Source organism: Delphinus delphis, chromosome 7 (genome assembly GCF_949987515.2).
Source record: "Delphinus delphis chromosome 7, mDelDel1.2, whole genome shotgun sequence".
Lineage (NCBI taxonomy): Eukaryota > Metazoa > Chordata > Mammalia > Artiodactyla > Delphinidae > Delphinus > Delphinus delphis.
Window position 1 is genome coordinate 91,204,188 of NC_082689.1, and position 72,089 is coordinate 91,276,276.

The following is a 72,089-nucleotide window of genomic DNA, read 5'->3' on the forward strand; positions in this document are numbered from 1 at the left end:
ATGTGACTGCCTCAAGTCCTTTGTAATATCATGCAGTGCAGGCAGAAGCCAATAGTCCCATCCCTCGCACCTGTTGTACCCTTGTATCTTTCCACCACTGACTGGTAGGTAACTCCTAAGGATTTTCTCTTAAAAAAGGCTTGACTGTTCACGTTACATTAAATTGAAGCAGGTGAGAATTTATTTATCCTCGTATTTTATAGTAAGGGCTGTATGAGGAAAAGGCCATATTTACAAACATCTGTCTCTAGACGGCTAGTCTTCTTCATCTTTAAGCAGCATGGTAGTTCTATTCTTGTTTTGTTTTGCACATGTGCTTTTTAGAAAAGACCGTAATTTGCTCTGTAGTCTTGATTTCCATTTTTTTTGGTGAAGTTGTTCAAGGTCGTCATGGCCCATATCCATCAATCGTGCCTGCTTCACAGATTTCCTTTGTCAGTAGCACGTATCAGTATGATGAATGGTTCAGGGTTCATATTCAGGAATCTGATTGGATAGCTGTCATTTCATTTGTTGCAACTGACAATTCAAAAAAATATTGATAAAGTTGTCCATGAAAAGAGAGTAATGCAAGTCAGTTTTACTTATTATGAACGATAAAGCTTGGTAATTTGTGGGTAGAAATAGGTTCTATACTCCAGTGTATTTCCTGGGCCTGAGGGAAGGCGTTAACCCTTTTTAAGTGACTATACCACAGCATTAAGTGGTAGCTCTGTGATGTGAAAGAGTGAATATCATACTATGTTGAATGTTTCATCACTGGTGAATCAGGGTCCATGACCTCTTTAGTAAAACCTTACTTTTGTTCTGTTTCTAACAGGGAGTAGTAATTATTTACTTATATTTTTAAAATATATGTATTTATTAATTATAAAATTACTTAATTAAGAGGTGTGCTTTTTTTAAGAATGATAGATGCTTATTATTAAAGATAATATAAAGATTATCAAAAACTTTTCAAAAATCCTCTGAAATACTACTGTTAAAGATGATTTTTTAAAAAATATATTTATTTATTTTATTTTATTTTTGGCTGTGTTGGGTCTTCATTGCTGTGAGCGTGCTTTCTCTAGTTGTGGCGAGCGGGGGCTACGCTTCGTTGTGGTGGCTTCTCCTGCTGCGGAGCACAGGCTCCAGGCGCGTGGGCTTCAGTAGTTGTGGCTCGCAGGCTCCAGAGCGCAGGCTCAGCAGCTGTACCACACGGGCCCAGCTGCTCCGTAGCATGTGGGATCCTCCCAGACCAAAGCTCAAACACATGTCCCCTCCATTGGCAGGTGGATTCTTAACCACTGTGCCACCAGGGAAGCCCTAAAGATGATCCTTGATCTTAGAGGAGATCTTAAGACAGAGGGGCATAGGGATGATGGAGTATTGAAATAGACTCAAGTGTTTTCAAGAAATTTAGTGAATGATAAAAGGTGTATTTTAAGTCAGTGGTTTTTTTTTTTGTCAGTTGTGTTGATATAGATGGGTTGGTTTTTTTTTGAGGAAAATCAGCTTGTTCTCAACTCACTCTTGATAGTTATGTAAACTTCAAACATATCAAAGATTTTTTTACAGTGAAATTATAAAATTATTATGATTAAATATGTTAATATTTGAAAACCTTGGTTTTAGGAAGTCTTTTAAAATGTGTCAGAAGTCCAGAAATTAAAAAAGGAAAAAAAACTAAATTTGACTGAATAAAGTAGAAAAACTTCAGTATAGCAGAAAACAAACAAAACACTACAAAATCATAGACAAAATTAAAAGAGAAAACAAAGTGGGAGGAAATGCCAGCACATAACAAAGTTAATTAGAGTAATCTATAAAAATAAGAAACTACAATAAAGAAATGCACATAGAGAAATACTTCTTCACAGAAGAGGAAAAATCAATAAACATATGCTTTCTTAATGTCCAAGGTATCAATAAGCATATACTTTATTAGTATTTTAAAAATCCATAGCACATATTTTATTAGTATTCCAGGAAATTCCATTATAATCAACAAATGGAAAGGGTTTTATTGTCAATAAGCCCGTGAAACTTAGTTGTCTCATTTTTCCAGATTATGTGGTGTGTAGACAGCATGTAGTCTCTTTACCGATAGAAGGGATGGGATAAGACCAGCAGTGTCATGTATGATTCCACATGGAAGTCCAAGAATATCTTGGGATTTTCTAGATTTTGCATATCAGAGAAAATGCTCTGTTTATATTATGAGATATATTTATAATTTTAATGCACAAATAAGTGAATATCAAAATTGTTCAAACTATAGTTTTTGAATACATTCTCATGGTGGACATTTATGCCTCAGCCACTATGAAACTCAGACTGTTATTGAAAAGAACCTTTCCCTCTTTCTTTACACTGAATTCAGGCTCTTGTAGATCTTTCATAATTTCTGCTTTGAGATCAGGTGGTGCTGTTGTACTAAAGTTCCAGGTTTCTGTCAAAAAATCCCAAAGCAGGTCTCCATTTTCATTGCCATCAATAAAACAGTCAGATATGTCCATGGTAGACAGAAGGTCATAACACTCATACTTAATCCCCAACTTGTCCAGCATCTGCATGAGGTCAGATGACGTGACACACTGGCAGAGGTCATCCCGGGGTAAGTGAGATCCGTACTTTTTCCATAGCTTGTCCCAGCCACTGGTTCCTGTGCAACAGAACAAAATTCATGCTTTCAGCTATTCTTCTTTTCCTTTACCTACTCTGCCAACCAGTACACTAGATGCTTGGAATAGAGCAGTCAATTTAAAAGAAAGAAATTCTTGCCTTTGTGTAGCTCAGTTCAAGGAGTGAAGGGGGTGGGAGGAGAGAAAGTTAAATAAGTAAATAAATCATATATCAGATGGTGCAGAGTGCTAATGAAAAACAAATCAGAGCAAGGAATAAGGGGGATCAAAGAGTTGGATGGGTTGCTGTTTTATATCAGGTGGTCGCAGATAGTCTCTCTAATAATGTGACATTTGAGCAGAGACATGACAGCAATCCACACAGATATCAGAGAGAAGATTACTCCAGGTAGAGAGAAGAGCAACTGCAAGGGACCTGAAGCAGGAACAGGTTTGGCATGTTAAGAACTAGCCAGGAAGCCAGTGAGATTGGAATTGAGTGAACACAGGGGAGCGTGGAAGGAGAGGAGGTTGTATGGGTGATGGTGAGGAGTAGACTGGGTGCTAAATCATATGGAAAAAGATGAGAAGCCATTGTAGTGTGGTCTAATAGAACTTTCTGGACTCTTGGACATGTTCCATATTTGCGTTGTCCAGTATCGTAGCCAGTAACCACTTTATGGTTATGGAACATGTAAACTGTGGCTAGTGTGACTAAGGGAGTGAATTTTAAGTGTTACTTCATCTTGATTCATTTCACTTTCAGTAGCCAACTGTGGCTTCCATATTGGACAACACAATATTAGAGTGACTTAACCTGATTTGCATTTTCATAAGGTCACTCTGGCCACACAGATGGACTATTCTGTATTGAGAATAGACTGTAGGGGCGTAAGGACAGATCAGGAAGAACAGTAAGAAAGCTACTGCAATAATCTGGGTGTTAGATGATGTTACGTTGCACCAGCAAGATTGGAGGTGATGAGAAGTGGTTGAATTTTTTATATATTACACTCCTAGATCCAATGCCATTTGCTAATGATTTGGATATTGTTAACAATAATAATTTGGATAGTGAAAGAAAGAAAAGAATCAGTGATGATCCCAGTCATTTTGGCCCAAGCATCTGAAAAGAGAAAATTGCCATTATTGGAAATGGGAAGAATGAGGGAGGAACATGTTTAAATGTGTTATCAGGCATCTGGTTTTGGAGACATAAGGTTGAGGTCCCCGTTGGACATTCAGGTGGTGATAGGAGGAAGGCAGTTGTTTATGTTAGTCTGGTTCAGAGGAAAGGGTCTAAGAGTAAAAATTGAAATAGAAAGAAAGAGCACAGCAAATACAATGGTAGTTTACCCAGACCAAAGATGGGGTAGCCTCTCATGTCTGTACAATTACAGGATGCTGCCTTGGACAGCAACAACTAGGTTGAGTCCTAAAAATGTTGTCCCCAGCTTTAGAAGATATATTAGCAGTGTATGTTGTATTTAGTTGAAAACCTGGCCCAGTGTAGAAGCTAAGAGATACAGCACCTGTGGGAGAGATAGGTTGGACTGTTCTGACACTTCATGAATGAGATGAGGTTTGGTATTTAGTCTCCCAGAACCTCAGTTTTCTCATCTATAAGATAGAGATAACCATACTTACCCCAAATGCAACTGCAAGTATTAAATGAGATAATTGAAGTGAATCATTGCTCAATGGTAAGCACATGGCAGATGTGTAATAAGTGCTTACAAAATAAATGAATATTATATGGAATTACTTTGATAATGTATTTCCACTGGTTGTAATCTTGAGAATGTAAAAAGACAAATTTGCTTTTCAGAAATCTGTAATAATACTAATAAATCAAAACAAAAGAACGGCTATTTATGGACTTTCTAATATACGCATCTAATAGTGGGCTGTTACAGAGATAGTGGATATGTGCAGCATTTAAGAGTGGTCTCTAAAGCCTGACTTTCTGAGTGTGAAGTCTGGCTTCTCCTCACTAGCTTCATGAACCTGTGCCTCAGTTTTGTCATCTATAAATCAGGGATAATAATAGAATATCTTCATACGATTGTTCCAAGGATCACCAAGTTGATAAAGTAAGGCACTTAGAACCATGACTGGCACATAGTAAACACTGCTGAAGTGTTACGAAATTAAGTTGGACTTGGCCAAAGCAATATAAGAGAGAACTTACAACTCTATGAGTTTCCAGGATTAAAAATTAAGATTTCAAAGGCGTGAACTCTTCTGGTTCCGAAAGCTCCTTTATGATGTAATCAAAGTAATCGGACTCTCCAGAAAAGTATACAAACACTATATAGCCACACAATTCTACATATAATTATAGGAGGTTGGCCTCATCCATGGGCTTGGCTAAAGTCTCCTGATTTAACTCAACAAAAGAGAATAACCAAGGCAGAAAGTGGTAAATAATAAATAGCCTAGATAATTGATGTTCCACTAACATTTCAGAAGAGGGAACGATAACTACAGGATAAGCTCTAGAGGAAGGTGGAATTGGAATGAAGCAGAAAAAAATAAAACCTCAGTTCAGTGGGAAAAAAAATGAGGGTCATGAGCATGTACTACAAAAATCTTTCATTCCAAAGACGGTGACTGCCTAAATAAGAATTTGCCTGCAAACAAGACTACAAGAAAGTAAATATTTCGGTGGTTGAGGAAAGGCTCTGTTATCATTTTTTTTTTTTCACCCTGCCAGAGAAAAAAGAACCAAACACTAATTGCAGAGAATTCGCTGGTGTCAGTGTTCTGTGACTCAGTGCCATTTCTGAGCTGAGCAATTAGAAACTTTCTGACTGATACATTATCATAATGGCTCTCGGTGGGCACAATATATGGTGTTACTTTTGTTTTCAACATGATATAAACCAGGTCCCTCACCCCCACCCCCCTTATTAAAAATAACACACCACGATTTGCCTCCTTCCTTAGATAAGGAGAGGGCAAGACAGAAAATGTCACTGATCTCCTGGCTAGTCTCCTGTAACCAGATAAGTTGCATTTTAATTAGCAACTCTCTCAACGAATGCCTGGCTACTACATTTGCAGAAAAACATGCCACTAACATTATTTTAGTGTGGGATACTCCTCATTTTAAAAATCCACCTCTTCTTATTTCTCTTCTTTTTCATCCCAAATCAAATCTTTTATCATTATAATCAGGAACTTCTGATTGTTATAAATAAATAAATATTTACTGAGCTGGGCTAACTCTTTAATGGATACTTAGGAACTGGAGAAAAGCCTCTGTTCTGCCTATTTCGGTGTGCACTGTGTGCGTGTGAATATGTGTATCTTCTTTATCGAGTCTTTTATTCCTGTTTATTAAATCCATCTTCAAATCTCCAGAACTTTCTGTATTCTCTGATTCCATGTCTATCATGTTAGCTAAAACATGGTATCTTTTTTTGAATGGACATTCAGAACTAGCTGTTGTTGGGATAGTATAAGGCAGAAATAATAAACAATTATTCAGTTCAATTCAAACACATTCACTGGGTGTCTTCTTCTAGTTGCCAAGGGTTTTGCAAAGATCTGGGACTAGAGATAAGAGGCAGAGCCTCTTGCTCTCCGGGAACTCTCCTTAAACTCCCTATCTGCCTCTGATCAGAACTTAGCACCTTTTTGAAAGTATGTACACGTCTGAATCCTCCATTAGATTAGGAGCCTTTCAAAGGCAGAGGAGTAACAGTCATCTTTGCAACCCCGGAGCCTAGCAGTGACCAACTAGAGGAGCTCAATAAAAGCTGAATGAACCAAATCTACACGACTGTCCTATGCAGTCAACTTGGGACCAAGAGTGTAGGCTGTGTTTGAATATGCTGAATACACCTGTCACCTTAACCAAGCTAGGTGCCCTGCATAATTAAATCTAGAAACTGACCCCGTATTTCATTATCTTAGAATCTAATAAACTGCAAACAATGGGTGTCCATATGGTGCTCAAGTAACTGAGCACTTCAGTTTATTCACAGAGAGAACGCATCAGTTCGGTAACAGGTCAGTGTCTGACTCAGATGGACAGGCAGAAGCCTTAGCTGTGGGGCATATTTAAGATGACCTTTTAGAGCAAGATGTTAATCCAGGCATACCATTATGTGCTTAGGTGAGATACTGGCTTGATGAGCGTTCTTAGAAATTTAATTTAGTGACTAGATCTAGGCTTGTCTGACTCTGTTGGCGTCGAGTACTCAGTTTGCTGTATTGCAGTGAGGCTGTGGATGAGAATATTGCCCCCAAAGAAAGGAAATACACAAACAGGCTTCTTCACTTCTGGGTAATTATGAAGCAAATTCCATTTAGAAAGTGACTGCAACAAATGTGATATAAACAGAGCCTAGTGTGAACCATTTTGGTGTAGGTGTTTCAAGTTTTAGGGTAACATTCAAGTTTAAGGAATGTTTTCATTGGGCAAGTATGAAGAATGGGGGTTCAAGTTGGGGCTGAGAAGGTAGTTTAGGGTAATGGTTTTTCTACAGCGGTAAGGTAGGAAGTTGATCAGGCACCTCAGCAGACCTGGGGAGCTTTCCCAAACCTGTCTGCTATCCAAAGACTGGTCAGGCAGATAGGGATTTGCAGTGATATCATCAAATGAAAAAGTGACTAATAAAAATGTGGATCAATTCTATACATGTTAATTGACAACGATATAAAACAAATCTGATTGGAAAGTTCTTGCGATTAACTTTGTTTTCACTGTTGGAAATTGACTATGCTCTATTTTCCTGAAAGTTGACCCATATGTTTATATCAGCTTTATTAATACGACAAAGCAGTTCTTGCTATTTTTAAAAAAGAAGACCATAGGCACTTCCACACACCGAGGGGCCAACAGAATTTATCTCAGAGAAATACACTGTTGTTAAGATGGGTTTATAGGCGCACGGGTTTATCTAGGTCAGAGAGGCAGAGCAAAAGGGAGTTAAACTGCTCTAGGTAACACATAAGAGGGGTAGAAGGGGGAAGTAAGGAGCTGGTATCTTAGGAAGAGCACGGAGTTAAGAGGGTTGTGTGTTACCAGTGTTTTCCTCTTTGGGATACCTGCCTCCCACTGCTGTGTGCAGTAATGAAAAATTGTAAGCTGTGTGCTGAAAAAGTTAGTAAAACATCTCCACCGTCAAACTACAGAATGAATAAGTTTTGACTCAAAATACCTTTTTTTATGAAAGCTAACTGGTTTTTGCACTTTTACTCCCTTTCTTTGATTTGTTTTTCCCCATGAGTGTATATAGACATAGTACCTGTGAACTAAATGTATGCATAGATGCCGTATTATGTAGGTATGATTATCTGGAAATAGGCCTTGCACGAACTAAGACTCACAGACCAAGTTCACACAGCTAGGAAGCGCCTCAGCATTCTTGATTTTATGTCTCATCCTGCATTTCACTGGACCTGTTTTGGTTTGCACGTATCCTGATGCCAATTAACCACGGATTCTATTAACCTATTCATGATGTAGCCAGCAGAATACTGTATCCATAAGGGCACTTAGTCCGTTCTCAGTTGCTTGTAGACTGCTCATTCCACTTCCTAAACCTTAGGCTGGCTTTTTCTTATTGGTAGGCATAGACTCATAGAGAGCTGCCTTCTGACACTCCAATACTTGACTTCTGAAAATATTTAAGCATAAACCAAATATATATAACAGTAGATCTTCATTTGATATGAAATATATCCTAAAATCAAACATATATGACTACTGGATGAATTGCTATTTCTGTCTGCAACACCGTTTCTTTATTATTGACACAGATTATCAAGAATAGACTGCCCTCAGTGTTGATAACTAAATTGACTTCTGTATTCCTAAATGCAGTACAAAGTGCTTTACCCAAGTGTCCTAATTTAGAGAGAGGTTGGTGGGAAACATCCAGTTTACAGAAGCCCTTCTAAATGGTAAGATAGAACTCTCCCACACAAATGAGTATTTTTAACTAACCTGAGATAAAAATAGTATATCAAATGTTCCCTTAGAGAAGAGGTTGTGTACAGGAACTCTCATTTGCCAAACTCCCACATGAGTTCAAACCCAGGATTATAGGCAACAGCTATGTTTGCCATCCTTAAAGCCATTCCTCATATTTAAGAATACATGGGAACTTCCCTGGTGGCGCAGTGGTTGAGAATCCACCTGCCAGTGCAGGGGACACAGGTTCGAGCCCTGGTCCGGGAAGATCCCACATGCTGGGGAGCAACTAAGCCCATGCACCACAACTACTGAGCCTGTACTCTAGAGCCCGTGAGCCACAACTACTGAGCTCTGGCGCCACAACTACTGAAGCCCGCGCACCACAGCGAAGAGTAACCCCCGCTCGTAGCAATTAGAGAAAGCCCACGGCCAGCAACGAAGACCCAATGCAGCCAAAAATAAATAAATTTATAAAGAAAAGAATAAATGCATTTTGCGACCTATGGTTTCTGAGTACAGGGTCTGGTATAAGCTTAGGGAGATAGAGGCTGCTGTGTACGTGCAGTGAACCTGCCTAGCACTGTGTGGACAATCCACAAAGACTGCTGAATGAAAGAAGTAATGAATTAATGCATGCAACAATGTCAGTGTTTCATTTGCTAATCTGTTTACTTATGTTCTCTGTGTGGTACTTATTGTATCATTGGAAACAACATGACATGATCAAATGCCTTCTTTGGAAAATAACACGACAACACAAAACAAAACAAGGGGACCATTTTGGATACTTATTTGAGAAAACCTAAATGAACATTGATAATGGCTCTAGAAATGCAAATTAATCAAATAGGATAGTGTCCCAAATATTTAAACCTTTATTTTATTGATATTTATTAATAAACATCACAGAAGAGAAAGACATTCAAGAGACAAAAAGGAGGTAAATAGAAATATTTACTATTTTTAGTCTCATTAAAAACATTCCTATCCGTTGTATTTGCTGTATGTTAAATGAATATTTTTTATATAGAGACAACAAGGATATATTTGCTCGAGAGAAAGAAGTAAACAGACATTCAGTTCCACTGGAAATCCTAAATGGAAAGCTGTTGAGAAGGATTTTCCTAATACTGTGTTAATTAATTGACTCTGATCAGAAGCCAAATCAGGAATTTCATAATGAAGATGAAATATACCAGCTGCCTGCAAACACATGTATCCATGCGCTATCACTGTTTCAAAATTCAGGCTGAAGGAAAATAACTTACCGGACACAAGAGTAATGAGAATCTTAGCACCGGTAGCTAAGAGACTATGGAAGAATTTCAGGGTGCCTGGGATGTCTTTTACATAATACAGCATCTAGAAGTGAAGGAAGAGAGAAACGAGATGCTTTTCTATGTCAATGTCTTTGTCGCTTGGACTAAATACTCACTAGAAGGTTTGATGTTCAAGTTGAGTGGATTTTTATTCAACAAAACACTTAAGAAATTTAAAAATTAAAGATGTTATATATAGACGTAGAATAATAGTGTGAGAAAATATTTGGGGAGAGGGGAAACTATGGTATTTACTCAACTAGAGTCAAACAGCTTAAACTTTACTCTTTCTGGCTTCATTAACACAGACATTTATAGCTCGAGACAGTCTGCATTCCACATGGGGGCACTGAATTCTAATGCTCACTTTATATTTTGTGAGTTTTAGTAGTTCTGGGCAAAAATGGTGCTGGCACCGTAGAAACATTCCATTTCATGGAGCGTTGCTTTAAAATTAAGCCCTTTGCACTAGCTTCACCGTAGGCTCACAGATGATTTTTTTAAAATCATGGAAAATGTGACAGGTTTTGATGTTGACAGATTCTCTAGGGAAATGGACTGGATAAAGCCTAAAGTTACATGCATGGTTCCAGGGTGCTAGGAGTCAGCCCACCCTTTTTTTTTTTTTAATAGATCTTTATTGGAGTATAATTGCTTCACAATACCGTGTTAGTTTCTGTTGCACAACAAAGCGAATCAGCCATAAGCCTACCTATGTCCCCATATCCCCTCCCTCCCATCCTCCCTATCCCACCCCTCTAGATGGTCACAAAGCACCCAGCTGATCTCCCTGTGCTATGCGGCTGCTTCCCACCAGCCAACTATTTTACATTCGGTAGTGTATATATGTCGATGCTACTCTCACTTTGCCCCAGCTTTGCCCTCCCACCCTGTGTCCTCAAGTCCATTCTCTATGTCTACCTCTTTATTCCTACCCTGCAACTAGGTTCACCAGTAGCTTTTTTTTTTAATATTCCATATATATGTGTTAGCATACGGTATTTGTTTTTCTCTTTCTGACCCAGAGTGAAGTAAGCCCACCCATTTTTAATAACTGAACCATCTCTGGTGAAGGTGAAGTGCAGGGAGAGAGAGGTCTTTCCACTCAACACGATAGAGCTTGGAATTAAAGATTGGCAGTAGAAAATTTTCCCTAAGGACTTACATCCCTGGAACCTACCCCCATAGACACTTCTTACCTCTCATCTTCAGCTCTCTTAAACAAGAATTCAATGCTTTATGTAGATGCCATGATAGAATTTATTGCGTAAAGCATAAACAACCTAAACTATGCCCCTCTCACACAAATGAATGAAATACAGTGGAGCTGCACACAGCTTGTGCAGCGTCACAGGCCGTATTTAGTATCATGTCACTCCATGCTGTTCATCACAGGGACCATACATAGACAGGCACCCAGATGCAGCCACAAGATGGCTAACCATCCCTGACATGACCTGGCTGAAAAGAGGAGGCGGGTCATAGCAGATGCTCTGAAATTTGATCTAATAGACACAGAAGCTCTGCAGTTGATTATGAATATCAAGTCTAGGACCGCAAGGAGCAATAGAGAGACAGAGAAATAGCACAGAAAAATGCAGAGTAGATGGAGAGGGACAGAGGAGTAATGCAGAGGAAGCAGAGTTGCTGTAAGAAAGAAAGAACAGACGTGGAGCTTTTGAGAGAAACTGGTGAATGATCTCTGAAGCTGCAACATTATATAAGAATTATATATAGATATAAATATAGATATAGATATAAATATAGTTATAGTTATAGATCTATTTAAGTAGCTAGATAGTGCAGCAGCTGCCATGAATTCTGTACACTAAAGAGAACAGTCTCACATATATTTTTCATTTTGTTTTATGTCATATTCCCTTATTTATAGCATTCACTGGTATGTTTGTAGAATACAGATCTTTTTAAATGCTAAAAAAAAAAAAAAGAAGAATTTTATAAGAATGGGATCCAGAGCATATGTGGAGGGACTGGCTTTTGATAAAGGGAGGCTTTTGTAATAAGGGGAAAGAAAGACATGGTGCGTACAGGTGCAGCTATGTTTGTAGATTTGGAGAGTGAAAGATGATTTTCTACCTGATGGTTTCTCTTTTTGCTACAGAATAGGACGTGAGGTCATCAGTTGGAAATGAGTGGTGGAGGAGGGATTACAGGAGGTATAAGGAGAGAGAGGGAGGTATGAGATAGTTATACAGGTGACCCTTGAACAAGGCAGGGGTTAGGAACACCAACGCTCTGTGCACAAATATTTACACATAACACAGAGTTGGCCCTCCCTGTATGCAGTTTCTCTGTTTCTGGGGTTCTGCGTCCAGTCATGTAGCATTTATTATTGAAAAAATCCACATATAAGTGGACCCACGCAGTTCGAACCCGTGTTGTTCAAGGGCCAGCTGTTTGAGAAGGTGGGAAAGTAAGTCTAGTAGAGAAACATAGGTTTGCTGAGCAATGTTAGGACTCCCTTATAGGTAAAAGATTTTGTCCGCTAAGAAAGCAAAGATGTAGGATTGCCTGGATATTGCTGATCTTGGAGTCATTTCTTCCTATGATTTTAAAAACTTTATTCCTTTGGGATGACTGTGCTTGTGGACTATAGAAAGCAAAAAGCATCTTGTTGTTCATCGTGGTATTTCTAAAATATACACATCTTTTAATGGTAGCCAACACCCAAAGCCTATACACCTATATGCTATCCAGATATGTCAGTGACCTCTGGAAGTATGTCCCCATACCACCTACTGAATTGTCTCCCCCTTTCCAAGAAATACACTATCGTATTTCTAAGAAATACACTATCATATTTCTAAGAAATACACTATCATATTTCTAAGAAATACACTATAAGTGCTGGACCATGGAAATAAATTCCTATGTAATGACTGACTAATGTCAGTAACACTTTGTTGACCTGAGAAATCATCTAGCCTGCCCTTCTGTCATGTGCACACGAGCCAGGTCATCAAAAGAAGGGAAAAACAAGAGGATTCAGAAAAACTCTGGGATGTTGGTCCATCCAGACCATTAGAGTTACTGGAGAATTGTGTTAGGATGTGTTACACTCTACTATCTATGAACTTTCAATCCCACAAAAGTTAGGCCAGCATTGAAAAAAAATCAGTAACTATGGGGGTATTTTGCATAGAGAAGACTGGGTTTTTAAATGTTACAGAGAATCTCTTAGTATTGTCAACATCTTTAACTTCAATTTGGACAGATAATGGTCACTTGTAAAATCAGAAATCAGATTTTCATTTTTCTTTTTAAAGTTAAAATATTAGGTACTCTGAAATATTTCTGAAAAATCTTTCTTCTGAGAGTGTATAACAATAAATATTTCTTACCTGAATCATATGAATAAAGTCCCACTTCTGAAGTTCTTTTTTCTCCATCATTCTATTTTGATATTCAGATGATGTCTCCTTATGCCAAGTAAACTTTATGTTCTCGAGGTTTGATGTCTTGGCTACAAGCTCTAAAATACGGAGAAGAGGTGGCACACCATCAATTTTAACTGCAAATTCGGAACCCATTTCCATTTAGAATTTTAATGCAATCAGTGTTATATACATAGCAGATAGAAAGCACATTTTTCTTTTTTATAAATCTCCAGAAGACCAAAGAGTTCATCCTCATTTTTCCTCTACTGTTAAATGAAATTAGAGAATGGAGTCAATGAGAAATAATTATGAGAATCCTGATCAGACGTAGGTACTATTATCTTGGTGTTAATGGGAAATCAACTGGTGAATTTTATCAATGGAAAATTGATGTAAGACAGGTGATATGATTCTGTAAGTCAGGAATCAGCAAACCATGGCATGGGCCATATCTTCCCACCACCTATTTTTAAATAGACTGCAAGCTAAAAATATACACTACTTTCTGATTTCATGCTTCTTTCATATCTTGTGCCATTACACTTTTAAATGGTTGAACAAAATCAAAAGAAGAAGAATACTTCATGATAGGTAAAAATGATATAAAATGCAAATTTTAGTGTTTATAAAGTTTTATTGCAACATACCCACACTCGTTAGTGTATGTATTGTCTATGGCTGCTTTGGGGCTCCAGTGGCAGAGCTGATTAGTTGTGACAGAGACCATCTAAGTCTAAAATACTTACTCTATGGCCCTTTTTAAAGAAAAGTTTCCTGATTCCTGCTGTAAGCAATGAAACGTAAGCTCTTTAAGGGCAAGGATTCTGTTTAAATACCTCTGAATGAATTAATGACTCTGTCTCTAAGAATAAATATCAAAAATAATAGTTGACGACCAGGGGAGGGATGGAGAGTCAGTAAAAAAAAAAAGGGGGGGGGGGATTCTCATCACTATTTATATTCTGAGATGTTTCGTCATTCCTGCCAAGAAAACAAATTAATCAGGTTCTTCTCTCAATAAGTTTACAAAGAACATACCACAGCAGCTGTGTTGTTAATGATTGAAGGGCCGCATTTGGGATGACAGGCCTTTCAGAACAGAATTTGATCTACAGCACCATGGATTACAAGTACCTTTGTACTTGGAGATTTGTTCAGCACTTGGTTCAACCACTTCAGTGTTGATACTAACTCCTGGGTATTGAGCCTGCACTTTGGAGAGGATATGAAGATCAATTTCACCTGAAAGAAAAGCATAGGGAACAGATCACCTCAGTCCAGAAAGAAATGAGTCAGAATAATTTGAACGAGTTTATTATCTCTAGGAAAGCCCAGCATAAATAAAGAATAATACTCAGCTGTTGCCCTGCCACAATGTCTATGATGCAGAACAGCTAAGTTGTAAGTAGGAAGAATAATGTGATTTGAGGAGGGCTATGATTGCTATTCATTCATTCATTCATTCATATAGCCTTCATTTAATATGAATTATTATATTACAGTAAGCCTGAGATGCCCTTCGTTATAGGATGCAAACAGCCCTTCTTCTTATGTCACTAAATCAGAAAAAACACTGTCAATTATAATTTTAAGATTTCATCAACTGGAAGATGTATATCAATTTCAGAGATGTTAAAGTATGAAAAAAACATGCCATAGAATTGATAAATTAGGCTAGGCCAGATGCATACAAAATATATGTCACATACAAAATATGTCAGGTATAAAAAAGGATAAAAAAGTATATCAGACATGTGCCCTCAAAAACACCATGGTCTAGTGGTATAGACAGACATGGAAAGAACTCTGGCTGGGTTGGACCAAGGTGGGAAGGAGAAAGGAGACAGTGAGGGAGAGGATGGGAGGAGAGGCCAGAGAGAGGGAAAGCTTCATGGCAGATCACTCCTGAGTTCCCTGTTACAGGGTAAGTGGAAGTTAGCCCAGGGACTTCTGGGGAAATGGGAATTGCAGGTAGAGAGGACAGGAAGTCAGGAAACAGAATCGTATATGTGGGACTACTGGCAATTCAGAGTTTTGGAATGTTAGGCAAGGCAGTGTCTCCATGCAAGAGGTGATCCCAGAGAGGTAAATGGAGAGGAAGTTATGGCAGAATTGATATTCATGCATTAGTTCATGCACCAATGATTGATTATTTACTATGTGCCAGGCACTACACCAGGCTTTAGCAAATGATGATAAGAGGAGCAAATAGATACCTGCCCTGATGAAAATTTAGCCTGTAGGTGACTATGTAAGAGAGACAGATGACGGTAAGTTGGATAGACTTGAGTTCCAAACCTGTCTGACCCGCTTACTTGGTATTATGACCTTTGGAAATTTGCTTTATCTCTCCAAGGTGCATTTTCCTCATGAGAAAACCAGCAATATTAATAGTACATAGTTTATTGGGTGAGGGGATTAAATGAGGCAATGCTTATAAAGCACGGTGCAAAATAGAGTTGGCACCTAATAAATGTTAGCTGTTCGTTATTTTTATCGTTATCATTGAGTCCTTCTCTTTAAAAATCTCTCTTCTTTCCCTATTACTGATGCCTCCAAATTAAGTTTGCACTTTTATTCTCTTAGTTATCATGTTGACTTTCACTAAAACAGACTTATGTGCTGGCAAGACTAGCATATGAAAATGACATTAGTCTTTAACATTTTGGCAGAAATGGCATGAACAGAACCTTTACAAGGTTAGATATGGCGGGCGGAAAAAGCATAGGTCATAAGCCTGAGAGGTCTGAAAAGAAGGAGACGAGGAAGATAAATCAGGAACAAAAGATGCTAGACTTGGAAAAGAGGGCCGTCTAATGGTATAATGAGAGTCCCAAGTACTGGTAATGGGAGACAGTGGGGATTGGGGGGAGAAGATGTGGGAAGGAAGTTGAAACAGAGGATGAAGAAGCCTATGTGACAGTTTTCTCCATAGCTGGACCTGACACCTTTTAGTCCTTCCTTAATCATTATTCTAGCCGTCATTTATTGGCCACCTATTATTTGTCAAACACTGTGCTAGGCACTTGACTTGAAACATCTCACTTAATCCTGACCACAATGCTATCACAAACGCCACAGTATTGTTCCCAACTAGATAAGGTGATTTGAGTAATTTGACACCGAGGGGACATTAATGTGCCTAAAGTTTACGGCATACTTGTCTGACTCCGAAGTGTTTGTTTTTCTAACAGCTTCATACTAAGAAATAGGAAAACACCAAATACTAAAAGGACATAGGAAGTTTTTCTCTACAGTAATTATTTTTGGAGGGTACAAAAGATAACTAAGGCAAAAGGCTGATAGGAAAATCTGTGGGCTAATGCGAAATAGAGAGATTCCAGCTTGCCCCAAAGGCCCAGAGGCCAAAAGTTCTGTTCTTGCCTCTATCAGCCTAGCCATATATTTTATTTTATTTTTTCTATTAACATGCAATGATTTTATTATTGTTATTTTTTAACATCTTTATTGGAGTATAACTGCTTTACAATGGTGTGTTAGTTTCTGCTTTATATCCAAGTGAATCAGTTATACATACACATATGTCCCCATATCTCTTCCCTCTTGCATCTCCCTCCCTCCCACCCTCCCTATCCCACCCGTCTAGGTGGTCACAAAGCACCGAGCTGATCTCCCTGTGCTATGTGCCTAGCCATATATTTTAGATTAAAAAAATCATTAATTCTGAGGCTCCCAAACCCAACATTTTAAAATTCAGATAGTGGGATCTACCCAAATGGAAGAATGTATCTAGCACATCCCCAGGGCTCGTTCCAATCTTGTCCCTTTCCCGACCTGCAGAATGTTCTACCATAGAGCCACCCAGTCCCGCCTCCTATGGCAATGACAGAGGACACAATGCCAGAATTGCAATGGAGACTCGGAACCCGTAGGTTCATGTAACAACCTCTATAGAGCGTGAGCCCACGTGTGGACACGAACCTTCTGTGCGTTCACTGCTGGGTCCCTAGAAGAAATGAATGAACAACAAGAGGAGATAATGAAATTATTTCCTCAGCGGGTAGCACGTAAAATGCAGTTCTGACTTCATAAGTCAGGTGACCACACTTCTTGTTTGCCAGGGACAGTTGTACTTGCTCCTGGTGCTAATGTTCCATCTGGTTTTGTTTCCCAAGTTTCTTTAATTTCTAACAAAATATTATCACTGCAATTTTATTTTTGAAAATACTTTTTAAAAAATAACTATATTTTAAAGTTTTTTGTATTGAGATATGGTTGATTTACAATATTATATTAGTTTTCAGGTGTACAACAGAATGATTCAAAATGTTTATAGATAATACTTCATATGTAGTTATTATAAAATATTGGCTATATTCCCTGTGCTGTTGTATAGCTTATTTACTTCATACATAGTAGTTTGTACTTCTTAATCCCCTACGTCTATCTTGCTCCTGCCCCCTTTTCTCTCCTCACTGGTAACCACTAGTTTGTTCTCTTGGAGTCTGTTTCTGTTTTGTTATATTCATTCTTTCATTTTATTTTTTAGATTGCACATATAGGTGATAACCAAGTATTTGTCTCTCTCTGTCTGACTTATTTCACTTAGCACAAATACCTTCCAGGTCCATCCATGTTGTTGCAAATGGCAGAAGTTCATTCTTTTTTATGGCTGAGTAATATTCCATGGTGATATATGTATCACATCTTATTTATCCATTCAACTGTTGATGAACACTTAGGTTGCTTTCGTATCTTGGCTATTGTAAGTAATACTGCTGTGAACATTGGGGTGCATGTATCTTTTCGAATTAGTGTTTTTGTTTTCTTTGGCTATATACCCAGGAGTGGAATTTCTGAATCGTTTGATCTTTCTAGTTTTAGTTTTTTGAGGAATCTCCATGCTGTTTTCCATAGCGGCTGCACCAATTTACATTCCTACCAACAGTGTACTAGGGTTCCCTTTTCTCCACATCCTTGCCAACATTTGTTATTCATAAACTTTTTGATGACATAAAAGAACTATTTTATAAATTGACCGATATAATAAAAACAATTTGTTCAATAAATAAATATTTCAAAAAACTGTAATAATTTTACTCCTTTTACTCTCTCCCACTCTCAGTCTTAAAAGTATCCTGGGTTTGACAATAAACAATGTCACCATGCTCATAAGGCACTTATTTTCTGTGTTATGTTTGTTATTTATAACAGACTCTATTATTTCTTATTGTGAGATTATATATATATATATATATAGAGAGAGAGAGAGAGAGAGGGAAAGAGAGAGAGATCTCCCATAAGACAATATATTCCTTGATCTCATACCATATGTAGTTTGCATTCTTGTATCACTCAGAAATAAGAGAAATGCATTTTAAAAAAATATATGAACCTCTTTCCCCCATAAAAGAGAGTCAGTAGAGAGGTAGTTCAGATGTTCTGTAGTATTATAGTCTAAACATGTAGCATTCAGTTCTAAATAAATTTAGTTACAAATATTTTCTTGATACATCACCTATCCTGTTTACTTTCCATCCAGACATCCAAGCTTTGCTCTTTTCTTCATCTTCCCTCCCTGGCCACCTGTAAGTTTTCCTGCTAAATGTTTCTTTACTTTCTCTTTTCCATCCATACTAGCAATGTCCTTGTTTAGGCCCAAATTACCTATCTCTTGGAATACTAAAATAATAACCTAAAAGTTCAGCCTGTCTCTGCTGAACTTTGTCTCCCTCAAAGCCATCACTACAACAACCATTTAAAACCCTGAGCTAATAAGCAAGCCCAGTATTTCTGAGGTTAAACCTTCTAATGACTAATCAACTGGATTAAGTCCAAACTCCTTAACTGAGCACAGACCACCTTGCCTGCTTTCTTATTCTCATCTCTCACAACTTCATGTTTTGAAACTCGTGTCTCTAGGAACCCTGAATTTCTTGTATTTCTACGCTTCGCTCTCCCCCGCGCCCCCCCCCCCCGCCCCCGGCATCGACATCATGACTCTCCGCTACATTTTGCCTGTGCTCTCTCCTCTGCCAGGAAGACTCTCCCCTCACTGCCTCACTTCATCCGACTGACTCTTAGGCGTGAACTCTTCCACACATCGCTAACTACAGGCTTTCTCACAGAGCCTAGCAGTAGCATCAGAATCCTTCAGACAGAAGCTGCCAGTTGGGCTTCCCTGGTGGCGCAGTGGTTGGGAGTTCGCCTGCCGATGTAGGGGACGCGAGTTCGTGCCCCGTCCGGGAAGATCCCACATGCCGCGGAGCGGCTGGGCCCGTGAGCCATGGCCGCTGAGCCTGCGCGTCCGGAGCCTGTGCTCCGCAACGGGAGAGGCTGCAGCGGTGAGAGGCCCGCGTATCGCAAAAAAAAAAAAAAAAAAAAAAGCTGCCAGTTATTTGATTGCAGTTGGCAACACAGATAAAACCTTGTGTTCCCTGATCTGAATTATTGCTTTAATGCACTTATTTTATTCACTAGCAAAGGCTTGATTCCAATGAGTTTGTTAAAAAGTATCAAGGACTCTAAAATGCTAGATTAAGCAACTGAGCAGGTTGATCATTAATCACTGAAAAGCATGTGAGGGGTTATCAGACCCTATAGTACCACGAGCCAGCAGTAAAGAGATTCAAACAACGAAAAAAAAAAAAAAAGAAAGAAAGAAAGAAAGAAGATCATTTGTTCTTTCCCGGCTGGATCCTTCTGAATAGGAGCCATAACATTATGAATGTGTTCCAGTATCAGACGTTAAATGCCCTGTAAAGGCTTTTAAAGAGCTCCCAAGCCAAACTAATACGCCAAAAGAGTGGGGAAAGTAAACTAGAAATGAATCAGTCAAATAATTCAGAAATTCTCCACAAATTCAGGGGTAAACAAAAGAAACGTGGAAGCCAGCAGTCTGCTGCTTTTATTGTGCATCGCAGAGCCTTCTGGAAATCTTAACTTTCAGGTCCAGAAAACAATATTTAAGAGGAGTAAGGGAGTACTTATTCATTTTATAGTCAGTCTCCTTTCATATATGATCTCTGGTTAGGCACTGCTTGATCATGGTTCTGGCAATTGTAGACTACTTATTGATGACATCCTAAGCCTTTAGGCCAGCAGCTGTTTGAGTTAACTAAAGCCTTATTATTGCATGTTTCCCCCTAAAGCTTTGGAACAAAATCTGCAAAGTTTCCTGTGACAAATGGAAAAATTATAGGGATTAAGCAAACTCTTTCCAATATACCATCCTTCTTTTTTTTTTTTTCTTTTCTTTCCTTCCCTCCCACACCCCCTTTTGTGACTAGCAAAGCAAATTAATGATTTTGGAGTCTGGGCATTTTATGATGATGTAACTGATTTTCTCAGTTGATCAATACGTGGAGCTTGAGCAAAGTTAGGAAAATCCAAACATGTGTCAGCATGAATCAAAAATTATTTTCTATTAGGCTGAGTTGTGGGTTGTTTTTTGTTTTGTTTTTTTGTGTTTTTTTTCTATTAGGCTGGGTTGTGGGTGTTTTGTTTTGTTTTTTTCTGTTCTGTTCACTCCTGTATTATTTTCTATCCTGACTTTTTGATTTGGGAAGTTAAATGAAAACTAAATTTTTAAAATCTCCTTCCTTGCAAATCTCTTTCCTTTGTACTACTCCGTCCCTCAAATCAGCTACACCTGTAGTATGACTTCCCATGTCTCCTTTCTGACCTAAGTTGAATGTTTTACTTAATTTCACAGTCAGATATTTTTGTGGTTATAATATCTTGCTTTCATATGGGCCATATTTTAAATGCATCATACCTATATTTGAAGAACAACATATAATTGAAACCTGACAGTGGAACTTAAAAAAGTTCAAAAATAGGGAAAAGGTGGGGATATTATCTTCCAGACAACTTTTCTCCACTCCCTGAACTTCAAGGATATATTTCATGAGACAGCAGAGGAATGTTGCCTTTTTGCTTGAAATCCAAGGTCATTTGATTAAAAAGGAAAACAAAAATATGAAAAGGAAAAGTTAGAGGCTATAGAGAAAATTGAACTCAAATTTAGTATTCACTAGAAATACCTTATACAAATTTGTTACTATCTCTGCCCTTCAAATTGCATATCTGTAAATTAGGGATAATATGGTCTACTCTGCAGGGTCACTCTGAATGTTAAAGACATTATATGGAGATAATTTACCACAGTTCATGATATATAGTCATAATTCAATAAATTGAAGTTATTATACATTAACTCAACAAATATTTTTAAGCACCTACTAAATGCTAGGTTCTAATCACTGGAGATACAGCAATGAATAAAATAGACAAAAACATCCAACCGTTATGTATGATGATAAGTCCCGTGGAGAAAACCAAGGCAAAAAATAGCAAGGGGAAGCCATGAGGGGAAGCTCTGTGATTTTCAGTTGGGTGGTCATGTAAGCCTCCAGGAAAAGGTGACATTTAAGAGAAGGCTGAAGGAGACTGGGAAAGAAGGAAATGAAGATTTGCCTTTCTAAATGGGCAGTTCCATACTAAAATGACACTGTGAAAGAGCACTCATCATGTATTCGTGATGGCTTGTCTTTCTGACTGAGCTACATTCAATGAAACACAAAGCCCAGCTTGAGAACCCTGGGGCTGCCCCAAATAAGAACATCCTCCATGCCAAGAAAATGGAGGATTAAAGACTGGTCAAGTTATCTCCAGCCATTTGATTTCCGTCTATTCTTGCTTCATTTCTAATATCAAAATATATGTGAAGGGCTTCCCTGGTGGCGCAGTGGTTGAAAGTCTGCCTGCCGATGCAGGGGACGCGGGTTCGTGCCCCAGTTTGGGAAGATCCCACATGCCACGGAGCAGCTGGGCCCGCGAGCCATGGCCGCTGAACCTACGCGTCCGGAGCCTGTGCTCCGCAACGGGAGAGGCCACAACAGTGAGAGGCCTGCGTATCGCAAAAAAAAAAAAAAAAAGTGAATTCTTTAGAGTATCAGCAGGAAAAATTTTATTCTATTACAGTTGCATTAAGATTACAATCTTCCTTTTTCCCTCTACTAGAGTATCAGGTACAAAAAAATTGTTTCTAGGGAGAAAAATTGCCCAGATAACTCTCTGCTTAGTGATGAAAAATAATTTCAGCTATGGGTTTGCAACCAGAACAAGAACAATCTGATTCTGAGCTGCAGTGTAAAAGATAAAAGATTCTTGACGAGATCCCTTCTCTTTTCTTTCTCTGTCTCTCTCTGTCTCTGTCTCTCTCTGTCTCTCTCTGTCTCTCTCTTTCTCTCTCTCTCTCTTTTGTCCCATGGGAGCCTCAGTATGGAGGCAGTTCTGTCAGTATGGAAAGACAAGAGTAGAATATTAAAATAGCTGGAGAGTCTCAGGAAGGGGATTATAAATATAAATTCTGAGCCAAAAGGGCATTGCCATTTACTTTCGCGTGTCTTCCGGCTGTTGGCCCAGGAACAATACTGCCTGATTGCTTTGCAACTTCAGAAGAAAAGCCATGCTACCAAAATGTTCTATGAAACACAAACATAGAGAAAATGTCCCAAAGGGTGATGAACAGTGAAGTGTAGAGATATTTCATAAACAACTCCAAAAAGACTGCGTTTTGCCTTACCTTTCAATTTATACATTTTAAACATAAAGATATTTGCTACTTCATCACATACATAGAGAGGTAAATTCTATACCTACCATATTATGATGTTTATAAGTTATATTGAATTACCCTTAATAAAGTACCAACTTTCTTCTACCTTCTTCATGCCCAAAGACAGGATTTATAAGATGAAACTACCTGAGCTGACAAAGGTAGTCCAAGATAATCACGTAGTTGGTGTGATTTCATCAATATCAGCTTGCATCCGTGTTCTTACGCGCTCTTAACCTTCACGATCTCTCATTTGACCCTTACGCCATTGGCCTGCCACATTAATAGTGGTTAAAACACAAATGTTGCCAAGGAAAATTTTCAGCCCTAGCGTGTGTACAGTCTGAGAGCCTGTTGCCCTTGTAGAAAAAAAAGCAAGAAATAATCAACAGAAAACATCAAGGACCTGAAGGACCAGAGAGCCGACAGCCACCATCCTCTTGATCCACATCACCCTCACTCTCATCATCATGGCCACCATGTCCTCGCCGCAGCCACGGGAGAACAGATGGGCTCTGAAGAAAAGATCTGCTAAGCTACAACACAAGCGAGATTGTTCTTAAAGTATTCGTATGGGTGCAATATTATTACCGGTGAGTCAGAAATAACCAAAGGAAAATTGTCATGAAAACGTGTGTCAGAACAGTGCTTTGGGCGTCAGCCAAATAGCTGAAGGAACTGTCAGAAGTCAGTGAGTCTATTCTTTACCATCATCTCTCATCAACTATAAAATTATAATTTAAATTGGGTTTATTTTTCCTGTCCCTGGCTGTAAAATTAATACTATAGAAAACTCAAGACATAGAAGTGTAAAGTAAAAATAAAATAAATATCTCACTACGGGAGAAAGCAAAGGTTAATGTTTTGGTTTATTTTCTCCTAAGTTGTTTTTGTCCCCTTTGAGCAGATAATTTTCTTTAGTTTACCCATTATGATTATTATGTATATGAATTATTTTGACTTTCCCACTTGAGAGTTAAACCATGAATATATCAAAATTTATTTGAAAGTGCTATTCGTATTCTCAAAGACGGATATGTGGGATAATCAATTTCATTATTAACCTTTCATATATAATATAAATAAAAGTATCTAAAAATATATAAATGTGTGCATTTATATGTGGAAATATATATGAATATGTATTTATACATAGAAATACATTTTTATGTACAGTTTTATATGTATAGTTATACTTAGTTTTAAGTTTTTTTGCTATTCTGAGGCATCTGACAATGAACCGTGAATATTTGTGCAAAAATCTTTTTTGCAGATTAATTCCAAGAACCAGAATTAATGATTAGAATGAGATCCTTGATCTTTGGTGATATAAAACAAAACAAAACAAACAAAAAAACAGGTGTCAGACGCTAGCTGCTGAGAAAGGATGCAGGCTAAAGAACTAAAGAACATTTTCAGAGGCTCTGGGTAGGCAAGACCAGTCCAATTGTTGGAACGCTTGGAGGTGGGGGGCTGAGGTACAGGGTGGGTGGAGGATGTACAGAATCTATGAGGAGCGGCTGAAGCAGCAGCGGGGCCTGTGTTGGGACATCAGGGATTGGCTATTTACCAAGTATGTCAGTATTTTAACAACGAGCATCACAAGGGCCTTGTGTGATAGATGAATATCAGAACTGTTCTTGATATATGACGCCACGCTACTTTCAGGAAAACTTCGTTTCATTTCAAACTCTTACCTTTTGTACATGAAGGCTTTCATGTCACTGTAACCTCATCACTATTGCATATTTGCTTTTTAAATCTTCTCAAATTGTTCTCAGTAAAAATTTGAACTTTTCTTCAAATAGGTTTCTTATATTTTGTACTGAATATATTAGTAGCTCAGCAATCCAGTATTTTTTTTTACCACTCCTATCAGTTTGTTATTGTTAATAGAGACAAAGCCTCAGAAGACCTTGGGCATTGACCCCAATCTCTAGGACCCCCAATCCCCTTGTGGCATATATGATTAGGTTCACCATGTATAAAATGAAGATGACAGCAGGCACCCTACACCAGGGTTATGTGACTGTGTGTCTTAAATCGCAAAGTTGTATTCAATAGTGTATGTCAGGTAGAAGCATATTCATCGACTAAGAGACTGTGTCCCAAACTGGCACAAGAACTGGGAAGATACAAACTTGTCCTTCAGCAAAATTACACATAACCACATGCCACAGACTTTCTAGTACATTGTAAAATAATCAAAACTGTAAATGAAAAACACGCAGATGTTGACAAAAAAAGAAAGGTGGATCTACCATATTGCTTTCTTCCTATTTTACCTTTATCAGGCCATTACTGCATTCTTATTAATTTTAAGGCTATACAACTGAGTTTATTTGCTTTTCTAAGTATACAGTCATTTAATCTGCAGATAATGATAGTTTTGTCTTCACTCTGCTCATTATCCCCATTTTCCTGTTTCAGGCCTTATTGAATTAGCCAAAACAATCTTGTTTATTTCGGTTTTAATGACAGTGGCTCCAGTGTTGTAGCATTATGTTCACGTCTCTCCATTCTGTACTGTGTCTGTCTTTAACAGTACTTTCATGTTCACTGAAAGTTTTAAATACAATACAATGAGGTAAACTATTTCGGTAAATTTATATATGTAGAATAGTTTTTTTCAAAATAACATAATTATGAATGCCTTTAACAATCCTTTGTATCTGATGCCCCAAATTATCTGAAGTAGACAGTCCTAAATCCTACAGATTAATAATTGACTAGAGTCCATATCCTTCCAGTTATGGAATAAGTGCTAGCATGCTGCACATAAGTAAAACAGTTCTTACTCATGTCAAGTTATAAAGCAATTAGAATCCAGACAAAAATCGTCTGCATGTCTAGAAGTCCTATTTAAACTCTACTTCTTCAATATAACAAAACATGGTGTTAGCCACACCGCTCTGAAGAAATGCCTACCTCTTTCTAGAAGGTTACTCATAAGATCATAGATTTTCTGGACTGAAAGCACCTTCAGTGGCCCAAACACCCAAGAAATCAGTGCCTGATTCCTTTCCATAGCACATGTGCAAAGTGTTTTTCCAGCCTAAGCTAGTACTCCTAGAGTGACTGCTCTTTATAACCCAAGATGTGTGCTTTCATTTCTGAACAGGTTTGATCATTAGTAAATTCTAATACCGAACAAAGAAATCTCTCTCTTTTAACCACTGGCCCTTTAGGGGCAAATATTCTGTGGTTTGCTCAATAGGAAATATCTGCAGATGGCAATAAGCACATTCAAATTCTTTTTTTCTAGGCAAAAAAAATCCCCCAATTCCCTGTATTTCCCCAGTCATTCCTTAGTTGCTGATACAGACTGTTGGCTTACTGTAGACCATTGGAAACATTAACCTTTGCTTGCTACCAGCTCCTGCTTCTAAACTGGGTACACTGGCTCTTCCAGTTCTTGCCTTAATTACATTTTTCTATTTCTATCCACCTAGCTTAAACTTCAGGGTCACCTTAACATGCCATTTATGAAAGGAAACAAGATTAATAATCTGATAAAATTAGATTTTCAAATAGCTGGTCATTACTAAATACCGAATCTCTCTTTTGCCAAGTCGACAGTTAACTTTTATATCTGTTTAGTACAGCTTGTTGGACTAGACTACAATCAAGAGACCTGGGTTTTATTCTGCCTTGATGGTTCTCAGGCTTCTTGTTTGTAGAATGAGGGTATTGATGGTCTCTAAATTTTCTTCTATTGTTTAATCTCTGTAGTAATGTTGGTGTCTATACGTTACAGAATAAGAAAACAACCTAACTCAACATATATCAGCATAATTATTTTCCAAAAAATGTTATAAAAGGGTTTATACCACCTGTGTTTCATATGTGAATTGCTTCAGTGGATTAAAAATTTATCTATATATACACTATTATATAAGTTATGACACCTGAGTTGGTACATAATAGGTTAATAAAAATAAAAGTAGAGAGCTGGATAAAATGAGATTATTTGAGTCCTGTCTAAACCTTATAAAATTTTCTGGCATTTGAACATAAGAACTGAACAACGCAGCAGATAAAGTGATTCTCCTTGAAGCAAAGCCCAGAGCAAGGAGAAAACATTGCCCATTACTGCCTTCTGGAACCTTTTTCCATGTATAAATGTGCACTGTAAATTAACAGCATTCTCCCTTACCAAAAAGAGTATGGGTTTCTTTTTCTTCATGTACCATCAAACATAAAGACAACACTCATTTAAAGTTGAGTAATGAAGAAGTTCCATTGGGTGGTTTAATTTTAGGAAGCATCAGTGTTGAAGATGGACCGAAAAAGCATGTTCTATGAGACTTGGAATACAATGCAGTTGCTCTCAATAGCCAAAAACAATTGGGAATTCCCCGGCGGTCCAGTGCTTTTACTGCCGAGGACACGGGTTCGATCCCTGGTCAGGGAACTAAGATCCCGCAAGCCGCGCAGCCAAAAAAAAAAAAAAAAAAATTGTTGAAATAAGCATGATCTGAATACTCTGAGACCTCGAATGAAGCATTCCCATTGCTCACTTTGTTTCATGAAAGTATACAAACTTATGCACATACACATACAGTGTTACACTTCTCTATTTGGCCTTTGTAAAAACTATATGGTCTATATTTCTGTACATGATTTGTTTTTCTCCTGATTTCCTCTCTTTCTTTTGTGGATACACATAATATTTATTTCAAACATTCTCCTAACATCGAATATATCATCTATGAATAACAATGCTGCTTATCAATTGTATTTCACTGATGTAGTAGATCACTTACAGAAGACATGGAAAAGTTTTCCATCAGTTTCCTTTCTTTTGAACTGCTCAGAGCCCTAATAGTTGCTTGGCTTCTGAACTGAATTGCCAAACGCCTTTTTCTAAAACCTTACATTCTCTCTTAAGTTATGAAATCCCTCTGCACCCAAATACCAACCTCTATAGAAGAGACAGAAGACAGATAGGGTACATAGCAGTCCCTGCTCATGCTTCTGAGAAGAAAATCCAACAGGCCCCCATAGGATATGAACATTAAGTGATATAAATGCAGCAATTTGATTTAGGGAAGTTTTTAGTTTGTTTGCTTTTGGAGTGTTTTTTCATCATGATGGTGAGAATGGTATCACCATTACAAATACAGAGAGAGTATTTGCACCAAAGATATGCAGAATAGGATCTGTAGGTATATGGACATCCAAAAGAAAACATCTAGGAAGTGAAACCAGAGAGGCCCATAAGCTAAGGCCAGAGTAGAACCCTGTAAGATGCATTATGGGAGCTGAGCACAAGGTGTCACACGGGGCCAATGGCCTCATTTGCCAGGGACTGGAGTTCAGACACTGATTTGGAAGGATACCTAAGCTGCAGGATAATGCAAAAGTCTCAGGCACACTGTAGATTGTGAAACATGCGGCGAACCCATTTCTCTAAGGCAAGTACAGGAAGTTCCTCATTATATATTTTTCTTCTGCGCATGCAGCCCTTGCAGTTAGGCAATGACAGATTATTAGATAAGCATCTCCCAGTTGGTATATAAGCACTCAGACTAACTGAGTGAGGTGTCCTTTCCCCCCAAACACTACTCTTTCATGCCAAGAACCTCTAGACCTAGGGGTTTTAAGTGCCTTGCTTTTGATTTCATGTAACTTACTTGAGCAGTGAAGACTAAGTACAGTTTGAATTTCTCTTGCAGTTCTTATGTTTCTGAGCAGTTGCTTATGAAGAATGAGCTTAAAGGGCACCCATATTCTCTCCAAGGCAGAGCTTGTTATTAATACAATGTTAGGGCTCAGTCAGAAGAACACCAAGTACTGCTCCCTCTGTTTGGAAAAGTTCTCTATATTAGCCCCTATGTGCACCTTTATGTAAGGAATCACTGTGTGGGGCAAATATTCCTTTCTCTAGATAGCTTATAAGCATCTTGCTTGATACATTTACATTAGAAATTCAATTAACTTTATATTAAAAGGTCAATTAACTTGGCCACGGTAGAGATTGTTTTTAATTACTTTTCCTTGTAGGGCTTCTTTTCTTGTCCAAGAACAAGTGACACTATCAAATGATAGTCTCATTGCCTGTGGTTGCCTGAAATTCATTTGCAAAACGCACTGGAAATGACTGTCTTGGTTAAATGAATTAATAGGACACTCTTTGGGCAATTCATCACTCTTATAAACCTTAAGACATAAAATATCACAAGCAATAATAGAGTATTTTAGCTTAAACACACTGTATTAGATCATTCATGACAGTATCTTTCATTACCTGTCCTTGTTGGTTTCTGTTTTCTTGGTGAAAGATGATAATAACGTAAAATTATTTTAAGAGTCAGTCCTTATTACATTATATTCCAGTGTATTTTATGAAAAATGAGCAAATGATGACATCAAAAACTAGCCATCCTATTCCATTAGAGGGCTCTTGGTTATCTTTGTGTTAAGATGGGCACAATTCAACTCATTCATGTAGGATTAGAACATTACACTTAGAAGACTCAAGAGATTACCATTTGGCACTATGTGACAAGTGGTAATGTAGTGTCCACTTGTTACCAAGTTGTAACCTATACTAACCATCACTCCGTGGTTATTTCAAATGAAAACAATAATAAGGATATAAACATATGAATAATATGTTTAAACATTATATATGACTATATATTATTATATATGGATATATTATAAATAATATATGACTATATTATAGTATTAATATATCATATATATTATATAATATATATATTATTATTATGTTAACTCAGACCTCCAGATGACTAGCAGCTTAAAAGTAAAGCAAACACTACTCAGGAGTTTGATATGAGGCAAAGTCTGGAGATGAATTTTCTTGTTTTATTTTTGCAGAAAGGACCTACCTCCACCTTATAGAAGCACTTTAGAAACTAATCTATATAAATCTCACTACAAACCTATGAGACAATTCACTGTTCCCATTTTACTGATGAGCAAACTGAAGCTTATGTTTCAGCCAAGTTCACACAGTTCATTAGTGGCAGAGTCAGAAACTACACCCACATTAACCTGTCTTTCCAGACTTCCCATTTCCCCTAAGATAAAAGCACTGGCTCTAAGTAATGAGAACATGAACTGCTTACGAAAGGGAGTTGGGGAGTGTGCTGAATTCTTAGCGGGCAGCTTTAGAACTGAGCCAGAGGAAGGGAATGGTTTAGGCCAGTGCAACTCAAAAAGGGTGGGGTCACAAGAGTGTAAATTAGCTATGTCATTAAGCATATTTTTCCCCATAGCAATGCTTTCTCAATGAAAGGAGCTGTGCATTGATTTACGTTCCAGTGCACACTTATCTTCTCATGCACCAGTAATAGTTTGCAAACCATTAACCAGTCTATGGACTTTGCTTTAAGTGGCACAAGCTTAAGGAATGTCTTATGAAATTTCCCTTTTCTGTGAACAGTTAAATCATTTTGGATCAAAGGTATCCTCAAAGTTATCCTATATTTTTTCCAGTTATATAAAAAAAATAAGAAAGCCACACGTATCCATATCACAGATAATAATGAAGGCCGATGTCCTAAACGCTATAAATCTATGCGGACATTAATCTTAGTTGAAGTGGTATGTCTCTTACTAGTTTTAATAAACTAATCTCTGCCAAAAGCAAAGGAAAATGGCTTTCCTAAAGAATGAACAATATTGCTGTCAGACAGCATGATGTTTGGAGTGAAATACAAATTTTAAAATGTGTTATTCATACCTGCACCTCCACCAATGCTTAGAATCTTAATTTCAGATTTTGTGTCTCCAATCCTGAAAAAAAAAAAATTATGTAGTTTAAGAAAAATGTGCCAGGTGGTTTGTAAAATCTGATTATCAAGTCTAGTTGAAGAGAACAGACTAAAATTACAGTGAACAAAAACTAGGCCAACAAGAAAGGCCTCGATCATTTCAGTGGCTATATTGCTGTCTTCAGAAATCTTTAGAAGTAAACGTTCCACTTATTACCAACCTTGAACTGGGAGACTTTTAGAAACAGCACTATAAACATCTCAGACGTGGGAAATAGCATTTGTTTGAAGATTGTTTGGAGAACAAAAACAGAAAAAGTGGGCCTTTGAGTCTGGTAATATAATACGCCATTCATTGTAGATGGGAGAAAGGCTAAGGTGATTCATACTCTCTCTGATATTTGCCTTGTTTCCTTCTTCTTGCTAATTTCCTTTCAATAAACAAATGTTTATTAAACATTTATTATGTGCCTATCCTAAGCACTGATACATAAAAATGAAGAGACCACTTTGCTCTCAAGTTGAAATGTGAGACAATAAAGCCCAGTATTATGGCTCTATACAGAAATAGAGTGGAATTGATGGACTGGGATGCAACAGTAGGACTTTCTTTAAACTGATGTAAAAAAAAAAAATAAGGGGTCAGAAAAAGGACGAGGTGCACGATGACTGCCACGTTGTGAATTTGGATGACTGGGTGAAGGGTGGTATCGAAAAGGAAGCTGGACAGTATGATTTTATGGCAAGTTTATGTTTTTTCAGTGTTTTTTTTTTTTTTTTGATCTGAATTCAACAGACATTTGGATATGCAAGATTGAAGCTGGGTAGGAGAGAGATCAGGACTGATGATGTATTCTGGAGAATTATCATATAGTAATGGTCGAAAGTAGGAGAATAGATTCTATCACCCAAGGGTATTGCAAAGAGAAGAGCAGTGGGATTATGACAAGATACCAACTTTTAAAAAGTCATGGGATAATGGGGGAACACACAAAGAAGACAGAGAGGAAAGCAGTAAAGCTCAGAGAGATGATAAGAGAATTAGAGAAGGAAAAGGCCATTGTACATGGCAGACTGTACTACTAAAACATAAAAAGAAGGCAACTCTCCATTGAATTTGGCAATATGAATATCTTTGATAATAGCAGCTTTAAAAGGTGGTTAAGGGCAGGAGTCAGATGGCAGTGGGATTAAAAGTGAACTCAATAAAGAAGAAGAAGATCTAGAGATTTTTGAAAAAGGATGAAAGAGTGAGAACGAAAAAGGGAGACTGCTAGAGAGGAAACATGAACTGAAAGAACGGTGCTCGTTTGTTTGTGCTTCAGGATGGTAAACAAGCCTAGCTTTTGGCTAAAGTGAAGAGCCTGCCCAGAGTAATAGGAAGAAGACAGATTGAAGCAGAGTTCTTAAGGACACTGGGAAACACAGAGTCAAGGACACCTGTGAATGAGTTGCCTTCCTCAGTTCTAATTATCTTCCAATTCATAATCATGAGTCCTCATACACCCATCCCTGTCTGTGCCCTTGGTTAATTCTTAAAAATGCCTCTATCATTAGCTGGCATAGTGAGGTTACGGAGCAGAGCACCTAGGTTGAAATCCTAGCTTACTAGTACGTAACCTTGAGCAAGTTATTGAACTTCTCTGTGCCTTTATTATTGATTCTAAGAAATAGGATAATAATACCACCTGCCTTATAGGGTTATAATTATAGTGTCTGCCTTATGGAGGAGTTGTGAGGATTAAATGATGTAACTGATGTAAATCTTTTAGAAATGTGTCTGCACATGACAAGCACTCAACTTATTATTATTATTCCAGGCACAGCTAAGTGATTTATATGACTTAACTCTTTTTTTTAAAAAAATTTTTATTGAAGTATAGTTGATTTACAATGTTGTGGTAATTACTGCTGTACAGCAAAGTGACTCAATTATACATATATATACATTTTTTTTATATTCTTTTCCATTATGGGTTATCATAGGATACTGAATATAGTTCTCTGTGCTATACAGTAGGACCTTGTTGTTTATTCACTCTGTATGTAAAAGCTCACATCTGGGACTTCCCTGGTGGTGCATTGGTTGGGGGTCCGCCTGCCGATGCAGAGGACACAGGTTCGATCCCTGGTCCGGGAGGATCCCACGTGCCACGGAGTGGCTGGTCCCATGTGCCACAACTAATGAGCCTGCGCTCTAGATCCCACAAGCCACAAGTACTGAGCCTGTGTGCCACAACTGCTGGGCCTGCATGCCTAGAGCCTGTGCTCCACAGCGGGAGAGGCCACCGTGATGCGAAGCCTGTGCACCACAATGAAGAGTAGCCCCTGCTCGCCTCAACTAGAGAAAGCCCACGTGCAGCAACGAAGACCCACGGCAGCCAAAAATAAATAAATAGATAAATAAGTAAATTTATAAAAAAAAAAAAAAAAGCTCACATCTGCTCACCCCAACTCCCACTCCATCCCTCCCCCAACCCCCTCCTCCTTGGAAACCATCAGTCTGTTCTCTGTGTCCGTGATTCTGTTTCTGTTTCCTAGGTAGGTTCGTTTGTGTCACATTGTAGATTCCACATATAAGTGATATCATATGGCATTTGTCTTTCTCTTTCTGATTTATTTCACTTAGTGTGATAATCTCTAGTTGCATCCATGTTGCTGCAAATGGCGTTATTTCTTTTTTTTTGGCTGCATTGGGTCTCCATTGCTGCATGCAGGTTTTCTCTAATTACTCTTTGTTGCAGTGCACAGCTTCTCACTGCAGTGGCTTCTCTTGTTGCTGAGCATGGGCTCTAGGAGTGCAGGCTTCAGTAGCTGCAGCACGTGGTCTCAGTAGTTGCAGCACGTGGGCCCTAGAGTGTGCAGGCTTCAGCAGTTGTGGCTTGCGGGCTCTAGAACACAGGCTCAGTAGTTGTGGCGCACAGGCGTAGTTGCTCCACGGCTTGTGGGATCTTCTGGACCAGGGATCAAACCCATGTCCCCTGCATTGGCAGGCAGATTCTTAACCACTGCGCCACCAGGGAAGTCCCACGAATGGCATGGCTGAGTAGTATTCCATTGTGTATATGTACTACATCTTCTTTATCCATTCATTTGTTGATGGACATTTAGGTTGTTTCCATGTCTTGGCTATTGTGAATAGTGCTGCTAGGAACATAGGGGTGCATAGGGGTGTATATTTTTGAATTATATTTTTGCCTGAATATATGCCCAGGAGTGGGATTGCTGGATCATATGGTAGTTCTATTTTTAGTGTTCTGAGGAACCTCCATACTGTTTTCCATAGTGGCTGCACCAACTTACATTCCCACCAACAGTGTAGGAGGGTTCCCTTTTCTCTACACCTTCTCCAGCATTTGTTATTTGTAGACTTTTTAATGATGGTCAGTCTGACCAGTGTGAGGTGGTACCTCATTGTAGTTTTGATTTGCATTTCTCTAAGAATTAGCAATGTTGGGCATCTTTTTATGTGCCTGTTGGTCATCTGTAGTGAATTAACTCTTTGAATTCTTACAACTCCTCTATGATTAGACACTATTATCATCCTATTTCATATATTATGATGATAACTAAGAATTATTGAAAACTTGCTATTTTCCGGGCAAGGATCTAAATGCATTATATGTGACAACAACAAACTTTACTATTTACAGCTGTATGCTATAACCATCCTCGCCCTGTTTACCACTTCCAGATAGTGGATTGAATAATTCCTCTGTGAAAAAATAATCCACTTCACTAAATAAACTTATCTATATTGGCATCTGAGAATCTCCCATCAAGTGCAAAATCTACATCGAATTACTTTAGTGAGCCAACTGCTCAACAGACTGTTCCTGTACATACACAAAGAGGACCTGAACTAATTTTTACTGCCTCATTATTTGATTGGATGGACAACCAAAACTCATCTGTAGTTGGGGAGCTCCCCTAACATGAGAGAGACCAAAAGAAACAGAAAAGGAGAATTCAGAAGAAACATGCACAGAGCAGAGGAAAATTTTATAATAGATAAAAGTCGGTATTATATCTATGAAAGATGAACAGGATGCTATAAAAAAGCAACATTCTTGGAAATTAAAAATACAATAGCAAACAATAGAGGGCTGAAAGATAAAATTGTGAAAACTGGAAATATAAGAAAATTAGAGAATCAACTGAGAAAGTCTTCTGTTTGATGAATAGAAATTCCAGAAAGAAAGAAAGAAAGAAAGAAAGAAAAAAGAGGGCAGGAATGATTAAATAATACCAAAGCTTCCCTAAACTGAAGGATCTGAATCTTAATTGAAATGGCCCAGGGACTACTCACAAAAATGGGTGAGAAAGACCCACACCATAGCTCATCATCTTAAAATTTCAGAATACTAGATATAAGAGAAGATCCTAAAAAACAAAGAACAACAAAAAGGTCACAAACCAAAGATGAAGAATTTGAATGGCATTAGATTTCTCAACAGTAACTGCAAGACCATGGAAAAATATCTTTAAATTTCTGATATAAAATCATTTTCATTGTAGAGTTTTATACCCAAACTATCTAACTATCTAACAATGATGAGCAAGGAGTGAAAGCATTTTTAAACACACAAAGTCTCAAAAAATTTACCTCCCATGCACTCTTTCTTAGAAAGCTCTTAAAGGATTAGCAGGGAAGAAAAAAAAAAGACTAAAGAAACCAAGAAAGAAACAGCATCAGATCCAGAAGCTGGGAATTCAGTACTGGAGAGAGAAGGGAATTTCTAGAAGATGAAATAAATTCCTCATCAATACTTGTATAGCAGGCCAAAAGCAAATCAACCCAGACTGGAAAAAAAAGAACAGAGAACTCCAGAAAAGATGTTCCCATGAGGAAAAATCAGCAGGTTACTTGATCTGTTGGAATATATTGAGAGGAGATTAATACTTCTGCTTGGGGTATAAGTAGTGATAGGTACATAGGAAGCTAAGTAAATAAACTAAAATCAAGACAGTAGTTAACTCTAGGAAAAACAAAAGGCTGTACATGAAAGGAAATATAATGATAGTAGTAACGATAGTATAAATGCATTGTTCAATTATGAAAAATATTTACACAGGCAAAATGATATGATATAAACAAATTAACCAAAATTTAGACATATATATGTATATATTCATATATATATACATACACGTATGTATTATATATACCCACTCTATATAGCTATGTTGTATTGACATGATGGGGAGAGGGATGTGCATGTTTATTTAGCTACTTTAATACATCAAAATTAAGAGAGAGAATAACATGTTATTTAGAATTAGGAAAGAAAATTCCATAAGCAACAACTAAATGTTTTCAGAGTGTTGAAAGTGGTTGTCTCCGGAGAGCCCGAATCAGGAATGGAAGTGGGTAAGGCAAGGAACCACTATCTTTGTTGTAGTTACTCTAGGCATCCATAGTATGTCTTCAAACCAAACGGAAGGCGGAAGTAAACCAAGGATCTGCATAAGCCACAGACATGAACACAGATGCTTAGCATTGCAAAAGAACTCAGAAATTAACTCATTACCTTTCATTTTAGAAATGAACCAAAAGACTCAAAGAAGTAAACTATAATTAGTTCCTAGATAAGAAATTGTATTTGCTGTCTGCTTTGATTTTTGCACTGTTATCCTATTACTTATTACTTAATATATGATACTCAATTTAAAAAAAAACATTTAAAAACTGAACCATGAAAAACAGAAGATAGAAAGGGCAATAAAATTCCATATACATCCAACAGTGCTTTCTCTGGTCAGGTGGAGTTAACTGTCCTGGTGAAAGAATTACAGGCCTACAATAGAAAAATCCAGCAAAAGATAAAAATATCAGTTTCCTTTGCTGATAGGAAACTTTCCTTTCCAGTTGCAAATTGGATCCCCAGCCATTTTCCCCAGTTTTCCATCATTACTTCCTGAAGCGCAAAGTTCCCGCAATCCACCCCCAGATAAGTGATTTGATTATCACTGCCATGTGAAATCTGTTACTCTCATAATGCTTATCAGCTCTGGCACAAATTGAACACATTAATCACCAAAAAGAAAAAAGAAGGAGTCTGCGAGAAGGGTAGACACTAGTGAGTTTCACTGATAATGGGAAAATGCTTTTTTAGGGCCACATTGCTAATATTAAGTTGAAAGTAAAAGACAATTATTATTATTATTTTGGAGAGTGGTAACTATAATAATGGATAAGGAGAATAAATTTAAATGGGTATTAAGAGAATTGAGAGGCACCCACTCAATCCTCAGGGGTGAATAGTATTTGGTAATTATTTGATTCTAATGCAAAAATACTAGACTTCGTTGGGGATTTTTTTTTTTTTTTTTTTTTTTTGGAAGGTAAAATTTGGAGGAGGGCTGAAAAATTTGAGCTCAAAGATTGGGATCTTATCTTTTCCCAAAGGAACGTGGATTTGTGCCTTCAGATGGTTAACGCTTATCTCTGAGCAGCTGGAAATCCAGCACAAATCAGAGCCTTTGAACGTTTCAAGCGAGCGTCTAACTGAAACGCGGCAGGAGAAGGGGCACCGGAGGGTCGAGCGGGGCGGCTGTCAGTACCTCGTTCTTATCCCCGCGCCCAGCCTCCCGGGATGGCCTTGACCCATCTATCACTGCACAGAACGAGACCGAGGCTTGTCCATGGGACAAAAACGGCCTTTTTTTTTTTTTTTTTGGTTACCTTGCTATTATGCCCGGCAGCTTCTCGTCCATGAATTGCTGCATGCACTGATGCTCCGTGGAATTGTTGAGAAACCTCCGGAAGGATTCAACATATCTGCTGTGGTCAGAAAACAAGCTCTTCATGGAAGATGCCATGTTTGGTTTTCTGAGAAAGACAAGGAGGGAAGGGAGGTCTCTTCCCTTCCTTCTCTTCCCTGTTCCTTCTTTCTCTCTTCACCCGCACCAGTTTCTATCCACAAAAAAGCCCTGCTTTGAATTTAATGTGCTGGAGAGGCTGAGTTTGCAAAGCTCGTTACTAAGTGACTATTTGTACAGGACTTTGCCCCTGAGAGTTTAACCCTGGCACGGGCGTTTTAGAAGAAATGAGTAGTAAAGCAAAGCAGTAAATCCACTGCTGAAATTTGTTTTAAAACTCTTGAAGTTCAGAAAGTCCTAAAAACAGACGACATTCAAATCACTTCCTGTTTTGGCAGCAGGGGCCAGCCAGTAAGTTCCCAGTGGGAACGTGGCTGCTTTCAGCGCCAAAGGCAGCAAAGGCAGGAATAAACAGGCCAGCTGCAAGGTTACAAACCACTTCCAGAAATCTACAGCTGCTGAATCTTTGACAAAAGATTGTCATCTGCCTCCAGGCTTTCTGTTAGGAGAGTTTCATGCCTTCACATCCCTAAACACTTGAACTTTAAACTCTGCTGCATTTCTTCATATGCTGATTGATTTGTTGTGATGCAGGAACAGAGCTATTAACTGAAAGGTCTGAGAAGCCTAGTTGGGAGGTGAAGATGGGGGAGAGGAGGAGGGGGCGGAGAAAGAAGTCTCAGGGAAGAATGCAGGACACTGGAATCCTTCAATCCATAGGAAACCTTCCCTAAGTGCTTCTGAACGTGGGATCCTAAAACGTAGGATTAGATGAGCCTTTGGAGGCCCAGTGGTGTCACCCATCAAAAGAGCCAAAGCGGGGCTTCCCTGGTGGCACAGTGGTTGAGAGTCCGCCTGCCGATGCAGGGGACACGGGTTCATGCCCCGGTCCGGGAAGATCCCACATGCCGCGGAGCGGCTGGGCCCGTGAGCCATGGCCGCTGAGCCTGCGCGTCCGGAGCCTATGCGTACAGCAGAAAAAAAAAAAAAAAAAAGAGCCAAAGCGTCCACATGCTGGGCCTTTTACCTGGGAAATGGTCTTTAAGAAATCCACCCCTTATCCAACATGGGATGTTAATAATAGTATCCAAATGATGAAGGAGTTATGAGAATTAAATCCATATACCTCTCTTATAAATGTGTCTGCCTAAACCATTCTCTTCCTCTGATTCAGGGCCAAAGCGGCCCTCTAAGCATTCAGCACACTCCTCACCCCTGTTTAATAAACATCTCATGGTCTCACTACTCTTAGAGCCAGTGCTTTCATCCTAGGAGGAAATGGAAACTCTGGAAAGTCAGATTACTGTGGATGTATTGATAGTTTCTGACTCTGCCACTAATCAACTGTGTGAACTTGGCTGAAACGTAAGTTTCAGTTTGCTCATCAGTAAAATGGGAACAGTGAATTATATCTCACAGGTTGTAGTGAGAATTATATAAATAACATTTATAAAGTGCTTTAGCACATTATTACTGCTTAATAACTGGCTCCTTCTGCAACAGTAGAACAACAAAAAAGCAGTGGTTTTATGTATGGACACTGAAAATTGAATTTTATATTATTTTCACATGTCACAAAACATTACTCTTCTTTGGATTTTTTTCAATCATTTAAAAATGTAAAAGGTATTCTTAGCTCGTGGGCTGCACAAAATCAAGTGCTGGCCTGGATTTGGCCCAGTGGCCCTGGTTGGTCGACCCCTAGGCCTCTATACATGTGCTATTTAACTCCCATCTCTATGCAAAGAGCCTCGCCTTCTTCATACTGACTCTCACGTTTTTAATTCTTATATTACCATTTTCCACCCTTCTCTTTAGAACTTAATCCAAATCATTCATTCATGTATTCATCTACTGAACAAATATTTAGTAAGGGTCTACTGTGTGCCATTCTGCTGAGAAGAAATAACCTTAACCTCTATCTTCCTACTAAAAACTACCTTTAACTAAAACTCAATCTTCACCTGAGGCCCTCAGCTGCCTCACTCGTTCACACATCTTTCCCAACAATCTGCTCTTCATGTGTGACTCATCAAGGATTTCCTCTCCATCCTTGTTGCTTTCATGATACTGAGATTCTCTCTTTTTTTTCTCACCCACTTTCCTGCATTAGGAGTCACACTTTCAGCATGACTTGCACTTGACTAAATGCTGGTTTTAGCAATCACAACTACCTTTTAAAATTGCATTTAGAATATCCATTTCGTAATCCATAATGCATCTGGAATGTCCCTGGCGATTAAAACATCTAGCTGGCTGGTTGGGATGACTAAGTTTTCCCCTCTTTTTTGAAAACTGGGGCAAACAGTCCAGCACATCTATCATTTGCCATGACTTCTCGAAGGTTACTGGCCATAGCATCATTATTGCTTTTATAAATTATTTTAGTACATTGGGGTACGATTCTTCTAGGCCTTGAAAGATTGTCAAGTTTAGAATTCTTAGATATTCTCTTACCTACTTTGGGCTCCTGTTCCCTGTTACCTACCACTTATTAGGCTGTTACTGTGTCAAAGTGCCTTCCATGAATTATCTCCTTCAATACTCCTAACCCTCCAGGGATGAAACTATTGATATCATCAAGCAAGACTCAGAGCAAATAAGTTGTACAAGATCATATAACTCATGAGAGAAGAGTCTGGATCCAAATTCATGTTGTTGAACTCCATGGACCGATTTTTAAAAATTACATCCTATTACCTCTCACCACTTTGTAGCTTTCCAACATAAGGATTATTTTCCATGGTAGAGAAGACTAGAACAAAGCAAAAGTGGAGTAGTTCTGTATTGATCCAATCACCTAGTAATATAATACTATCTGTGCTAGGTCAAAAAGCAAAGGGTTTCCCTTGTTTATTCTTACTGCTCTTATATTCTTATTCCATTGCTTTATTCTTATTAGGCTTATGTGCTATTCCAAAAAAACAAACAAATGAACCAAAGAGAAAAATATGCATTAGCAGAATTCTAAGGACGCATCTTCATTGTACATAGCATTTTTTGGCTCTCTCATTCACCCTGGTATATAGTCTTCTGAATACAGTTCTTATTGGACTGGCTTTTTATCCTTAGTAATATGCCCCATAGCATAGCATATATGTATATGACAATGGTAATATTGTTAAATTATCATAATCAAATAGTTAGAAGAGTTCATTTTATTTTCTCTCAATAAGAAAAGAGAAGGAAGATGTTTTTATACAAATTGATTGGCTCACTTGGTGTGTTGGTTTGTTTGAAATTTAGCAAGTAGGTGACCACAGTAGTCTTGAAGGGAGGTTTGAAATCATAGTACGTAAGATTGTAGAGCTCAATTAGACTGGCAATTTCAGGCAAATATAATAGATATCAGGAATCTTAGTTTCAACAGGACCATTGGCTAAGTTTCTCATGAGTGTAGAAACAAGCCAAGAAGCAAGAGACCTGAGTGCTATACAAGCTTAGCCTCTTACTAACCAAACAACATTGGATAAACAGCGTAAGTGCTCTATGCTTCCTTCCCCCGCATCCCTGTTATATGTAAATATGGGAAAAGAAGGTAGACTAGATGATCTTTAACGTTCCTTGAAGTTCTGATTAGTCTTCATCTTTTAAAAAAATAAATTACTGTGAGCTTGTGAAACTGAAAAATAGATAGATTCATACCTAGGAGAGCCACTGTATCCAAAGACTGTAGATAATTGATAACCTAAAGATAGTCTCTGGATAGGCAGCCCCTTGACTCTATATGAAATGTCACTGTTTAAGCTCACATAGGTGATGATACGCCATGTTTCTTGTTTTTAATGGCATAGCTGTTTCAATTGCACTTTATTGACATGCAGTTTATAATGGTTTTGTTTTAATTAACTTATAACCGGAAAAAAAAGGCCCAAAATATGCAGAGAGGAAACAAACCAAACAAAATATAATGCAGAAGAAATATTTGGGGAATCATTAGTTAAGAGGGAGAGGGGTGGATGGGTAGACAAATAATGTTAAAAGCTGTAGAAAACAGTGATATTCTAGAGATGTAAAGCTTATATGAAATGTTTAAGGGTGATTATGAGACAAGACAAGGAAGAAATAGTCTAAGAACTTAGTTCCTATTTAATAAGCCAAAAATTTAAAAAGTCACCTGCAAAAGTCTAGAATCCCTTGCAAAGATAGAGGTTGGTAAGTACTTAGAACCTGGTAAATTATCAGGAACTGGACAATTGTCAAAAAAAGAAAGAAAGAGAGAGAGAGAGAGAGAAAGAAAGAAAAGAAAAGAAAAACATAAAATAATACAATTCATCAAATAACCTTTGCCTGAGTCTGTGGTACAGATCATCTCGGTTACTGACTCCGTGACCCTAAGGAGTAGGTCTCATGTTGAATTAGGGATCTGGTGAAGGTTAAGCGTTCATGTAAGAGAAACTTTTTTTTTTTTTTAAATACATGGACTCCCGTATTTTTTTTCTGAATTAATTAATTAATTTATTTTTGGCTGTGTTGGGTCTTCGTTTCTGTGTGAGGGCTTTCTCTAGTTGCGGTGAGCGGGGGCCACTCTTCATCGCGGTGCGCGGGCCTCTCACTGTCGCGGCCTCTCTTGTTGCGGAGCACAGGCTCCAGACGCGCAGGCTCAGTAGTTGTGGCTCATGGGCCCAGTTGCTCCGCGGCATGTGGGATCCTCCCAGACCAGGGCTCGAACCCACGTGCCCTGTGTTGGCAGGCAGATTCTTAACCACTGTGCCACCAGGGAAGTCCAAGAGAAGCTTTTATAAAGAGAGTGGTCATGGTAAATAAACTTCTCTGGCATTTGGTACAGGGGCATGTGCTCAAGAACGTGCCGGGCTAAAACATCCTTCCACCTGGGACCTTGCCTGTGAATGATCCAGAGAATGAAAGGATACACACGCCCAAGAGGTCCCAAAATTACTTTTGTTAAAAAAAAATCAAAGCATAATTTACATACAATAAAATACATAAATCTCAAGTGTACAGATTGAGGAAACCTTGCACATGTATACATCCTAGAAGATTAACTCATGTCTGTAGTCAATAATACTGGCTGCCCGCCACTCCAGAGAGCCACCGTTCTGACTTTTATCCCCATAGATTAGTTTTTCCTGTTCTCGAACTTCACGTGAAAGCTCCACACGATACATTCTTTTGTGTCTGACGACTTTTGCTCATCATCATATTTTTGAGATTCACCCATATTCTTTTGGGGGGGGAGGCATCAGCAGTTCATTCTTTTTTATTGCTAGACATTATATTTTATAAATATTTCATAATTTTTAAACCACTTTTCTCTTAATGGATATTTGGGCTCTTCCAGGTTGGGGCTATTATGAATAAAGCTGGTAGAAACATTTTTGTACATATCTTTCGGTGGATATAGGCACTTATTTTTGTTACCATGAGTAAAATGTCATAGGATAAGCAAATATTTAACTGTAGAAGGCATCGCAAAAATGTTTTGCAGGGCTTCCCTGGTGGCGCAGTGGTTGAGAGTCCGCCTTCCGAGGCAGGGGACACGGGTTCGTGCCCTGGTCTGGGAGGATCCCACATGCCGCGGAGCGGCTGGGCCTGTGAGCCATGGCCGCTGAGCCTGCGCATCCGGAGCCTGTGCTCCGCAATGGGAGAGGCCATAACAGTGAGAGGCCCGTGTACCGCAAAAAAAAAAAAAAAAAGTTTTGCAAATGTCCACAATCACCAGCAAAATATAAGGATATTAATTTCTCCATATCCTCAGCAATTCTGGTATTGCCAGTCACCTTTGCTTTAACTCTTCTGGGGGTTATATAGCAGTATCTCTTTGTGGTTTGCATTTGAGTAATGATTTTTTCCAATACTTGTGGGCCATAAAAGTTATGTAATGTTTTATGAAGGGCCTGTTAAAATCTTTTGTCCGTTTTTTAAACTGTATCATTTGCCTCTTTTCTTATTGATTTATGTAAGATTAATTTTTATATTCTAGGTATCCTGTTATATATGTGTAAATGTATGTGTATGTATGAAATATCTTCTCCCAGTCTGTGATGTGCTGTTCATTTTTTGATGATTTTTTTGAAGAATAGAAATTCATCAACTTATCCTTTTTAAATCCCGACTTAATCTGGAAATATATGTGTTTAATAGAACCAAGACAACTAAAACTACCCTCGTGCCTTTTATACCTTTAGCCATTGGTGTGATGGAGCTGATTGTTAGAGTTTCAGGAATCTCATGAGCTGGTTGATATCACGTTAGTAGCTTAAAATCACCCATAGTAGGAATATTTACACCATGGAAATTGGCAAAAGAAAGGAATCTAGACTTTTTTTTCCTGGAGGGCAGATTGTTAAACCATTAGCAGCACCCCACTGCTTTTAGCCCTGTGATTATTTGCAAAGCAGCTGTGGAGAGCCTTCTGGTAAACTGCCTGAGTTGTGGTAATGCGGCAGAGGCCTCCTTTTCCAGTCTCTAGCATGCCCTTCCTGAAGAGTTTGACCAATCAAACTCTGGAAGAGGTGGTACCATCTTCCGGCATCTCTTAATTAATTGGTTGTACCCTCACTGTGATCTAGAATGTCTAGAATGTTACCAAATGCAAATTTGTGTGCCCTATGCACAGTGAGGCCGAACAATACCAAAAGTCAGAGTTTGGAGCAGAGAAAGGTTTATTACAGGGCCACGCAAGGAGACGGGTGGCTCAGGCACAAAAGACTCCGAACTCCCCGAAGGGTTTCAGCAAAGCATTTTTAAAGGCCAGGTGAGGGAGGAGGGTTGCAGGGTTTGTGAGCAGCTCATGCACAATTCTCCGATTGGTTGATGGTGAGGTAGCAGGGCAGTTAACATTATCCATCCTTAGGCGCCAGTAGGTCTGGGGGCTATGTGCTCACGCTTGTGATCGTCAAGTAGTTAATTTCTTTCATTTGGTGGTGATTTTCAGCATCTGAAAACCTCAGGAAATATGCCTGAGATACTATTATTTGGGCACTTCAGAGAGGAGCTACAGCAGAGGATATGACGGAGGGGGTCTGTGCCAGGCAGACCCCATAGGGTCGTGCTTGGTTATAAGCATAGCTCCCAGGTCTACCACTAACTATTATGATGTTGGGTGGGTTATTTATGTTCCCTGAGCCTTATTTTCTTGTCTGTGAAATAGGAATGATCACATCTACCTCATAATACTTTTGTGAGGATTACATGAAATACTGTGTAAAAGTGCTCGGCATAGTGTCTAACACATAGTACTCTCTCTGGTGTGAGACAGGCCTCTCTAACCTTCATGGCCTTCATTTATAGGATGAGGGCAATCGTGAGATTCAAGTCCAAATGGCAGAATCCATGTCAAGTGGTCCGGAGGGCATTTTTCATAGCGGGAACTAGTCGTAAAGGTACTGGGAGAGCTGAAGGGGCCAACCGAGATGGTAAGGCAACCCACCAGGAAGCTCCTACCACCTGTAGGGCTGTTACCAAACCCCTGGAGTCTGGGCTACGCAGTAAGAGCCAGAACAATGAAGGGGACTCAGCCACTCCTGGAGATGCTCCCTGAAACCCAAGGAAATGGGCAGAAATGTCCAGTGTCTCTCCGCTTCCTACCTTCTCATCTTCGTCACTTTCCCTCTTTCCTAAAACTAACTGAAAACCAGTTGGCAAGAAAGCTCGGGTGACGTAACTTGCAGGGTTCAGCCCCCTTCAGTATGGCACAGAGCAGGGGAAAAACCAGAAGCGGCTCTGACGAAAATAGGCAAAAACCAGCACAAGTGCCTACTGGATTAATTTGTTGTGAGAGTTAATTTTTTTTAAAAAAGTGTAAAGCGGAACACCTAGAACATATTAAATGCTCAATGAAAATCAATGATACTTCAATAAAATAGTTTTTAAAATGCTCAATGAATGCCAGATAATCACAGTAAAATAGTGAAAAGAAAAGCTGTTTTCATTGTATGATGCTATTGTTGTAGCTATTATGGTATTATCATATATGTTATATATTATGTTGTTATTATAGTTATGATGATAGCTGCAGGGTCAGAGGAAGGCTGACATTTATAAAATCTTAAAAATGAGGAGCTGAGGTATGATCATTAATTCCCTCAGGTCAGCAGGAAGATCGGCTGTGTTTTAGGAGGTGGGTATTGGGTTGGTGTTTCTTGGGAATCTGTCAGGGTTCAGTAAGCTCATCACAAAGAACCATCGGTGGGCACCGGGGGCCGCTCTAACCTCTGAATGTTTCAGAGCCGGCCAGGAGCAGGGTCGGGTAAGTCCCCTCCTCTCTATGCAGATGGGGTGAGTAAGCAGAGCAGCCTGTGACTCCTGGTTCTACTTCTCGCCACTCTGCTTACTATCTCCATGTGTGACTTTGAGCAAGTATTTAAATCAGTTGGCCTTGCGTTTCTTCACATGTAAAGCACTAGATTGCATCTTCCATTTCCGGTTCTAAAATTCTAAGATTACTTGGGTATAAACCTGTTATTCAGAGCCAGTGGCTAGGATTTCAGGTAGGAAAACAGGGTGCCACTTCTCAGAAATGTATGCCTCTTTGTTCTCTGACTCTTTGGTGTTCCTCCTTCACTAAATTCAAAGCTATTTTCCATTTTTAAGCATAAATGATATCTTCATAATGCACTAATTATTTGGTAAACATAAGGAGAGTATAGTAATTACCCATGTGCTCTCAGGCAATAGAAAATAATTAAGATCTGTTTATCAATATGGCTACTTAAAAGCAAAAAGCATGTATATATATCAAAGTCTGTTTTTATTATTTCTTATGTAGGCCTCTAAGAGTTGTTGATACCTGCAGAACCTGAAGAACTAACTCTTTTCCCAGGATGTTCTGTAATCAGACATTAGACATGGAGTGTTAGCTAGTTTCAATAGCTAGAAGATGGTCTCCCATAAACACAATTGCTGTTACATTTCAGAGTTATCAATTCTGAATGCATTTTGTGCAGTCAAGTGAAATTTGCAGTCAATAAACACATGATTTAAGGAAGCGACATCGAGTGTACGAAGTGCATATGAAATCTCTCTATTCTGCTAGTCCAAAGAAATACTTCCACCTGGGACAGTTCTAGCAGCAGCGAAATGCATATTGGGTCAAAGATGGTGAGAGTATGTGGAATTAACTCAGTCAATTTTGAAAATTTGCTTTGGGGAATTCTGAATACATGTGTGGGCTACCTTGCCTCCGAAACATCATATCACTCCCTCCTACCCCCCAAAAAAGGTCACAGAGTGATTTTTGCCTTCCACAAACGCCTGCTCTTTTTTATAGTCTGCCTTTAGTTAGTCTGCCAACACTGGTTGGAATTCCAAAGTTGATTAGAACTTTTCACAGTATTTGGTCTTTCGCTGGCCAGAGAAACACCGAAAAGCTCATCTGTTTTTCATAATATTGCTGCTAGAATCATTTTCTTAAGTTTCATTTTATCACCTTTTTATCTCCAGTCAGGATAAGACGTGAATGCATACTGGAATTTAATTTGTGTAGGGAATTCATTTTGTTTCATTTGGTTTTAAAATACTAGCTGTAATCCAGTATTGAGAAGAGATAGCTTACACTCCTTAAGAGCTTTATCCAGAGAGATTTTCATAGTGAAAATGGAGGGAGAGGGAGAGATAGATATTAATGATATTCAAACAAATAATTTTAGAAAACCCATGGAATGAACCAAAATTATGTATAAAGACTCACATTGGAATTAGAATTCAAAGCAAGGTCTTGGTGAATATGGGGCCCTGCACACTGCTGCTAGATGGTAGACAGAGGGAAGAATAAATGAGCTCTAGCTTTTGAGAAACTTAATTAAAAGTTGTATCAAACCTGGGATTCTCCTGAAAGAATTTGTACTTTCTTTAATAAAGGCTGTTTCTCACTGAGAAGCAATTCTAATTTTATACCAGGCTTGCAATTCTATGCTGAAAATGGCCCTTCTATGAGATCTTGTTCATTTTTTCAAAAAAAACAGTATATCGCCACCCCCAGGACCTTCCTCTGGCACCCAGACAGGAGAGCATTTGCCAAAACAATGATAGGAATGCTTGGAAGATAATAGTTCTTCTCTGAACTTTATTCCTGTGAGCTACAGTACAACCAAAAATCCAGACCAAGGGCAATGCCAAGATAAAAAGGGAACCACATTTACCATCCACATGAGAAATTTTCATTTCCACATTTAAAATTCTGGTAGAGCCAGAGAACAGATGGGTGATGGCCAGGGGTTAAAGGTCAGGGGGAGGGTTTGGACTATGAAGAAACAACAAGAGAGAGTATTTTTGGAGTTAATGGGACTATTCCGTAGCCTGAGCGTGGTCATGGCATTTGTCAAGACGTCTAGAACTGTACGGCCCAAATGAGGACATTTTACCATATATAAATTTAAAAATAAATAAACAGGCAAATGTTAGCAACTTTGACATTTTAAAAAAGTGTGTCAGTTTAGCTTTCTGTTACATAAGTCCATCAATAGACTTGACATCTTACTGGTACTTCTCCGCCTCCCTAATTACGATTTCAAAGGCCCCCTCCCTCTCACCTCTCCTCAGTTTCACCTCTTCCTCAGAGCTTGCTATGATTTCCTGATTTCTCTTCTTGTGCAAAAAAACCTTTGAGAACCAAGGCATCAAATTAATGATGATGAAAAGAATTCAGACCTGGGATAGAGCATCGGGGAGAAAATGTGCTGATGGAAAAGCTTCGCACAGAAAGTTGGTGGGGAGGCGAGGGGTTCCTTTTTCTGCAGGACCTCTGAAAGTGGGGGACTAGGGAAGGAATGACGAGAAAGATAGAATAATCCTACCTTGTTGTAAAGCGTGTTATAGTTTATAATAATCTTAAACGAGCTCCTGTAATATTCCATCTATCTGCTCGTGTAGGTAGGGTTCATTGCACCCCCATTTTACAGATGAGAAAACAGAGCTAGTACGTGAAAAAGCTCGTATGTGAGCTAGGATTCCTGTGCTGAATGAAATGAAAGCATAAACATGAGAGTTGTGAGTTTCAGTTTTATTTGGATACTGTAGTCCCAGGAGACAGTTTCTCAGGTAGCTCTGAGGAACTGCTCTGAAGAGGTAGGGGGAGAGACCAAAATATATATGTGATTTTGGCGAAGGTGTATGTACAATCAAGCAAACATCTTGGTAGAAGATCACTGCTAGTCACATATCTCAGTTAAATGATTTTAGTGCTTCTCTAAGTATGGGAAGATGCAAGAACCTAGGTTCATAAAAAATTTCTCCTGAAATATTTCTAACTGTCTAAGGGCTTGTTTTGCCTGTTTTTCCAGAGCACAGACTGCCTCATCCTGATCGTCACCCTGGATTCCTTTCAGGGTGTACTGTAGGTCAGTGACTGTAGTGGCTAATGACTTGATTCACGTAGGACTGGATGGCGGGCAACATTCTTTGTTTTACATCGGGTTCTAAGCACTGGCTTCAATCTAGAACCCCATGTAGCCTTTGCCCAAATGCTATGAGTCCAGAGCCACTGACAGGGATGTCACCCCCAGTGAAATCCTTCTGGACAGTGGTCAAAGGGTGTGGGTGGGAATGAGTCTGCAATCTCCACTTTGGGTACATCTTTTAGTGATGACGTTGCAGCCAATGCTGTGTTGATGGGTTTGCTCTTACTATTTTAATTTGGTCTAGAAAAGCCATAGAAATAGGTAGCTCAGGCTGGGGGACAGTGTTCTCTCAGTCAAAGGCCATCTGCACAACAGGCAGCGTCAATTTGAAAATCCAAACCCCGAAAAGAGTGCCTGAGATCTCCTCTCCCATGCGGTATTTGACCAAAAGGAGAGGGATTTGACCAATTCAAAGAGTGTGTCAGGCAGGTTTTCCCTCATGAGGCAGGAAGTAATTAACTAGAGATTAATATCTTTGTTTATGCTGTGCCTTGTTCCGCAAACGATTTGAGAAGGCTAGCTAGGAAATCCCAGATCTAGTCCTGTTAAGCAAACATAGTTCAAGGAAGATGGGCCCCAGCACTTCCTGAGACATTTCCTCAAGAGGCTTTGGTTTGCCCAAATGTTGTCTGTTTTGCTCTCTGTAATGGATTCAGTATTTCTCAATATATTTCACAGTATAAATAGGAAACCAGTTGAGCAAATGCCTATCTGATTGTCGAATCTCCTCTTTTTAAACAGAGGAAAAGAAGTTTGCCTTTGACTTAAAAACTTGGAAGAGAGTTGGTGGCTCTATTTCACATCTGATCTGGCCACATTTACTCATACCTGAAAGTCATCTCATCAGAGGGACAATCCCTGACCCCTCCACCCCCCTTTCCAATCCCCTTCCTGGCCTCCTCCAACCTGTTATTCTCCAATATAACTTAGATCTTTCCCTTCAAAGAAAAAGATCAAAGGTCCCTTAGATCTTCATTAGGCTGAAATACCAGAAGGGCCAGGAACTGTGTGTTTGAGCCATAGGTGGATCTCTGTCTATTCCTAGTGCCTCTCACAGTCCTTGGCACATGAGGTAGGTTAGATTAATAAATGGAGCACACGGCTATGGAGTGCCCATAAATATGGGCCAGAAACGCTGGGGAGAGGAAGACTTTTCCTCCCTCCCTTTCATTCCTCCCTTTACATGGTAGGAAAAATGTGTCTCATGTCAGATGCTTCTGGATACATGGGCAGCCCCCCAGGGGTGCATGCAACTGTGGGAGAATATAAAACCACTCTTCTACCTTCAGGGTCTCTTCTTGTGAAGGTTGGACAGGCTAGAAGGCAAAAATTAGGATGATTATTGCCGGGGTTTGCTCCATTTTGGCGTGAGAAACTCAGTTTCTTAAAATGTAAAATGTGCAAAAACTTGTGGAACGAGCACTGGACTTGCTGTATTGAAATCCTAAAAATAGAGCTGGAACTACTTCAGAAACCATCCTGGCTGTTGGTTTGCAACCCTCACTGTGTGTTAGAATTGTTACTGAAAGCTTGGCCTCTCTGTACACAGGTGCCGAATCAAATCCTAGAGACAGAGTTTTGGGTGAAATTTTGCTTTGCCAGGCAAACGGGGACACGCTGGGCTTCTGCCTCGAGAAACTATGTGTCTCAACCCCGGAGGATTTGATGATGGGTTCATAACAGTGGTTCAGGGTAGGGTCTCTGACAAGATTAGGGTCTATGGAGGGCTTACACTCCCTTCATCTCATCTTGATGAGCTTCTCTGGTCCCTTTAATCTGGCCTCAGGTGGCCCTTTGCTGTTCATCCCTTGATTAGCAACTGTTTGATAATCTGCCCTTTGGAACTCAGGGAAGGTCATGGAGGCTGGAGTCTTGCCTGCAAGAAATGGTGGACAAAAGTGCTTCCATGCCTGGGAGCCACCCAGGGCCCCACTTGGTTTCAGAATCCCCAGTAGAGACAGAAATAAATGTATGGAAGCCTGGGCCCCATTGTTTAGGGATTCAGATTCATTTGGTCTCCTTGGTATTTTGTCGTTTAATTTGTCCTCAAAGCCCTCCCCACCCCCCTCCCCTCCCACCAGGTGATTCGGCTGTGCAGCCAGGTTTGAGAATGATGCCTGTGAACCAAAGGTTTGAGATACTCTGGTCACCTGCTTTGGCTGCCCAGTAGCATCTGATCCCGGGCTCTGTGTTCAGGGAATTCCCCACCTCATGAGTTGTGGTGGTGGCAGCACCTTTTCCCAGGTCCCCAGCCTCCCTTGCAGCTAGAAGGTCATGAGGGCCTGAGAGTGAAACCCTTTCAATCAGACACACCAGCCTTGGATTTTGGGAACTGGAATGGGAATTGGAGATCCCAGGACACTAAGGTCACAGCAGGTCTCTCTGCTGGCAGTGGCTGTGACACCAAGAATGAATTTCTTGGGCAACAGTGGAAGCAGGTCCATCCCAGCATCGGTTGCAGCAGCAGCAGTATCCTTAGCGCATCAGTTCTGGCTTGTTTCTGGCAAGCAGCCCTCAGATCCGCTTCTCTAGGCCTCCCTGTGAGAGACTCAAAACCCTTCAGAATATTCAAGTAAATAAATGCCTTCTCTGCCCAGATCAGCTAGACTCAGGTTCTGTTGCTTGTAAAGTGGGATCTTGAATACTGCAAATGCTTTTTTTTTTTTTTCTGACTGTATTTCTTTGAATCTTGTGGTTCTGTGGGTACCCCAGGAGCAATGCGGAGAAGACAAAGTACGCCAAGCCTGCATTTCTCTGGGTTCACCGTCCCCTTCAACCAGAACAGTTCCATTTAATGTTTTCTTATGAAAAAGAGTTTCTACTGCCAAGAAAAAAGTTTGGAACCCACATTTGGGTAGCAGGGAAGATGTTCTTTAGTCTCTACCAAATTCCATTAATTTTTCTGGACTTTCCCTGAATACCAAGACAGAGCTGTTCTTCCAGACTTGGGTGAAATATTCTGGTAGTGAAGTAAGCCACAGTGGCCACCTGGCCACCTGTTCCTTTTCTAACATTCAGAGTTTGTCCAGCTTATATTTTAACTGGGGGTCTGGAGACCCAGTGGAGATCATATTTCTTAGCCATGTCACCATGGAAAAATACTTTATTTCCACTAAAATTACATTCCCCTTTCGGTAAAATAGAACAACTAATACTCTTCTGTCAACTTCATATGAGACCTGTACGGCTCAAATGATATCATAACTTCAAATGATATAATAAGTAAAGATATGTCATGCACTTATAAACTATTCTGTGCGTGCAAGATGAAATTATTATTACCGTTACTGTCAGCATGAAATCTTAAATCAGTTGGTGAGTTTATTTCCTGGATGTAAGTGAACTAAACTAGTTAACCCAAATGGAAGAAAAAGCTGGTTCTTGTCACAGAAAGATGTGTAGTGTTCTACTGTGGCTCTGTAGTTAAATTCTGAGGTGACACTGACATTTACAGTATACAGTCTTTATACTTCAAGGGCCTATAGGCTCTGAATGACTTATTTGCTTTTGGTATATTATTTGCAGAGAGAGCTAGCAGTAATACAAATGGTTGAAAGACAGTATCCCTTATATTTTCATTTATATAAATTTGTATAATTATATACAAATGTCAATGAAAGAACAAATTTTATTAAGCACCTTCAAAGTATAACACAGTGTGATTCTATGTTTATATAAAGGCAAGGTTAGGAACGAAATTGGGTCATTTGTAGAGACGTGGATGAATCTAGAGACTGTCATACAGAGTGAAGTAAGTCAGAAAGAGAAAACCAAATATCGTATGTCAACGCATATATGTGGAACCTAGAAAAATGGTACAGATGAACCGGTTTGCACGGCAGAAACTGAGACACAGATGTAGAGAACAAATGTATAGATACCAAGGGGGGAAAGCGGCAGGGGGTGGTGGTGGTGTGATGAATTGGGCGACTGGGATTGACATGTATACACTGATGTGTATAAAGTGGATAACTAATAAGAACCTGCTGTATAAAAAATAAATAAAATAAAATTCAAAAGTTCAAAAAAAAATAAAGGCAAGGTTATATAAAGGCAAGGGTTGTTAGAACTCTGGTTATTAGTCTGAAGTGCTTAGATTCTGCTCAGTAGTTAAGCCATTAGAAGTATGTGAGAAGATTCAGACAACAGCACCGTTTTAGTAAGAAGTAAAGATTAATTGGATAATGATTAAGGCCTTAGAAGGGTGAAATATAATTCAGGTTTCCTAACTTGAGAAATTGAGAGCATGGCATCGCCCCTAGAAAAGAAATATCTGGCTCGGTGTTTTAGATGAACCTTTAGAATGTGTAAAAGTCTTTAAATATGGCCAGAATGAAAAGAAGAACAATGAGTACAGATTGCATCCACCTTTAACAACCACTGCCACCTGGTGGCTTGTGACCCTGTTTCCACTGAAAGAAGAAATCTTGTTGATTCTTGATCCTGTGGACCTAAGCAGGCTTGACGCAGAATAGAAAGAACACTGAGCTGGTATACCAGAGGTCTAAGTTTTTGGAGCACTGAGATTAAGAGCCATGTCACCTTGTGCAACATTATAACATGTCTAGTCTGTAAAGGTCCTCCAGCCATAAATATCTATACTTTAATGATTTCTTATGAAACTCACAGCCAGAGCTGGAATCCACAAGGTTTCTGATAGCAGTAGATGTGATGGGAATTAAAACTGCAAATCCCATCACATATGTTCGAATTACCCCCTTCTGTTTCCTTTTGCTTCAATAAGCCTCAGATCTCTCTTAAATTACTGAGTAATAGAAGACATGAGAACCACAGTAGTTTAGGAAAGGAGTAATACGTGGACAAAATCACAGTGAGAAAGACAGTGAAAATGAGCAGCCCAAAACATTTCAAGGAATAAGGTAACAATTGAATTTTACTGAAGTAATATCACAGCATAGGTGCATAGCTGCTGATAATCTTGATCTCTGAGAGTGAATATTTACTCTCAGGGCCAACATTCCATCCCCATAACTCCTTATGATTTTCCAAAAATAACAGGGCATTTTAAGATTTCTTGGTACCTTTCTTTTTTTTTTTTTTGCTGTACGCGGGCCTCTCACTGCTGTGGCCTCTCCCGTTGCGGAGCACAGGCTCCGGACGCGCAGGCTCAGTGGCCATGGCTCACGGGCCCAGCCGCTCTGCAGCATGTGGGATCTTCCCAGACGGGGGCAGGAACCCGTGTCCCCCGCATCTGCAGGCGGACTCTCAACCACTGCACCACCAGGGAAGCCCCTCTTGGTACCTTTCTTAACGCCTCCTGCTGCTTGGAAATTCCACCCTACTGTCTACACATTTCTTTCAGAAACTTCTTGTTCAAAGGCTTTCCTCATCCTGGAAAGCCTTCTAAAACTTTCCCCAAGCAGAGACAACACTTCTTGCCTCTGTGACATCACTGATTGCATTTTGTTTTCATCTTACAATGTTCTTATCAACTCCTCATTATACTTCTATCAAAGCAATGTATATTAGATCAGTTTAAATGCATATCAGTGTCACCACACTTTGGCCTTCTTCAGATCAGACACTTTGTCTTTCAGTTCTATATTCCACATATTCTTTTGGTTGACAGCTGCTAGAATAGATAACACCCCTCTCTCACATCCTAGGAGGATCATTCTGGGGAGAAATTTGATAAGCCTGTGATAGACCTGGATACCACTTTCTATGAGGGTTAGGGAATGAATACAGTTTATGTAAACATCTACATGCTTGCACCCACAGACCTGAGCTTCTAAATACTTTTCTAAGGGCTCACTCAGGATGCATAGGGAGAGTTTGCCAGCAAGTAGATTTTATCATGGAGGTTTACCAAATTTTGGCTTTTTTTTTTTTTTTTAAACCAAAGATCCTTTTCCTGACAATATGTAGACATAGTTTCTGGGGCTCTTCCATTTCTCTAGAGAGGACCCCTCTGCCTTTGCCCAGGAGTATAGCTCCTGACTGCCAGTTAGTGCTCTGGAAGCAAGACGAGAGAGAATGTCCAGGAAACCTAAGTTAAATATGCAGAACATGGAGGAAACAGAGATCATCAGAGAGAAGAAACAAGATTATAAAGCAAAAATAATGCTATCATTAACAATCTCAAATAGGTAAGAGAAGCTGATATATCCATAAGACTAAGGTGCTATGAAAAATGAAATTAAGTATACAATAGCCAAGATAAATGCAATAGAAAGGTTAGAAGATAAAGTTCAGGATAACTCCTCAAAAACAGAGCAAAAAGGGAAAAAGAAGTAAAGAAGGAGGCAGAAGAGGTAGAACCAGAGAAATGACATCATGAGAAAGATTTGATGGAAGGGGGCCATGAACCAAGGAATGCAGGCAGCCTCCAGAAGCTGGAGAAGGCAAGAAGAAGGACTCTCCCCTAGTCCTCCAGAAAGCAAGGCAGCCTGGTCAACACCTTGATTTTAGCCCAGTGAGATGCATTTTGGACTTCTGGCCTCCAAAGCTAGAAGATTAAAAAAATCCATGTTGTTTTAAGCCCCTAAGTTTGTAGTAATTTGTTACAGCAGCAATAGAAAATGAAAAAAAGACCATATTGCATTTGTTATTTATTCCCTTTCTTGGTTGCTTTAGGACACTCACCCCAGTCCTGCTGTCCCTGTCCATAATCCTTGATACCCAGAAGTCCATCCTTCCCACAGGATATGGTCTCTGCTTTGCTAGGACACCCAGCAACCTGTACTCACTGCACTGGGACCAGTCCTAACTCCTCGTTGGCTTTGAAACCCAGTACTGCAGAGTGTCACTGAGTTAGCTCAGACTCTGGCTGTCCTCACTCACGGCCACCCCAAGCCCCTAATGAAAAGAGCATCGACAAGGATAACAACCCCCCTGGGATTCTTTGGCATCATCACATGGACAAAGCGGGTTCCATCCTGTGTCTTCTTTTCCCCCTCTCAGGCCTCAAATGCACTTCTATGACTGCTTTCCACACATGGGTGAGTCTTAGTTGTCTTGACTGAACTCTCCATGCATGGTTTTTAAGCAAAAACGCCTTTAATTACCCAGCTCATCTCTGACTCCCAGCTCATCTCTGACTGAATCCTTCATGTCAGTCAGAAAAACTATCCTACTGGGATCTAGCTCTTGGCAATCCACAAATAATTATTAAGTTGAGTGTTTCTTTTAGAGTTGCAAAGGATTGCAAAGACTGCTGAAAACTGGGATCCTTAGTCAGAGATCTAAGGGGATAAGAGTCAGTGAACCTTATCAATAACGTAAATAATGACTGAGAGATCCCGAAGAGGACTGCTTAGTGAAAAGGGCCACTAGTAGTGGGGGAGCCACCAGGAATGGCAGGAGAGATCCCACAGAAGCAGAAATCCGCAAGAGAGGCCGAGCTCGTTTGAGTTCAGAACCGAAGTCACACGCCAAGTGCCTGGCTTGACAACATTTTGCCCCAATTACCCTTTTCCTTCTGACCTCAGACTAAAATCTAATTATAGTCAGCATGAAAGAGGTCTGGTGGGAGTTGACTACCCACAACCTCTCTCCCGTCTCTTTTATAGGGGACTAAGAGGGGGCCGGCAAATGTGAACAGAGCTAGCAGCCAGGATTTCGCATCAGGCTAGCAGAACCTCATTGTGAGAGACAACCAGTGTCAGGGAGAGAGAACAGATTCTCCTGTCGCCTGTGATTCTCCAAGGTTGTTTTTTATTAAAATGGAAATATCCAAGGCTTTATGCAGGGCTCACATGTCGACGAAAGAGCTGCCTCACCAACAGCTGAGCTCTAATTGTCTTCGCATTCCTGAACTCAGCACTTGGCCGTTCGTTAATTAACGGCACACTCACGAGCGTAGCGTTTCCAAACCGTGGGTTGCCGAGCAGTTCCTCAGCAAACACTGTGTTGCCTGCATTACTGTCGCCACTCCTTGATGTTATGGACTTCTAATTATAATTTTATTCCTTTTTCATTTCGCATGTTAGTGTTGAACTTCTATGTAATAAGCCACTTTATGAGCTGTTGTGGAGGATATAGAGATAAATAAGACGGAATCGATGCCTCAAGGTACTGAAAGCTGGCAGCTGGGCTGACCCCCCAGAAGAAACATAGAGCGGGTGGCCACCACCTCGGAGTAAGAGTACAAAGCCCAGATTACTTCCCTGTACCCTAAGCCTTCTATTTTTACTATCAACAACATTTTTTTCTTAATAATTTTAGTTGTAAAATAGATTTAAGAAAAGTTGGGGCACTGTATATTTTAAATATGTGCACCTTATCGTCAATTATATCTCAATAAATCTGCAAAAAGTGAAAAGAAGGGAAACGTTTAGGCACTGAGATTAGGTTCTATTGGATGCTCATAATAACCTTACTGAGGAAAATGATATACTTTCCCATTATACATAAGCTGCATTTCCCAAGTTTCTATGAAACTGGCACAGGTGAGGTCAAATCATTGGCTGTAACCTAAGTTTTACTTGATTTTGCCAACATTCACCAATGAAGGACCCCCAGGAACATGTGTGTTTTGAGTCAAACAAAGCATCGTTCATGCAAAATGAACTCAAGCCTGTCCACTCCTGGTCAGCTCACACCACTGAGCTAGCAAAGCCTATACTACTTTTGGGATCCCTGCTCTGCAAAGATGAGGAAACTGGGGCTCTGAGTCCGTGAGTTGTGTGAGGGCACGCGCTTGTAAAAGACAGACCCGGACGGACTGTACTTTGCACTCCAACTCCAAGTGCAGTATCTTCTCTCTGCGTTAGAGCTGATCGATCTCTTGTCGAAAGGCGGAGCCCTCACACATGATCCCAGTACTACAGACTTTCACAGTCGCACAGATGAGTTTCCTTTGGCAGATAAACTGGAATTGCAGCAATTGCCAGGCTACGAGTGTAGGTGGGGGCCAAGGAGTCACGTCCTGAAAGAGGCCTCATGAAACTAAAGGGCAGGTATCCCTGAGGACAGCGAACCACAGGGACTCCGTGTGCAGACCTGAGGAAGAGGCAGTGCCAAGTCCAGGCCTCGCTCTTCGTCCAGGCTGAGCATAGATTAGATGATACCATGTACCTAACACCTAGGACGATCTAGCAGCTAGACTGCACGCTTTATCACTGAGCAGAAACCCCTATAAGCATTTACCTATCGCCCATTCTGTGCCAAATGTATACACCATGGTTTGCTGACTTTCATCTATTTATACAACCCTCTCTAAAGTCCCGACGGTCCTTCAGGACAGAGAATGTCTCTCGCTGCTTGTACTCCCTTACTACCCTGCTAACAATGCATGAGTAATAGATTTTGTTGTTTCAAATGCCAAAGGGAGGGGAAATTCAACCAGTGTTACCCAAATTAATCTTCCTTGAAGAGGGCCAGTGCCCTTCCTTGGGATGCAAATCCCATGTACCCCTGCAAATCCTGTGAACAACTCTGCAGTCATTGATGTGGTCATTTCTGGCTTCCCTCCCCCTCTTTGAACATCAGTGGCTGCATTTGCTTTTTCTTTTCTTTTTGCAAGATTAAGGAAGCCAAACCCGCAGCTTCTTGGAGAAAGTGCTCATCTCGTGCAGCTCACATATCTCTTCTTGGAAGGCCAGGTCCTCAGAAAGGTGAACACTTGACTTTTCCTAAAGCAGTGAACATTTTGTCTCCCTTCCTTTAGACAAGCACCGAGTCACGTATTATTGCTGCTTGATGCCCCAGCCTGTTCACTCTTAGCTCCTTCATCCTCTCTCCCCTTCAGGCTTGAGCTCCGGACTATTCAGGGATTCTAACTGCATCACCCCTCTTCCTCTTGACATTTCTCTGAGCTTCAAGTACTCAGGGAAGATTCTGTTTCTCTGTGTTTACCAACTGCATTGCTGTGGACAGAAGGGTACATCCCACACACCATTTGCAGCAACTGTTTCTTAGGATCAGTCATTTTAAAGCAATACACCTCCTCAATCTCTCAAATATGTCACGGCAGGAACTGCTGCGCCCTTTCCCCATCTTCTCCATCATGCATATGTCAGACATGCCTTAGGTCTGCTGGGCATCTGCTCTTCACCAGTGGGCCCCTCTCCACCCCCAGGCCCTTGGTAAACTCCTCTGAGGAGTGACTTATGGAAAACACAGCAGCCTACGGGGAATATACTCCAAAATGTTTTAGTTCCCAGCTTGGCAAAAAATAGGGAATTAACTGAAGGTTTGCCCACTGCAGGCTCTGTTCATAAGCGTAAGATTTATTTATTTATTTATTTATTTATTTATTTATTTATTTATATTCAAACAGAAAGTCACAAAAATTATCATCATCCTCATCAGTTCACTCAGTCCCATGTAATTAATTTTTTTTTATCTTGATCTTTTGTTAGCACTTTTATGAGTTCACCAGTTTTCCATTAGAGTTCTGAAAATGCTTATTCATTCAGTTCAGCAGTATAGTCAGTTCCAGAAACCTGTACTTGTCAGTCTTTTCCATGAATTCCTTGAAGATGAAACGCTTTTATAGGAACATTTTTGCAAAAGCATCAGAGTACACCCAGAACTGTCTGTAAATGACAAAAGACTTAAAAATGACCACGGTGAAAGATTTGATGAAAGTTCATAATAATGCAGTTGACAAGGAAATTTAGTTATTTCTGAGATATACATTTTAAAGTAATAACTAGAATTATGACTTATAACATTATACCAGAACATGTAAGATTTTTAGAAATTTCATGTAATGTCTGAAACATTTGTATTAACATATTTCCATACAAATAACCCAAAGAAAGTTTAGTATTAGTTTTTTTGTTTGTTTGTTTTTTTATACAGCAGGTTCTTATTAGTCATCACTTTTATACACATCAGTGTATACATGTCAATACCAATCTCCCAATTCATCACACCACCATCCCCACCCCACCGTGGTTTTCCCCACTTAGTGTCCATAAGTTTGTTCTCTGCATCTGTGTCTCACCTTCTGCCCTGCAAACCGGTTCGTCTGTACCATTTTTCTAGGTTCCACATACATGCGTTTATATACGATATTTGTTTCTCTCTTTCTGACTTACTTCACTCTGTATGACAGTCTCTAGATCCATCCACATCTCAACAAAATAAGCATAATATTGAAAAGTTAAAAAGAAATAACCCCTTCTGCCCCTCTGTTTTCTAAAGTGCTCTGGGTAGTTCAAAATGGTGATACTGTACATTTCATTTCACCAGTCAGTTTTTGGAGAGAACTGTAGACTGGGCATTTTATATAATTCTGGTAATACTTTGATGAATAAGGCATGGGCAAGACCGTAGACTTATTGGGGGAGACAAACACCTAATGAAGTCATTAGAGCAGACGGTGGTTAGAACAATGGCAATGCTGTTTACCGGTAGGAATGCAGAGGAGGGTCACTTAATGTAGCCTAATACAGGGCAGAAAAGGAAGACTGAGAAATTCTCTGGAGAGAAGAGGCACCTACATGGAGAGTTAAAGACTGAAGAGTTAGAAAGGGAGGAGATTGGTAGAAAGGAGGGCAAAAAAGAATTCTTAATTCTGTTGTCCCCTAACTTGTGTGTATTATTAGCAAACCCTGGGAGATCTATAGCTACTGCTTCTTCAGAATTCTTTACACCTGGTGAATTCCATGGCCTTCTGCTCCCATGTAATTTCTGTGCATTTGCTTAAATAAGACACTGTGATAGACTGGGCAGACATTTCCTGGCAATTAATAATCAGCTGGAGAAGTTTAAGTCTTGAAGCAAAGCTGTGAAAATATGCATGTATATTGGTATAAAAAGTATTCAAATTATTACCTTTTCATGTCTTGATCAGCCAAAAGTTGAAAAGGCACATTGTTGTGGTCGACAAGCTGCATGTATGGTTGGTTCTTTTCCTAATCTCTAAAAGCCAAATAAACAGGAAGAGAGAAGCACACACTCTTTTGCATTAGGTGTTTGGAATCCGAGTTACCATGGAGAACTTTCCTAAAAGTAGCTGCTAATTAATACTGGGATTAATTACTTAGAGAGATTTGTGGTACAACCATCATAAAGTCAGCTGTAAATGTCTTTTTTTAATCAAGGTAGGTTTGACAGAGTCCTGCCTAGAGATGGTGGAGTGGGCAAAATGAATCTGGTGATTGGCTTATAAAATGTATAAAATGTTTCGGGTTGATACATTCAAAGTGTATTACTGGAATTATGCACAGAAATGACATATAGTATGGGTTATTTCTATTTCTATGAATTCATAGAAAATTGGGCAGTTCAGTGCAACAGATATTTATTAAGCTCATACTATATACATGGCACAATGTGAGAATAAGATGATGCAGGGACCATAACAGGGTGCTCCAGGATATACTACAAGCCAGTGCCCCGAAACTGATGTTTTCCCTCTGTTTTTAAAGCAGCTTCTTTCTTGCTCTAATCTTTGTAAAACTAAAGGCAAAATCTGCACCTGTGCAAAGGAGATATGGGAGAGAGCTCTCAGGAAGGCCTGAGCTACTTAATAAACGCGCAGCTTCTTTTCACCTTGTCACAATCTTGCTCTCCCTCCTCCCAGTATCTGTGGCCTCTATCACATATTATGCTGCTTTTATTTTCTTTATTCTCTTATCCCGTTCAGCTTTGTTTGTCGGCTCTTATACAACCTACACAAGTGGAATTCTCCTCGGACTCTTCTGTCTCAAACATGATTTGAAATACAGCAACTTTGGCAATGGCCCTTTGGACACATTTCAGTGCACTCATATCTCAATGAACTGAGTCAAAGAGGCCGGCTTGTTTTTACTGACAACCTAAGGACAAAAGCATTTCAGGGTGATGAGAAAGGCTTACTTTGAAAGTACAGTAAAGAGGATTGTATGGGGGAAAAAATGGATGGCGATGAAATTTTACTGTTTTCAGGAAACAAAACATTAAAACGTTTAGACTATTACACCCAGATTGCTGGGGGAAAAAATTGGGTCTTCATTTGTACCCTTTAAAGAATAGCAAAAAAGGGCTTCCCAGGTGGCGCAGTGGTTGGGAGTCCGCCTGCTGACGCAGGGGACATGGGTTCGTGCCCTGGTCTGGGAAGATCCCACATGCCGCGGAGCCACTGGGCACGTGAGCCATGGCCGCTGAGCCTGCGTGTCCGGAGCCTGTGCTCCGCAACGGGAGAGGCCACAGCAGTGAGAGGCCCGCGAACTGCAAAAAAAAAAAAAAAAAAAAGAATAGCAAAAAAAGAATAGCAAAAGATACTGAGTTTCCTAGGAGAATTAACTGGAAGGGGAGGTGTGTCTGAGGAATTTCTCACAAAGGAACGAACGGCACACCCAGCCCTCCCTGCCCGCTGGACCAGCCTGCTTCCTCGGCTGGGAGACCAGGATCATCACCTCATCTCAGTGGCACTAGGAGATCCCCTACATACACTATCCAACCAATAGCTTATGCTGAGAGTGGTGCCCTGAAAGGGCCCCAGTGGCATTGGGGAAGGGCTTGGACTTTGATACTGGGGAGATAAACGTGTCTAAGCCAGGGCTTTGCAGCGTGCTTAAGGTTTACATGGGATTTCTTGGAAAGAGAGTAGAAGGGATGACAGAAGGTATCTGTGCTCTGCTGCTGCCTCTTTTTCTAGGGTCTTATTCTAGCTCTCTCCTACCGCTTCCCACCATGACAGAAAACATGGAGTGCACACAGGGACTTGCTTCTCTTTTCTTGTGTACACAGAGATACTGTACACAAATCTGGTGTCTCTGCGTGTGCAGTGTGAGGGCTTCAAGACTTCTCAGATTGCAAGTGGATGAAGCACAACAAAGTCCTACTGTATAACACAGGGAACTATATTCAATATCCTATGCTAAACCATAATGGAAAGGAATATTAAAAAAAGAGTGTGTATATATGTATAACTGAATCACTTTGCTGTACGGCAGAAAGTAACACATTGTAAATCAACTATACTTCAATTAAAAAAGAAAAGAAAAAGGAAGTGGATGAAGCTCTTCACTACAATTGCACATACATCCTCAGACTGACATCTTTTGTCATTCTCTAGATCTAAAACATAAGCTGTATGGGGGCTTACACTCCCTTTTTCCTACATGAACACATTGCCCATGCACTTCCTGAGTCATGTAGCTCTGTAGACAAAAGCAGGTGGAAAATTTGGGGAAAAGAACTTGAAAGTAACATGAGCTAGAGAACGCTCTGAGAGAGCTAATAAAAAGTACACTTTTCCCTTTCTTCTCTTTTCTTTTTAACCATGTCTAGGAGTACCAAGGGCTGGAGTAGAGAGTTCTTCTGCCCTAGGCACACACTAGACAACATTTCTCAATCTCCCTTGCAGTTAGGTGACATGACTGCATCTGGCCAGTAGGATGCAGGCAAAAGTGATCACTACTCTTAGCCCCTTACCCTCCTGTGCTCAGTCCTTTCTCTTCACTTGTTACTGTTGGATATTGACACTCAGGGAGACCTTGGAAGCTCTGCACTGAAGATGTTGGATTCTCTTTCAGCCTGAATCTCTGAGAGACTGTGTACATCACAGTTATGGACTGAATTGTGGCCTCTCCCCTCAAAAAAATATTTTATATTTTGAAGGCTTAACTCTTAGTGTGACTTTATTTGGACGTAGGTCCTTTAAGGAGGGAATTAAGGTTAAATGAAGTCATATGGGTAGGGCTCTAATTCAATAGGCCTGGTCCTCATAAGAAGAGGGACCGCAGAGCTCGTGCTTTCTCTTTTTGTGCACACACAGAGAAAAGGCCATGTGAGGACAGAGCCAGAAGGCGGCCATCTGCAAACCAGAGAGGTCACCCCAGAAACCAGCCCTGTGGACATGTTGATCTTGTACTTCCAGCCTCCAGAACTATGAGACAATAAATTTCTGTTGTTTAAGCCACTCAGTCTGTGGTGTTTTGTTATGGTGGCCTGAGCTGATAAATCCAACATAGATCCCACTCCCATCCCCACCCCTGTTGCATATTGGATTTTACATGATGAAAAATAAACCTCTTTTTTTTTGTTAATCCACTGAGATTTCAGGCTTTATCTCTGAAAACAGCTGGTGTTTTTTTTTTCCTAATGCAAAGACCAAGCAGAGCTAATCAAGTTTGTGATATCCCTTTTCTCATAGTGTATAGGTTGGAATTTATGCAAACTTTACCTCAGTGCAAAAGGTTCCTTGGGGTCAACTCCACAGATGATTTTTTAAACAAAGAAAGAAAAGCTAACACCTCTTTATTTAGTTTTGCTTTGTTTACAGTGTACAACATGATGATTTAATATACATACACATTGTGAAACGATTACCACAGTCAAGTTAATTAACACATCTGTTATGTCACAGTTACCTTTTTAGTTGTTGTTGTGTTGGTGATGGGAGAAATCCCAAGAAACTTCCATCTTATGAATGAAAATGTGTACCATTTTGTCAACATCTCCCCATTTTCCCACCACCTGACAACCACTATTCTACTCTCTAGTTCTATGGGTTTGACTTTTTTAGATTCCACATTATAAGTAAGATCATACAGTACTTGTTTTTCTATGTCTGGCTTATTTCACTTAGTATAATGCCCTCCAGCTTTATCCATTTTGTCACAAATGGCAGGATTTCCTTCTTTTTAAGGTTAAATAACATTGTGTGTGTGTGTGTGTGTGTGTGTGTGTGTGTGTGTGTGTGTGTGTACGTACATATACCACATTTTCTTTATCCATTTAGTTGTTGATAGAAACTCAAGTCGTTTCCATATCTTAGCTATTGTGAATAATGCTGCAATGAACATGGAAGGACAGATATTTCTTTGAGAAATTGATTTCACTTCCTCTGGATATATACCCAGAGATGGGATTGGTAGATAATGTGGTAGTTCTATTTTTAATTTTATGAGGAACCTCTATACTATTTTCCACAATGACTATACCAATTACAGTCCCACCAACAGTGCACAAGGGTTCCCTTTTCTCCACACCCTTGCCAGTACTTGTGATCTCTTCCTTTTTTTGTTAATAGCTATTCTAACAAGTGTGAGATGGTGATATTGTGGTTTTGACTTGTATTTCCCTGGCGACTAATGATGCTGAGTGCCTTTTGATATACTTGTTGGCTATTTGTAAGTCTTCTTTGGAAAAGGGTCTATTCAAGTCCTTTGCCTAATCTTTAATTGGGTTTTTTTTTTCTATTGAGTTGTATGAGTTTCTTATATATTTTTGGATATTAACACCTTATCAAATACATGGTTTGCAGATATTTTCTCCCATTCCATAGGTTGCCGTTTCACTGTGTTGATTGTTTCCTTTACTATATATAAGCTTTTTTTTTTTTTTTTTTTTTTGGCGATATGCGGGACTCTCACTGTTGTGGCCTCTCCTGTTGCAGAGCACAGGCTCAGCGGCCATGGCTCACGGGCCCAGCCGCTCCGCGGCATGTGGGATCTTCCCAGACTGGGGCACGAACCCGTGTCCCCTGCATCAGCAGGCGGACTCTCAACCACTGCGCCACCAGGGAAGCCCTATATATAAGCTTTGATATAGCTTCTTTGCTATTGACCGATGTAGTTCCACTTGTTTATTTTTGCTTTTATTGCCTGTGCTGTTGGTGTCATATCCAAAGTCATCATTGCCAAGGTCAATGTCAAGGAGGTTTTCTCTATTTATTTTAATAGGAGTTTTCCAGTTCCAGTTCTTCATTTAAGTCTTTAATCCATTTTGAGCTTTTGTGTGTTTGTGTGTATTGTGTAAGATAAAGGTCCAGTTTCTTTTCTTTTTTTTCTTTTCTTTTCTTTTTTTTTTTTTGTATGTGGCTACCAGTTGTCCCAGTACCATTTGTTGAAGATATTACCCTGTCTCCACTGTGTATTCCTCATGCCCTTGCCAAATATGAGTTGGCCATATATGTGAGGGTTTATTTCTGGGCTTTCTATTCTGTTCCATTGGTCTATGTGTCTGTTTTTATGCCAGTATTCGTACTGTTTTCACTACTATAGTTTTGTAATATAATATGAAATCAGGAAGTCAAGAGACAAAGAAAGTCACTGCCTAATGATAAAGGGGTCAGTTCATCAAGAGTATGTAAAAAGAGTAAATATATATGCACTCGACATCGGAGCACCTAAATATAAACAGCAAATATTAACAGAACTGTAGGGAGGCACATATAGTGGTAAAGGGCTTCGGTACCACACTTTCAACAATGGGTAGATCATCCAGACAAAAAAGCAATATGGAAATATTGGTGTTGAATAACAATATATACCAAATAGCCCTAAGAGACATATATAGAGATTCCATTCAATGGTAGTGAAATACACATTTTTCTCAAGTGCACATGGAACGTTCTCCAGGACAGATCATCTGATAGGTCACAAAACGAGTCTTATCAAATCTAAGATGATTGAAATCATATCAAGTATCTTTTACTACCATAATGGTATGAAAGTAGAAATCAATAGCAGGAAGAAAATTGGAAAATTTAAAAATATGTGGAAATTAAACAACACACTTCTGAACAACTGTTTTAAAGGCCTAATGTTAGCTTGGCTTACTCTGAAGAGGCTTCCAGCACAGGGCTGGATTAGGGACAGATGTAAATGAAGAACCAAAAGGTAGAGCTAAGGTATTTAAAAAGTTCACACATGTTTGTAACATTCTTCAGAGGTTGTCTGTACAAGTTGGAGACTCACCTCAACATTTATAAATAAAAAGCATGTTTTAAGTGTAACCAAAGAACTTTGTAATTAAAATGCTACCATTCTTTTTTTTTTTTGGCTGTGCTACATGGACTGTGGGATCTTCGTTCCCCAACCAGGGATCGAACCTGCACCTGCTGCAGTGGAAGTACAGAGTCTTAACCACTGGACTTCCAGGGAGGTCCCCAAATGATACCATTCTTAACTCATGTTTTGAGGGTAATGGAGCAAGGATCAGGGTAGAATATATAAATTCGAAAATAAATCTCTTTTTCAACCACAGAAAAATAAAAGCTCAATCTGACTAGTGTACACAGAAAATAAGCCATCTTCTAAGTATACCAGTGACTGTAAAGGAGCTGAAGTGTGGGGGAAGGGAGAGGAGCTGTCTATAATAAACCCCTTGCAACTTCACAAAACTTTTATGTTTATCCGAAGGGAGTATTAGTTTTAAAAGCCTGAGGAACAAGAGCTTAAGGTATTCTGTTAAGCTCTTCATTAATGCTAAAGGCATTAATGAACTGTGTAGGCATAACCCACCTGAGCTTCAGTTTGCCCATCTGTTAAGTGAAGATATATTGAAATAATTATGTGTAAGATATGTGTATGTGTGCTTATGAGCAAGAACATATATTTGCAAATGTCAGGGTTTCTCAGTTGTGGTATAAATGTGATAAAACAAAGAAAATAAATTATTTTGTTTTCGTGACAACTAGCCCATCTCATCAGGTAATTCAGGTCTTAGGACAATTTTGGCTCCAGTTTCCAAAGCCTAGATCTTATGTCTCAAAAATAAAAGTACTTAACTAGAAACACTTTTTGTATTCACCTTGTAATTATAAAAAAAAAAAAAAGAATCAGCTCATAAGATTAACTATAGTTGACAGCCATGTCCCTCGAAAGGCCACATTTTCTGAACATCAATTTTATCTCCTGGAGGAGTAAGACACAACACATGCATTTAGTCCTCCCCACCTAAAGCCTCCACCACCACAGTGAAATCAAATCATACCTAAGAAGGGCAGTCATTCTAAAGTCATTACAATTCAACAGGAGCAAAGGGAAGACTTAATCAGAAAATTTGATTCCTGAGACATAATAAAGTGGGTTAATTTAGGAATGAGAAGTGACACTGTGAGGGACATTTAGCGTCATCATCCTCGAGAAGCATGTCAGAAAAACCCAGAACATTATTCTCTGGGTGGTACAGATTTGGAAAGGGGGCATCTACTTCAGCTGTCCTTTCCCTCCCTGGGACACTGATACTACCTAGCATATAACTCAATTCAAACCAGGAACAAAGTCTGGAATTTCATCTAACACTTCTAAAGGATTGAAAAGTCTGAATAAAAATGAAATATTGGTGGTAGTAGAGGAGGGTGATGGGGCATTTCTTGGGCAGGAAGTATTTATGTAGAGATAAACCAAGCAGTCACACTTTTTCAACTCCTGTATCACCTCTGTCTTCACATGGCCTTCTCTCTTATGTCTCTGTGCCCTTCCCTTGCTTTTTAAGGACACCTGTCTTAGATTTAGGATTAAAATCCAGGTAACCTCGCCTCCAACGGAAGCCCGAGCGTCCTCAGAAACGACCCTGGCCAGTGTCACCGCAGAGCAGAGACGGTGTTGTCAGGGCTAATGGTGAAATCTCTTCCTGTGGCGCCAATCCCCTGGCTCGGCAGCACCAGCTCGGACAGACTGAGGTCTCTGTGGCTTTGGTGACGCTGCTTAAGCATTCCCACCGTGTCCCAGCTCTGCTGTCAGCCTGTCGCCCACTGCAACCCCTCTCACCTGACCTTGGGGCTTGAGGAGGGGGCCAGTGCCCCCGAGGCCAGGGGCTTTTGCTTAGGAGAGAGGTCAGGCTTCTTGAGGGCTTTGAGCCCTACCGGGGTTCACCTGACCTGGGGGACCAGGTGTCGCCCAGAGATGCGTCTCATCCTGTGCCTCAGGAAGGGCTAAGGAACAATTTTGTTATTGTACTAACTTTACTCACTTAACTCACTTGAGAAACTAAGCAATTTTTATTTTCTGTTTAGAATGATGTATGTGTAGGAGAGTGAGCCGTCATGCTCCCAAAGTGCCTTGTTTTCTCTGACATAAATATATTTGTAAGGACCAGGTCCAGTGGATTCTTGGGTGTGTTTGCCATATGAAGACTTTAGGGACTGGGCTTGTTGTGTAGTGTGGTTACAGTCTGAAAATGAGTCTCCTCCCCCTGAAGACGGAAAAGGAGCTTGAGGTGGAGCTCTGAGCGGTGGACTTAAGCCAAACCCCTGAAATGCCCTTTCCTCTTCACCGTACTCCTCTCAGGTCCTTAGAAGCACGTCCAGTTTTTCAAAGCCCCGTGCCTCCAAGCCTGGTCTCACTTGAGTCCCTGCCAGGCTCATGTGTATACCACATTAGCACCCCAGTGACCTGAAGATTCTATGTAATTGTTTTATGTATACATGCGAATACATAAATGCCAACATTTGAAATAGTTTGATAAAGTCTTTGTAACCACGCGCAAAAAAAAAAAAAAAAAAATCCAGGGCGATTTCACCTCAAGATTCTTTTTTACTTCCTAATTACATCTACGAAGACTGTATTTTTAAATAAGGTCACATTCTGATGTTCAGGGTGCACATACATTTTGGGAGGACACTTTATTCTACTACACTGCCTTCCTTTTTATAATTTATATTTGTTTAATGATAAGCAAGGTTTATTTAGTGACAAGAACATCTATGGTTAATTGCTGAGTTTCTGATTAGAAAAGAAAGTATGGTCCTCAGCAGCCAACAGAGAATGCGGGCCATAGAAATCCTACTTCGTTCTCCATGTTAAAGAGAAAAAAAAATCACGATATGGAGACAAGAAATATGCTTTGTGGGTCTATGTCTTTCTGTAGCTTTTAATCTTTTACTTTGAGCTTTCTTTTATTAAATTTTAGCATAAGTGAATGTTTTATTGCCTTTGATTTACCATTATTATTAATTTTTATTTTTACAAAAACGTGTGTGTGTGTGTGTGTGTGTATAAGTCTTTTTCCTAAGGAGGAAAAATATAGACATTTAAAAATTAGGTCATAGGGCTTCCCTGGTGACGCAGTGGTTGAGAGTCCGCCTGCCGATGCAGGGGACGAGGGTCCGTGCCCGGGTCCGGGAAGATCCCACATGCCGCGGAGCGGCTGGGCCCGTGGGCCATGGCCGCTGAGCCTGCGCGTCCGGAGCCTGTGCTCCGCAACGGGAGAGGCCACAACAGTGAGAGGCCCGCGTACCGCAAAAAAAATAAAATAAAATAAAAATTAGGTCATAATTAGGGGCATAAATTAGGAATAAGGAATTTGGGATTAACAGATATACACTCCTATATATTAAATAGATAAACAAGACATACTGTATAGCACAGAGAACTATATTCAATATCTTGTAATAACCTGTAATGAAAAAGAATCTGAAAAAGAATAGATATATATGCATATGTATAACTGAATACTTTGCTGTACACCAGAGACATTGTAAACCAACTATATTTCAATTTAAAAAGAGGAATAAGAGAGAGAGAAAAAAATTAGGTCAACAGAACTGACTTTATTAAATGCCTGCTGTGTGTCCGGGTACAAAGCTAAGGAATAAAGAACAATGATGAGTAAAGGCTGTCCCTGCTCTCAGGGTGCTCATAGGCTACAAAGGAGCCTGCAACCTTGCAGCAAAACAAATACAAACCTTCAGAGGTCATCTTCACCACCTGTGAAGGCTCTGGGAGGTGACTGGAATTTTCTAGGAGAAAATGCAAGATCGTTGCTGCTGCATCTGTGGGGCACCATGACTTCCCAGCACCCTGAGAGACAAGGGTCCCCTCTCAAAGCAGACTCTGACCACAAAGAGCCTCTGTCCATCGTTCTCTGCTCTAAACTTTCCTCAAAATAAACTTGTCTCCTTTGTGAATTTGTGCTTTTGAAAAGTCTCTCCAACTTGGGGGCGTGTCTATTTGTAAGAAATAAGATTTTTGTAATTTTGTATATATTCTTTCCTTTTTGTTACCCTGTCATTAAATAAAGCTTCTGTCTTCCTTGGCCGTTCCAAGTCAGTGTTTAGCCTGCATGCAAATACTTCGTTGTGTTAGATTCTTCCCACAAACCACACTGCTCATTTCTCCTGCATATCGGATCTTCTGTGATTCTTCACATAAATGGACGATGCAGAACTGAAAGCAGCTCTCTCTCTCAGCAGGACTTGGCTGGCCCAATTTTCCTTCTTGCTTTGCTGAGCTGAATCCCAGTGTGTCAAATCTCAGATGCATTTTTCTTTCCTGCCTATGCCTTTAATTGCAGTTTACTCCTGCTATGATTTTCCATTTAATTTCTTAAGCTTCTTAATTTCATAATGCATTTTTGTGCATCATTTGGGTAAGGAGATATCATGGAAAGGAAGTGAGAAGGGAATGAACTTTAGCACCCTGGATCATCTGTGTTTGTTTACCCTTACACATTTGCTTTTGTGCCTTCCAAACACTGTATGTCTGGAAGCCCTGGACAACAAGCCAGGGCTTGGGCACTTATATTGCTGAATTATACTTCCATGAGTTTGGTGCTGGAGCAAGTTTTATGGTAAAGAATTAAAAGTAATCATGTAACTTAAAAAAAAAATGTTTACATTTATAGCTGAGGATCACTGAGGGTGCCTCTCATGAATCCTGTACCCATTGCCGACCTTCCTCAAAGGACTGAGGTTCATTGAGACCAAGTTTCCAATGGACCCCTATTTTCCTCCACACAAAACTACATATTTCCCCCAAGATAAGACCGAGAATTTTACTCTTTCATGAGTTAATTCGCAATTTACTCTCAGAAATGTATAAGGAGAGGGGGGGAATTATAACTGCAAAACTTACGCTTTGTACAGACTTACAAAGGTCCCAGATCTCCACAGACGATGAGAACTTGAGCACGTGTACAACCAAAATAAAAAAGCCAAACTGGGTTCATCAACCATCATGAGTGGTAGGTGGGGTGATATTCTCCATTGTATTCCCTTTTGCCCTTTAACATATGAGCCATTTTGGCTGTAGGAACCAAAAGCTCTGTCTGCCGGGTCCATCCTATTTGTATAGTCAGAACAGGTGAATGACAATGAGGTATGTGCTCTAGGGTTTATGTATCTGTCAAAAGGAGAGAAATTGTTATTTTAGAATCCAGACTTTGAAGGTAGACAGAGTCTCCCGGGATTAAAGCTGGAGTTTCAGTTTTAATCCCGGCCACTCCTATCTGTGTAATCTTCAGCAAGCTTCTGAAAATATTGAAGCTTTGGATTCCTCAGCTATGATGTAGAAATAATAATTTCACCAGCAAGATCCCTGCTGGGGGCAGTTGGCATGCTAGAAAGAGTAACTGCTTAAAATTCAACAGTAAGAAAACAACACATGGGCCAAAGACCTTAATTGACACCTCACCAAAGAAGATATACAGATAGCATATAAGCATATGAGAAGATGTTCTACCTCATATGTTATCAGGGAAATGCAAATTAAAACAAGAAGAAGATATGACTACACACCTATTAGACACTGGAACCTTGACAGCACCAAATGCTGGTGAGAAAGTGGAGTGACAGAACTCTCATTCATTGCCAGTGGGAATGAAAAATGGTACAGCGACTTGGGGAGACAGTTTGTCAGTTTCTTACAAAACTAAACATATTCTTTCCCTATGATCCAGCAATCACATTTCTTGGTATT

General features: G+C 39.6%; 1 protein-coding gene across 1 annotated transcript; it reads right to left on the reverse strand.

Moving 5' to 3' along the window:
- Positions 1-2,166: 2,166 nt before the first annotated feature.
- On the reverse strand, positions 2,167-37,576 carry HNMT (histamine N-methyltransferase). Its single transcript, XM_060016871.2, has 6 exons — positions 37,266-37,576; positions 30,550-30,602; positions 14,387-14,494; positions 13,217-13,347; positions 9,804-9,897; positions 2,167-2,647 (listed from the first exon to the last, which is right to left on the reverse strand). The coding sequence occupies exons 1-6, from the start codon at positions 37,400-37,402 to the stop codon at positions 2,292-2,294; spliced, it is 879 nt and encodes a 292-aa protein (XP_059872854.1). The 5' UTR covers positions 37,403-37,576; the 3' UTR covers positions 2,167-2,291.
- Positions 37,577-72,089: the final 34,513 nt, after the last annotated feature.

Bases quoted from the DNA above. Each gene is read 5' to 3' on its own strand.
- HNMT (XM_060016871.2), bottom strand. From the start codon at position 37,402: ATGGCATCTTCCATGAAGAGCTTGTTTTCTGACCACAGCAGATATGTT. The intron at 14,495-30,549 runs GTATGAATAACA...CTTTTCTTTCAG, and splicing joins AAGCATTGGTGGAGGTGCAG to GTGAAATTGATCTTCATATC. The intron at 2,648-9,803 runs GTAAGTTATTTT...TCTGTTGCACAG, and splicing joins TCTCATTACTCTTGTGTCCG to GAACCAGTGGCTGGGACAAG.